General features: G+C 38.1%; 1 protein-coding gene across 1 annotated transcript; it reads right to left on the reverse strand.

The window, feature by feature from the left end:
- Nucleotides 1-15978: 15978 nt before the first annotated feature.
- Nucleotides 15979-43155, reverse strand: SLC5A3 (solute carrier family 5 member 3). Its single transcript, XM_043994371.1, has 2 exons — nucleotides 43034-43155; nucleotides 15979-20321 (listed from the first exon to the last, which is right to left on the reverse strand). The coding sequence occupies exon 2, from the start codon at nucleotides 19979-19981 to the stop codon at nucleotides 17828-17830; it is 2154 nt and encodes a 717-aa protein (XP_043850306.1). The 5' UTR covers nucleotides 19982-20321; nucleotides 43034-43155; the 3' UTR covers nucleotides 15979-17827.
- Nucleotides 43156-72089: the final 28934 nt, after the last annotated feature.

Raw genomic sequence — 72089 nt, forward strand, 5'->3', positions numbered from 1 at the left:
ACTTTAGGTATGCTTCTTGCTGTTCAGTCATTTTCAGTTGTGTTTGACTCTTCATGACTCCTTTTGTGGTCAGTCATGTCTGATTCTGTGACCCCTTTGGGGGTTTCTCTGGCAAAGATACTGGAGTGGTTTGCTATTTCCTTCTCCACTTAATTTTTTTTAACAGACAAGGAACTAAGGCAAACAGGGCTAAGTGACTTGCTTAGAGTCACACACAGGATTTGAACTCAGAAAGATAAGTCCTCCTGACCACAGGTCCAGGGCTCTACCCAATGCACCACCTAGCAATCTTATTACTTATTTTAAAGAAAGGTACATTTAGTACCTATCTAGTGTTTTAACAGAAACAGGTATCATATATTTCAAAAGCGTTTTCTGCAAATTAACATACAACTTGTTCTTGCCATTAACAAGGTCAATAACGTTTATAGTTTTCCTAACATTAAACCAACCCTGCATTCCTGGTATAAATCCAGCCTGGATAATCTGACTTCTGGTGCTTTGTATATACTATACTGATCTCCGGGGCACTCTCCTTTCCACAGCTGGTTCTGTGCCTGGCTCACAGTCTCATCTCCAACTCCTGCCCTCCTACTACAGGACTTGAACAAACATAAGACAATCCTTCAAATGCCCTACCCTCACAGTTCTTTAACTTACTCATTTTTTTGTGATCTACTTCTCAGCTACATGCAAAGATGATCACACCCTTGAACACGAATGTTCATGAACTCTGAAATTCCCTTGTCTGACTACAATCTATCATCATCCCACCTCTGTTTCTCTGCCTTACAGCCCCAAACCTTTTTCTTCATCTACACAAGAACCTTCAATCCTTTGACACTTCAGTTCTTTCCCAGTCCAGCACTAACTACACTCTCCTCCCTTTCCTATTTCAACCCTTTGTTGAACCAGTCTCAACTCTACACTGTCCTCTTCTATTGAAGCCCTTGCCCCCTCCCAATACTGCTTATCTACCGTGCCATGCAAAGCCTCAACCCTGGATCACACCACCATCTGCTACCTTTGCTTTTATGTGCCTAATGCAGAATTTAGTTGAAGGAAATCATAAAACTGTACCACTTGGGCTCACTGCACATAACCAAAACTGGTTCCTCACTGTTGTAAGGGCAATTATTTTCTTACCTAATTAACTCACTATACCACTCACCACGGTGGCGCTTTTAAAACTTTTCATCCCTCCTCAAACTTTCCAAGGTTTCCCTTCCCCCATTCTCTCAGCTGAACTTTGCCTCATATTTTACCCCCCCAAAAAATGAGGCCATTCACCAATAGCTCCCTTTTCTCCCCAATTTCTCATCTCCCATCACCCAGACACTTTCTGTCACTATCTCCTCCTTCACCTGTCTCACATATGAGGAGGGACTTCTCCTCGCAAGGCGAGCCACTCCACATGCACAGGTGATCCTAGTACATACTGTTTCCTTCAAGAGATTGCCCCCTCTATCGCTCCCACTCTTACTCATCTGCAATCTCTCCCTGTCTACTGGCTCTTTTCCTACTGCCTACAAACATGCTTATACCTCTTCCATCCTCAAAAACCCTCAATTGATCCGTCCACTCCTGCTACCTATTGTCCCATATCTCTTCTCCCTTTGGTGGCTAAACTCTTTGAGAAGGCCATCTCCAACAGGTGTGTCTACCTCCTTTCCTCTCACTCTCTTTCTAACTCTCCACAGTCTGGCATCTGACCTCATCATCCAACCAAAATTGCTGTTGCCAAAATTACTAATGATTTCTTAATTGCCACATCGGATGGTCTATTCACAATCCTCAACCTTCTACGCCTCTCTGAAGCCTATGACACCCTCTTCTCCTTGATAGTCTCTTCTCTCCAGGTTTTCTTGACATAGCTCTATTCTCCTGCCTTTCTGACCACTTCTTCATCACTTTTTTTCCTTTTTTTTTTATAGCTAACATTTATATAACACTTTAAAGTTTGTAAATCATTTTACATATATGATTTCATTTTATTCTTTTTTTGTGTGTGAGGCAATTGAGGTTAAGTGACTTGCCCAGGGTCACACAGCTAGTAAGTGTTAAGTGTCTGAGGCCGGATTTGAACTCAGGTCCTCCTGAATCCAGGGCTGGTGCTCTAGCCACTGCACCACCTAGCTGCCCCTTCTTCATCACTTTTACTGGAACTTCCTCTAGATATGTGGGTATCCCTGTGGGACCTGTACTGGGATCTCTTCTCTTCTCTTTACTATTTGGCCAGGTGAAATCAGCTCCCATTGATTCAATTATCACCTCTATGCAGATGATTCTCAAATCTACTATCTAGCCCTAATCTCCTCCTCTGATCACCAGTCCCATATTCAACTGACTACTGAATGTCTTGAATTCAGTGTCTTATCAACATTATAAATTCAACATGTCCAAAACTTAACTCATTATCTTTCCCCTCAAACCCTCCCTTCTTTCTACCTTCCTGATTATTGTCAAGGGTACCACTAACCCCTGGCCAGTTTGACACCTCTACAGTAACTGTAGTATCTGTCCCTTCCAGATGCAGGTTTGAAATCTCTCCTTTCAGATCTTGAGTCCTTTAAGGTAGCAATTCGACTTTAGTGTCTGGTTCCTAATCAAATTTTCTCTGGTTTATGTACAGATATCACAGAACAGTTCTAGTATCCAAATTTCCCCAATTACTAACCTAAAAAAGTTCTCTAATCACTTCTTCATCTGTACGGCACTTAAGCATACCGTATCCTCCATTCGTTCCCATATTCAACTCAAAAGCTATGTTCATCAAGTAAGGTAGCTGCAGTCTATTGTTTCAAAATTTCGAATTACCCAAGCACATGGGTTTTCCTCACTCGTGTGGCTCCTTGGCATGTTTCTCTGTGTGCCCACTTTCCCCCACAAAAATCAAGTACATTGGTGAAAGAGTATGACCCAACTTTATGTGTGGACCGTAATTTATTATTCCTTGATCTGTCTGATCCCAGTGAAGGTTACGAGGGGCAACAAGTGAAAGCTGAAAACGGGCAAATTATCAAAAAGCATTTATCGAACATCTACTATGTTCCAGGTACTGGAAATACAAAAAATGTTCTCAATGAGCTTACATTCTACATGGGGTAGGGAGAGGGGAGGGGAAGAAGGGAGAGGAAAGGCAACATGTAGAAATAAGTACATACAGAATATGAAGAGGATACAATGAAAGAAGGTAATACAAGGTAGTTAGGATGAAAAGGAAGCTAGCGAGAAGAAATCAGCTAACATTTTAGATAAAAAAAAGTAGTGCTTGATGGAAGAGGGGAGTTCTGAGATGGAGGTAATGAGAGTGTATTTCAAGCTTTGGGGGACAGTCAAAAAATGTCAAAAAGCCAGAAGATGATGTCCCTTGTGTGAGAAGCAGAAAGACCATCAACCTGGATCAGAGTTCAGGAAGAGGAAGGAAACAAGCATTTAATAAAATACCTACATTGTGTGAGGCACTGGACAAAGCTATTTATAAATATTACCTCATTGGATGCTCACAACCACACAGGGAGGTAGGTGCTATTGTTATTATAATCCCTATCTTACAAATGAGGAAACTGAGGCAGAGGTTAAATGACTTGCCCAAAGTCATACACCTAGTTCCTAAAGCTGAATTTGAACTCAGGTCTTCCTGACTCCAGGCTCAGAGGTCTATCCACTGTACTACCCTAGCTGAGGACTATAGGTAGTAATGTATAATGAGACTTAAAAGATAGGGCTAAACGGAATTTATATTTGATCCTGGAAGCACAAGGCAATCATCCAATGGCATTTACTGAGTAATAGGGGAATGAAATGGTCAGATCTACACTTTAGGAAAATTCCTATGGCATCTGTGCAGATGAATGGTGATACAGAGAAAGATCTGGGAGACGAAAACCAGTGAGAAAACAGCTGGAATAATCTAAGCAAGGATGAGGGCCCCAAATAAGTTAGTGGAATATTGGAATGGTAGTGCCTTTGACAGAAAGAGACATGGAGGAATAGAGTTGTTGTTTTTTAAAAAAACATTTTGAGTTTGATTGAGATGTCTATGGAACATCCAGTCTGAAAAGTCAAATGTGCATCTGGTGAAGTGGGACTGAAGCTCAGAGGAACTTGGATCTATAGATCTGAGTCATCTGCATTGACATGCTGAAAAGGTTTCCAGAGAACCTGAAAACGCTTTTCTTTAGCGTCACTATATAGACTAAGCACAGCATATGCAAAAAGAAAGCAAGAAAGTCCCTACTTTCAAGATTATATTCTAAGATGGTTAATAAGTTATTTTTTAGTCTCGGTGCAGTTTGTATATGAGTCTCAGAAAATTGCTGTGTGGCAGTGAAAGGTTATATGAATTACCCATGAATATAGGTCTTTTTGAATCTGTAGATAGCTACCAGACTCCCAATATTAAAAATTAGAAAACAAATAAAGATATAGTAACATTTCAGGCTTAGCACTGATGAAATGTGTTTTTAGCTATTCTCTTTAGGAACTGGAAGTCCAACTACACAGTGTAATATAACTTCGACTGTCTACTAAATTTAACAATGGCAAGGAGTAAAGTACTCTAAGTTTCCAAAATGGCATAAAGCTAACTTCAATCTGGAAAAACTCTACCTAGATTGGCCTAGAGAAAGACAAAAATTTGATTTCATTCACTTCAAATTCCTTCACCTATCTTGAGATTAATTTTCCCTGATGCTCTATTGTGTCCTGATCAGTCTCCACTCACTGAAAGCCACTGCTAATAAAATAATTCGAATTATCCATTCAGTTTTCCCTTCAATTCAGCTTATAGAAATTTCCTTATGTATACCAGAGATGCAGGTTTCAGGAAACAATGAAGGTGGTCTCTAAGTTTTCCCTTTGGCCTCAAACTTCCAAAGACTACACTTAAGACCTGTCAGAAAAGCTCAGTTGTCAGAGCACTCTCAAAATTCTGCTTGGAGGTTGGTTAAAAAAAAAACAAACCACTACAGTTATGAAAATCTGAAGCGAGCTCCAGGAGCTGGGACAGAAGGAAGTGCCTCTAAAATCAGCTACATTTTCAGGGACTTTTACAAGTAGCACAGCCTATGACAAATCAATTCTATCCCATTTCACATGGTGAAATCAGCGCCCTTAGAATCAATCCTTATCTCTATGCAGATGATTCTCAGATCTGCTTATCCAGCCCTGACCTCTCCTCTGACTGCCAGCTTCTCATTTCCAAATGACTACTGAACATCTTGAACTTAATGCCTTTATAGACATCTTAAATACAACATGTCCAAAACTGAATGGATCTCTCCTGTCCTCAAATCTCTGTCCACTCCATTCTATCATCTACTTCATTGCCAAAGGTGATCTTAAAGCACAGATCAAATGTAAAAATCCTCTGTTTGGGTTTTAAAGCCCTTGAGGACCCTTTCCAGTTTTCTTACATTTTAATTTTACTCCCCAGAGGGCTCCTACCATCTAGCTTTCTGGACATTCCTCACATATAACACTCCATGCACCACTTCACATCTTTTTTACTGGCTGTCCCCCAAATCTAGAATGCCCTTCCTCACCTTTTCCTCCTGGCTTCCTTCAAAATTGAGCTCAAATTCTACCTCCTAGAGGAGGATATTAACCCCACCCCGCTTCTGTGGCATTTCCTTCGAAATTATCTTCTATTTTCACTGTATCTATCTTGTATCTACATTTTTTTACATGCTGTCTCCCCCATCAGAATGTCAGGTCCCCAAGGGGAGAGACTCTGCTTTTACCTTTTTTTGTACCCCCATTGCTTGGCAGTACACTTAATAAATGATTGTTGACTAAATGAATCCAAAAAAAAACCATTTTTGGTATGCCTGGCACTGTTTGGGGCTCCAGAGTTATCAAGACAAAACCAAACAGATGCCTTGAAGCAATTTACATTGTGAGAAGCACAATGTACACAGTTAAGTACAAAGCAATTTGAGAAGAGATGAGGAAGAGTGCGTGGAAATGATAACTAGAGAATCTTATCCCTCAAACAGAGACTTTTATAAAAATAAAATTTCCTAAGAAGAGCTGGCCAAAAACTAATCAGGTTTCCTGGGACAGAAATAAATGCCCCTCACTGAGGTAGGAGTGGAGGAATGATCAGGTAACACATTTATTAAGCACTAACTACGAACCAGGTACTATGCTAAGCAAACTCTGGCTAACCATTTATCATGTATGTAGCCAAAAAAAAGGCATATTTTTTCTTTCAGGTACAGGCCACATCAGATTGTCTATGAGGTCCCTTCCCAATCAAAATTCTTTGAATTCACTTGGAGGGAAGTGATAGTAATATTGTAAGAGTGGTCAGTTTCCCTACATACTCACGTGGGTCTCTGTATAGAGATATTACAACCTCCTTTTTTCCCTACTCATTGTCTGAAACAATCCAATCACCAGACCTCGATCCTCAAGGGCTTCCCAATCCTAAATAGGTTACTTTATATCCAGTTCTCTCCTTATGTAGCCAATTCCAAGATGCCATGCTCTCACTGTTCTTGGTGCTTCTTATTCTTCACCAAACATATGCCTTCCTTATTTACTGCCTGAAATCAGATCACTTCCTTTCTTCTGAAAGATGAAATCCTCAGGGAGACAATGCAAATATTTGTTAGCTTCTCTGCTTTTAACAGAAGACATCTAACAGAAATCTGAAGTGTTCAAGCCTGCCATCACATCTAAATCCCTTTCCTGTACCAGTTACTTGAGCGATGTACATCAAGAACTCATCAGCCCCTAACACTGCCTCTTTTTCCTTCCTTTGATCTACACCCTAACATTCCCCATAGCCGCCTGCCCTTAGCCACCTCGTTCTTGTGGATTTCTACACAGGTGATTTTTTTATGCTGTTCTGCATCCCCCCCTCCCTTCTCATCTGTACTTTCTGTTCCTTTTCATCACGATGCTTGTCCTGAGTTACATCCCACTGTCTTTCGTTGGATATCGATGCAGTTGCAATGCCTCTAGATAATAAGATCTCTGGGCTCTTTCTGTTAGTTCTTACCCACGCTTTGGTGTACAGACATCAAAGCTTGAGTGTGTTTTCCACCCCTTTTATCTGTGATTGTTTCCAGTGAATTATGGAGCACCTCCAGTGTTAGTTTTCCTGACTCATTCCTACTTCTCTCGACCAGCAGAGGCTTCATGAGGTCAGCAGCTGCATCTAGATACTTTCTCCTCTCCCCCTCTGCCTCTAGAACAGATCTGACAATCTACAGCTCATATATTGATTCTAGTCCCATATATGAGTGTGTGTATGTATATGTCTATGTGGGTATGTGCATATCCATACATATGTACAAACACATACATGCACACACATATACACACATGCATACATGCATACATGCAAACACACCATCCCTGGCCAAGAACCCAGTATCCTAAGCCATGTTCCAAAATGTCAGTTGATAAGCTTTTCTTTCAGGGACTGCTGGGCATAGGCAGTGGGGATACAAAGCAAGCCAGAAATAGATAGCTCTTGTCCTCTAGGAATACACATTTTAATGGGGGAGACAACATGCAAAAAAAAAAGTCCATACATATAAAACATATGCAATCTGAAAAGGAGGCTCCAAGAAAGGGTTTGAGCCCACTCCTGAAGAAAGCCAGGAGATAAAGGTGAGCAAAGTAGGCCTGAGAGAAAGTCAGTGGCATAGGTGGGGAGATGAAATGTAGCAATGGATTAGGCCAGTATGATTGAACATGTATGGAAGGGAGTAAAGTCTAAGATTAGAAAGGCAGAAAGGGGTCAGATTCTGAAGGGTTTTAAATGACCAAAGAGATTATTATCTGAGTTAACTGAAAGCCCCTATTGATTGAAGGGAGGGTGGGGGGGTCCAGAGGAGAAGGATGTGGTCAAACTTGCACTTTATGAAAAACCCTCCAATAGCTTAGTGAAAGATAGAGTGGGGAAGAGACCTGAAACTGGAAGACCAACCAAAAGATCATTACTGCAATAATCCAGGCATGAGGTAATGAAAGCCTACACCAGGGTAGCAGCTGTGAGTGGAGAGAAGGGAACTGTATAAAATATGTTGTGAGGGTAGAAGACAGATGTCCACTGGCCTAAGTGGCGTACCCAATCACTAAGGCACAGCTGTACAAAACTGCAGGAGAATCCCACTCTCCTGATCATAAGGGCCAGTGGGTTGTTTTTTTCCAATTAAGATTAATGAGAAATATTATTTCCAAAAAAAGAGAGAGAAAGGGAGAGAAATATTATTTCCACATTTAACTCATTCCTACCATCATGTGGATTCAGTTCCAGAGCAATGAAATAAAGATACATATTTAGGTACACACAGTAGAGGATCCAATTTTCCCTCAAAGTGTGTTAACACCACAACCTGACCCATCCCCACTGGTAGCTGGATAAAATGCCTAAAGTTTCGAATGAACATTATAATGACAGCAAGATACCAAGAACATCTGAAAATATCTACCATGATCAATTTTTAAGGGGGTGGTAAGAATAGTTAAGATAGAGGGTCATGATAAGCAGAAAAATGGGGGTCTCAATGAAGTATTTTTAAAGGTATACAGAGTGAGGTTCAGAGGGAAACAGAAAAGCAAGGTAGCTTTAGAAATAACATACTAAATTACATACTTTTTTTTTAAAGTAATGCATAATGGAAATTTGGAATTTCATGTACAATCTTTTCAGTTCTTTGTATGTGGAAATGCTCATTTGTTGGTATTTGTCAAGATCAGAATAAAAATTTATTTAAAAAACAAAAACAAGGCAAATTTTAAAAGTAAGTGATAGGGATAATCAACAGAATACAGGTCAAAGGAAATGACTAAAAGTCTGAAAAAACTCAATCACAACAAAGTGTCTAGATTTTCTATTTTTATTCAAAGTTGGTACAGAAGTGCTAACATGTCTGTAAAATAATTACTATACATCAGGTACAGGACAAAATACCACAGAAAGGAATGTACTCTGCAAGAAATGTGGCTTGTTTAAGGTATCCAAATACTTTTGAAGGCTAATGTAGCTGGCAAAGTCACACACACAAAGTACACAAAAAACATCATATTTTCATATTTTATACCAAGTCAGTAATGAAAACTGCCATTCTTAAGCAGATTCATTTTAATTTTTATAACACTTTTGAAAACACATCAAACTGGTATCACAATATGTCTATAACTTTTAAAATCATATTTAATATAAATTAGGTTAGAATAGTGAAATTAGTCATGACTAGTTAATTTAAAATCTATTCTTTCACTAAACCCCTTTTCAATATTGGAATTAATCTGATATACAAAATTCAATTGGGCATTAAACTAAATTGTACAATGAGCTGAAACCAAATAAGCCCACTTTATTTGTCAAGAATTGGGGGTAAGGGTGAATCAATGAAAGGAAAATTGACCAACATTAAAAACATAAAGTTAATTTTTTCCACAAGCTCATTTACAATAATTTTTTGGTCTTCGGTTCACATGGCCAACAAATTAAAACAATACATACACATAAATACACGGCCCCAGTGTATTAAATGGTCTCTCATAGAAAAGCTGCACAAGATAGCAGAGTGGGCCAAGATGAAGAACAAGTCATTCATTAAAGACATCTTTTAAAAATGCATTAATACTTACATATCAAAGTTACTAGATAAAAGCAGCAGTACTCTGCTGACATTTGGCTTAAAAGTAAAGGAATGAATGAAGAGATTTCACAGGATATTAGAAAAAGAATTTATTTCTTCTTGAAGAAGACTACTAACATTTTGCACAGCAACTATTTTTGATATCCACCTTATTAAAAAATAAAAGTATTGAGACGCATAGCACATTTATATAGAATTGCCATATATGATAGTCAGCACTGGTCTAAACAGTTGGGAATTCCAAAAGTGAGAATGGTTTCCTCTGCCCTTTTTCTAACTTTTGTTGACTAATAAAATGAAATGGTATAAGAGAAGAAACACACACCACCAAAAATGTAGCATATGCCCATTATTAAAAGAGCACTCACATTTTAAAAGAATCTTCCAAACATTTTTTTTAATTATCACACATAACCATTTTAACTTCAAAACAACAAAAGTAAAGGGTACAACAGGCATACTGTATTACTGTAATTTTTTTTTTTTTTGCTTTACCATACACTGCCAAAGCCAAGCCCCCTCCTTAAACTTCTGAGAAGTAACAATCACTATGTGCTGTCTTTCTCAGTCTCCTTGGTACCCCTGTCCCTAAAGATTCTCTCTCCTTTACTGAGATAATTCCCAGCTTTTAAGATTACACCAGGTTTTTCTACTCTGTGGTGCTCTATCATTCCCTAGAATTCTTAAAGGAAACAGTTCCAAAATGTGGAATTTATGTGGGTCCCTGATGTCAGTACTCTTTAGGCAGTAGTATCAAGAATTTTCCACAACTCCTCTGCCATGGGAATCTGAAATATACGTGTGTATATGTATAGGTACACATATATACATGTACATATATATCACATAAATGCATTCCCCCCAAAAAATTCTGAATGGATACTGGTTTGAAGGGGAAATAATCACAAAAAGAATACTAATTCTTTTCATGATTAAGACCACTGCATCATAAGTCAAGACAACCGAGTGGGAAGAATGCACCTGTATAAATAAGATGGTCCAATGTAACTACTCTGAGAAAATGAAAGGCAAGGTGACAAACATTTAAGTTTCAAATCCACTGTTCATTATCTAAATTTGATTCAGGTTAGTTTAGGTCCCCCATTGGGGGGGGGGGGCACGGAGAAGGTGACCCAGGTCTCTCAAATAGAAGTTCATACAGGAATTAACTATATAAAGTTTTCAGACTATTAAAATGTGAATCATTTTTTTTAATCTAAAAATTATTTAGGGAATTCCTTGTAATGGGTAATAGTGTCCAAAATAACTTTACAATGAAAACAGACTTGGCAGCCTAAAGAAGAGTGTTAATATACCACCAGTCCAACAATAAGGAGTTCCAGATTTGGTCCCCTGCCCTAAGAGGCTCTGGAAAAAAAGGCCAGGGAAGCTACAGATCATCAGACCCGCTTCCTACATGGACAGTGAATATATTGGCAGTAGGTTTCGATAATTGTGTCTTCTTATAGTTAGGCTTCCCCTGTTCCCTCGATGACATACAAAAAGACACACAGAACAAGAGATAGAATTTATAATAATCTAGGATCCCTGATGACATGAGTAGATAACCTATTATTTGGAACTTCCAATATCAGGTTCTCCATCTTTATGTGTAACAAAATGGAAATGTTTTTGGTGGGGTTTAGAGTTAAAATTGGGGCAATACTGGAAAAACATCATTTATGTTGTGCTTTGTGTGTGTGTGTGTGTATGTATATATATATATATATATACATATATTTTATATACACATAAAAAGAATAAATCCTGGGCTTTCAATGCACTTGTAGCTCCCCGCCATAGAAAATAAAAAAATATTCTTTTCACACAAAGATTTTAGCAAACATCACATCATAAAGTTATACTAGGCAAACATAAAAGCAAAAAAAAAAAACAAAACAAAATAAAAAGCAACCTTACAGGAATCTGAAAACCTACAATTTAAGATTATGCTTCAGATAAGCAAATACATAAATTTCTGTGAGGTCACCAAAAAATTAAAAAGTAACCACCGCCCCATACACACACAAACACCAAAATAAATATAATTTTAAGCTAAAACACAAATATATCACATTATGGATTCTTTTAGTCTAATAAAAAGTTGGCTATACAGTGAGTTTGTGTATATATTGATTTGTTCTTCCTAGTTATATTAAACTATAAAAGAAAAATTGCAAGAATTAGTATTTATACCACTATAGTTAAAGTTAAAAGACCCAGAAAAGTCAGGATTGACTACCTGAAGGCACTATGTCAAATACAGATAATCTTAATTTTAAAAGCCTCACCACAAGTAACCCAGGAGATGCTGTGTTTCCCCATACAATGAGGAAGTCAAACAAATTTTGATTTCCACATTACTGGGAAAAGTTAATCTTCCTACCACTAAAATACATGGGGCAATTTTCCTGAGGTATTACTACCAAATCCTCAACCCAGACCAGTATTTACAATAGAACAACTTATTTTTTAAACATGCTAATTAATTCTATCTCTAGATAATGATTAAAAACTATCCAAATTGCCTACCTAAAAGTAAAATATAGAGTACAGTAATGTCTCATTGACCCAGAACACTACAGTAGTTAAGTGGGATATGCCATAAGTGGGCATCAGAATTGCTATTAAGTGCCAAGTTTTATTTTAAAACATTTTATGGAAGTATTCCTACCACGTATCAGAACTACCATTTTAACAGTTAAATATTCTTAACAACTGTGTGTGATCTATACAACCATCCATCACTCTACTGTGCTGTAATGCCATGGTGCCTAGAAAAGGGGGGGGGGCACTACAGCTGTGTAGGAGATGTCATATACTAAGTAGACCCTAATGGTTATGCATCATTTACCTTGCATATTCTCCCTTATTATGTATTAGGTTACACATTTTCAAAAGGCTTATTGCTATCATTGTGCCTGCTTTTTTTTTTTTTTTTTTTACAGCCAGAAAAAAAAAATTCATACAATCAAAATTCTTGGTAAAGTAAGGATAATGGTTTAAGTCAATAGGCTCTAGGTAAGGGCTTCTTCTATGGAATAAAGTGCATGGGCATTTTTGTTCATTCAATCATTTAAAAACACACTAATTTATTAAGCACCTATTGTTAACAAGGCACTGTGCTAAGTGCTAAAACGGCAAGATAAATAAGTAGGCACAGTCCCTGTCTTCAAGGGGCTCCCAGGTCTTTACAAGTGATATTTCAAATACTCAGATTTTGTTTCTACTTGAAAGCCTTTTAGAGTCGTGGCTGTGTCCCATTTGTTGCAACTGCTAGACTAACTATTGCGTAAATGGGGTGGTACTATATTTGTCATGAACACAACAATCTGAAAATCTCAAAGTGCTTAAAAATAACAAAACAAATTTCATTTATCCTCACAGCATCATTATTAGGTCCATCAGTAGTTTAAGCCTTATTCCCATTATCTGGGGAGAAGAATGCTAAGAAACTTAGATGAAATGAAGGAGACAGTAGCAGCCTTTGGGAACTGTAATTAAGTCTGAGATACCTGTTAAGCTCCTAAACAAAGACAATAATACCTTGATCAAAATTGCCAAATATGCTGGCTTGCCACAAAGGTAGTTGAGTAAGGCATTACTGCTTGCATTCATAACTGAGGGCTCTGGGTAGACTTTATTAGGATAGAGGGGGAAAATTACATCTTTATTTTCACTAATATCTAAGTGAAATTTAGCATTTCTTTCCATGTTGATTTTTAAATTAAACTTTTTAGGAATCTAGCAACTTCAAAGGGTGCATGACAAAAAAGGTTACAATTCTCTGCTTTAGAGTACTTTAAAAAATAAAAAAGGGAAAAGGGCTTGCAAGTCTTATGATTCAAGGTAATCAGGGATTACTGCCTTCTGAATTTAGTTAAACCTCAGACCTACCAACAACACTCTAACAATTGGGAGATGAAAAATTCAGTCCATCAAACATCATCTTATGCTATGCCCAACCAGCCATCAATTCCCATACCTTCTTCTCCAAAAAGTAATGTTTTTGAACTACCTATAAATTCTCCTCTTTTGGCAGCACAGCACTACTCTCTTATTCTATTAAGCTATTGCCACCATATTGGAATTAATATGAACTCTTTACTGTAGCTTCCTGAAGTTTTATGGTGGTGTTTTTGTTTTTTGTTTTTTTTAAATAGAACAAAACCCATCAGGGAATTAAGTAATACTGGTCGTCAAGTTAGGGTTCACATTATTAGCTAAGAAGAATCTTGAATGAAGCTGGGGAAAAGTTGTCATTTTTTCTAATGAAAAGCAGCAAGCGTTAAAAGTGAAAATAATCTTAATCTATTATTCTTGACTGTTTTATATAACTAAATTTAGTGGGTGTTCTTTGGGATTATAATCTGCCACACCAGAGTAAAGTAAGATTCTCATACAATGTCAACAAGTTTGAAATTACTTCAAGCTAACAAAACAATGACCAATTAAAATGTGAAAAGGAAAAGAGGAAAAGTAGGGGATGGAAGGAAAATGAAGTCAGAAAAAGAAAGGAGAGGAGCACATCTGTGTAGACAATATTACACCTAAAACTCATCCTAGATAATCTTGGTAATAACCAGACGTCATGCCAAACAAACGTTAAAATCTTTGGAAGCAAAAATTGAAACACTGTCATTACTAAATTATGGTCAATGAAGATCACCCACTGTCATAATTTCAATTATAAAGGTTAACAGTTTGTCCATCACAAAATTTAAGCTCAAACCAGCCTTCCTTAGTATGGTTAAATGCCAACATCAACTACATTCATTTTTTTTTCCAATCTGAGTCTGGGAAGTCATCATTTCGATTTACAGCATTTACATTGACTGCTTTGCTCATGTTTATATTATGTAAGTAATATACAAAATCCCCAGTTATTTGCCCAGTTCATTTTCCCAAATAAATGGCTAGAAAAGTTTATGAGCTTTAGTTATCTCTGAGGTACTAGAAAATATTTTTGCTCCTGTGTGCCCATAATCGCATGAAAAGGTATATGGTCCTATACACTTAGGCTAGCTAACACCTTTGGTTTTCCTATCCTTCTGTACCTGATAATTCTGTACCAGAAGCAAGGTTTCAGAGGTGAACTAGCTTTAGTATAGCTAGTAGGGAAGAGGAAAAGATTGTAAAAGCTGCCAATATATCCAAAAATGGAAAGGATCACGCTTGTCTGTAAGTAGCCATGGACGCAGCTAGACCACAGAGACATTGGTAGAAAAACTGAGCTGCAAATAGCTGCTGATTCTTGGTAAATAGGTATAAGAAGTACGGCATAGTAGGAAAAAAAAAACCCTCACTGGAATGGCTCTAGGTTTTTAAGAATCTGTCATTAAATACATCTCAGTCTCAACTACCTCAATTGAAGAATAAGAAAGCAAGTAGAAATGTAAGCTAGATCAATGCTAATATCCATTCCAGTAACAAAAAGTTACATTCTAAGAGTGCTTTAGGAAAAATGTGTGAACATCCCTAAGAGTTGCAACCATGGGCCACCTTGACTGACTGTGTTGCAACAACCCCTTTCATTGGGAAACTACAGATTCTTTGCAACAGAGAATGTATCACAGCAGCCAAATGCGAAGGGGGTTTTGGCTATAAAAATGGAATGGTCAAAGGACCCAAAAAATTGCTGGCATTGCCAACAGGAGTCCTTCAGAACCCGAGTTTCTCCTCTCTAGAGTAGGAGACTGATGAGTTCTGGGGAAAGAAAGGGCTGAGGTAGTCACTCCAGGGTAGAGGGTTACAAGCCCTGCCCATAGTAAGGACACCTGTGGAGACAAATACCTAAAAACATTAAAATAACTTGGAACACAGGACAGCTAATAGAATTCTTTTCAACTTTGCAGAACAAATTCATTCATTTCCCTCATTTTGATTCTTAGTAGCTTTGGTCACTGTTACCACAAACCAAATATGATCCCTAAACTAAAATAACAAATAATGTTCACACTAATGTCTCTAAAGAGATACCTATTTGGCTTCATTGTTAAAAAGTATTTTATTAAAAATAGTCCACATCTCTCTCCAAGCAATCCTGTAGAATATGTTGATATTTTTGTCTGTGAGTCAAATATACCTACGAAACTGAAGGTTATTTCTGGCTGAAAAAGTTTTCAATTTAAACTAACAGATAGTTTTAATTGACCACAAATTTGATAGCTTTCCTGATTCATAAACATTAGCCCAGGTTTAAGATAGATATATATATATATATATATATATATGTATGTATGTATGTATGTATACACACACAGATGCTATTATCTGTATAATAATCAATTAAGACAATTGGAGGGAGAGAACCAATGGTTCTAAATTTCATTCTTAAAAAAAATTAAAATCTGTTTTAAAAATTGCTTCTAAATCAGTAAATGTAGAAGTAATATAGAAGTAGGGTAAAATGTAGAAGATGACACCAAGAGCATGCAAGTCGGCATACAGATGATTCACATAGCAATACAATAAGCTACCAAAGAAAATTAAATTAGGACAAATCTTTACATTACAACATTTCTTAAAGTTATCAGAAAACTCCTAACTTTTTAATCATACCTTTCAACAGACACAGAGAATTCAGTCTTTAGGAAAGTATACCTTAATGGGAAAAACACAAGTTGGGAGACTTGGTCAACTTGGTATCTTGGATAAATAAGGCTGACCCCTTCTTATTTATCCCAGGAGTATAAACATATAGAATGAATTCAATAATGTTCACAAGGCACTCCATAAAGACATGCTATTAATACAAGTAATTATTATAAACCACAGACATCCTCTACAAAGTCCCTATGGGGATGGGAAGACGTTGTGTTACCAGATAACTTTTAAAATTAATCAAGGTTGGATTAATTAGTAGTCCAACATAGTAAAAATAGTCTAGAGACAAAAATCTTTAAGTTAAGGGTTCATAGTTTACTGAAAGCCAGAAGTTGTAAGAATCTTGGTAACATTTAAGTTATATGGTTTTGATAAAATCCAAACGAAGTATAAGTGTTCCACTTTTTTTTTTTTAATTTTTGCAAATGTGTGGTGAGTGACGACCAATATAGCTATACAGGATTCGGTAACAGGGAGCAAGTATGGATTTGTTCAATATGTGCTTTTATGCCACCCTCAACCAAGGTAGCCAGCTCATGAATTCAGTACTCATAGGGATAGGACATGGAACTCTGATCTGTTACTGAAGGTAGACAGGAGCCAGGCCAGTCAGCCAGCTCCTTCAAGGGGAGCATCTCCAATACCAGAAGAGGGTTCTCCTCACAGCATGCCATCACATGAATGTTTCCCATCCTCTTCAGAGATGACAGTCAACCAACTTTGTCAGCAGGACTTCTGTTCTGAGTTGCCTCAGTAACAGTGCTCATTTGTAAACTGTACCATTCACATTCTCTCACCCATTAAGGGAAAGACATCCGACAATTTGCAAGGGCCCAGGATTTTGTATGGAAGGAAAGAAGAAAAGAAACTAGAACATGTTATTCTCAAAATCCTGTTATATTGGTTGCTGCAAGAATACCTTGGGAAAATAATAGTTTTCCTTTCTTTTCACAAAGACTTTTGTCCTGCAAATTCTGGCAATAAAACTGGCTAATTCATTCTGATGGAATTACCATAGAACTCCAATAAATAGCTTTATAGCAAAATTTGATTGTGCAATAAGAATCCTTTTTTTTTTTTAAGAAAAATTGAATGGGGGTGGGGAAAACAGGGTTAAGAAGATGCAAGAGAATTACATTTGAATGCATCTTGTACTCTGAGGTGTGAAAAATCCTACCCAGACTTGGCAGTATATACTATACATCTGTTCAAAGTATTGTAAAATAAATATATTTTACTTTAAAGGTCCCATTGGTAGCTGGTCTAGGTTCTCTCATAGTATAACATTAAGATAAAATCATTTTCTTTACTTTGGTATTGAAGGAAAAATTTAATTTCATTTGTACAACTGAGGAGGCTAAAAAAAAGTTTTGCTTCATTTCAACGGAAGAGTATTGTTTTTGTTCAACTCTGGGTAGATTTAAAAGTCTTGCAAATAGTTGTGTTTTTTTTTGTTTTTTTTTTTTTGCTAAGTCAAATTTGGCTAAAACCTTGGCACAAACAGTGCCGGAGAGATGCAACCGTTACGGATAATTTTTTTTCCCCCCAAAGAAAAGTATCCTCACAAGCTAGTGTCTCACCATCCCCTTAAAAGTTCACAGAGAGAAATAAACAAACATGAAGATTCCAAGTGAACAGACAGCAAAGAGTCCAATGTTGAGTATTAACTTAACTCTAGGAGTCTCTTCCAACATTTGTAAACAAAGAGCCTCCTCCTCCATCACCTCTCTAAGGCTTCTTTTGTTTAGGCTCTTACTTTTAAAACCACAGAACCAGTCTATGAATTTCCAGTACTGGTGTCTACCCTTGATCTCTTTCTCTTGTTGTCTCTCACCCATGAGAGCTGCCTGTCCATTGGAGTAACAGTCTACTGGTGTCTCGGCCTCAGAATGACTTAGTGAAGATGCTGGGTTGCTCTCATCTCTGCATGGCATCAAGAGGTTGATGTCCTCTGGCTGCATGGTCTTGAGGTTCTCTTCAGACTTTCCATTAGGAACAATGTGGTTAGTACCCTCAAGGTTCTCACTGCATTTCAAGATGCTCTTCTCCTGCATTTTGTACGGATCCTCTCGTGGGATGCTCTCTTTCTTGTCTGGGACTTTTACAGACCAGAAAGTAGTCGTATGGATCTGTTCCTTGGTAGGAGGTGGTGTGAGAAGGCTGACTATCACAGTAATGAGTCCTGTGACCCAAAACAAAGCCGTAGCCACATACATGTAATGGATATTTTTTATGAAGGCTGGCCTCTCATCAGGTTGGTCACATTCTGGGGCACGGTAGGTAAATGCCAGGATCAAGCGAAGGGCTCCTAGAACAAAGCCTGCCATTCCACCATAAAATGCCCCTTGTTCATTGCAACGCTTCCAGAAAATGGCCAAAAGGAAAAGAGCCGCCACTGGGGGTGTCAGATAATCAGCCACTTCCTGAATATAAAGGTACATCTGGCCCCCTTGCATCTCCACGATGATTGGCACCCACGCAATGCTGATCACTACCATGAAGGCCACAAAAACTCTCCCCACAATCATTAGCTCTCTTGAGCTTGCTGTTTTGCGAATGAGCTTGTACACATCAAGGGTGAATATGGTACTGGCACTGTTAAATATTGAGTCAAGATCACTCATCAGTGCTGCAATCATTACAGCCATCATCAGCCCTCGCAGGCCCACAGGTACCAGTTTCATCACTAGGTGTGGATAAGCAATATTGGAGCATCCAGCTCGGCTGCCACAGACTTGCATACAATGCTCTGGGTTGATGCAAGCAATATCATCTGCAAATAGTATCCTTGAAATCATCCCCGGGACCACTATGATAAACATAGGCAGAAGCTTTAAGAAGCCAGCCATCAGAGTGGAACCTTTGGCATGTGCGATATTTTTGGCAGCTAAGACCCTCTGCACAATAACTTGGTCAGCACACCAATACCACACTGATGCTGGGGTCTGCCCAAGAATGAATCCAGGCCATGGAACATCTTCATCTGTCGGCTCACGCAACATTTTCAGGGAATCTGGTTTTGGGTCAACATTACAAGAATTGGTATTGGAAAGGTTGTAAGTCAACAAGATCGCAGTTACGTTAGGTTTTGCCAACATGTACCTTTTCTTAACTTCCTCAAACCCACCAACCTCCATCATGCTGATAACCATTAGTGTAAGTGCCCCAACGATCATGAGCAAAGCTTGAAGTGTATCTGTATAGATGACAGCAACAAGGCCTCCAGTTACAGTCAGCAAAGCAGTCATTCCAATCAGCAGGATCACAGATAAGTAAAGGTTCCAACCCAAAGACTCCTGGATAAAGAGGGCACCTGAATACAGATCAACTGAAAGCTTGGTGAAAATATAGAGAAGTAAAGACAAGGCTGCAAAATAGACCTGAATCCTATGGCCACCAAAACGCTTGGATAAATATTCAGGCATGGTGTACACCCCTGACCGGATGTAGACTGGTATGAAAACCCATCCCAGAAGTTGCAAAAGCATTAAGGCGTTGAATTCCCATGCACCTACAGCAAATCCGCTTGCGGCTCCGGATCCTGCCAGCCCAATGAAGTGTTCACTCCCAATATTGCTCACAAACAAAGAGGCACCAATAGCTACCCAGGTCATAGAGCGCCCTGCCAGGAAGTATCCACTCACGGTGCTTCTATTGGATTTCCACATGGCAAAAAACCCAATGCACATGACCAGCACAAAGTACAGGGCCACAATGGCAATGTCTGCTGTCTCCAGCACAGCCCTCATTTTGGTAACTTTGTTAAGTCAACAGCTTCCAATGATAGATGTATTCAACTTTACTTTTTGGTCCCCCCAGCCAAGTCTTTATGCCATACGTGGACTGGACTAAATATAGTAATATAGCAGGTCAAAGTCTTTGTCCTTTGATTTGCTGTCTTGATGGTGTTGGTTGTGACAAACTTTGAAGGAGACAGTTTTTAAAATTTTTCTCCGCTTCTTAATTGGAATTTTGAGAACTTAGCCCGAACTTTTAATCCACATTCCACAAGACCATCAGCATTTACTCAGTTGGTGGAGGAGAAATTCTGAGTTGCAGCTAAGTCTAGTGAGGCCTACTGTACCAACCCTGCAAGGCAGCAAAGACAAAAGACAAAGATTGAATTAGAGAAGGATTTCACCAAACCACGAGGAATTTTTTTTTTAAAGTCTGGCAAACAAATGACGCGAGAAGATGGACTTTAAAAAAAAAAAGAAACTTTTCAAAATGTAACTGGAAAATCACACAAAAATGCTAGTCAACAAGACACTTTAGTCAAGAATACACTGCCATCTCATATCTGACACAGAATACTTTTCATTTTGAAAAAGCAAAATTTGAAACAGGTAGTTGGGCAGGAAACACAAATTTGGCTCACAGTTAACAACAATCTACCAACAGTTAAGAATCATACACCATGAAACATTCTTATACAGGTTGTCAAAAGGGATAGAGATATAGCAAACCTCTACAACTCTTCAGAGAAATTAGTCAAAAACAAAACAAAAAATCACTAACGATTTAAAGAGAATGATATGATACTGTCAAGATCTATTCACTCATGGCAACTAATCTCCAAGTAGACATTTTTGCTGGGCTCTTAAAACTTCATTTTGAACTACACAAACAAAAGTCACTGCTATGTTTCCACTCCTAGATGTCATCCAACTTTACTATAAAACCTAGCAGAGTATTAAGCAAAACACAAACCAAAAACAAAACAAAACAAAAAAATATGTTATGGGGAAAAGACAAAAGTTTTTTGGTTTTTTTTAATTGCTGTTTCCTTTTTAAAAAGACACCTTACTCTGTACACTGGGGGAAATAACTGAATGTATGAATTTCACTAGTAAATGGAATTCTGAGAGAATACCTCTAACCAAATCTGCTTTGTAACTTCTGTTCTTCAAACTGAGGTACTGAGCAGTTAAGTGACTTACCCAAGGTCACACAGCCAGAGGATGTCAGAGGCAGGACTGAACCCAGGCCTTCCTGACTCCTAGGCCAGTTCTCTCCCTACTACAATATCAGAACATCATAAAAAGTTATTATGACTATCTAATAATGTTGTCTTTGAGCTAATTTAAGCCATATTTAAATAGCTTAAAATCATATGTGGATTTTTGTCCTAAATACAGAAAGCATTTCAAGTTTTTAAAACATCCAGTTTAAAATCATTACTTTTATCTTCCTTCTCTCTCCCCCCACAACCATATAGATTTTTTAATTGATTGGTCCTAATAAATTTTACAAACTAACCAAAACTACTTCATTTCATTCTCATGCCTCCCTTTTCTAGACCCTTATGCATGTGTATGCATACACAGGCACATTCACTTAAAACAGGCATTTATTCAATAATAGTTAAGGAAGTGAGTCCTAATCTTTTGGTGAAATGCTACTTTCAGGTGGTAGAGGAGGGAGAAAGAGTACTAATTTATCAATAACCGTTAAGATTTCTTCAACCATAATTATAAGAGAATATGACCCTGCTAGTCAAAGGCTGATATTATTGCCATGATCCCCAAAGTCCTTGATCCCTGTAAGGAACACATCTCACAAAGAGAGGAAAAGAAGAGCAGGAATCAATCACAAATATTTAAGTAGTTAGTTACTACGTGTCAGGCACTGTGCTTCGTGCTGAGGATGGAAGAAGGGAAAGAAAGAAGGGAAGGGGGAAAGGAGAAGGGAAGGCGGAAGGGAAGGCGGAAGGGAAGGCGGAATCCTGTCTCAAAAATCACCTCACATTCTAATAGAGTAACCATCCCCAAAGTAGCAAACCAATGGAATGACCAGAGTACCAAGCTACCAGAAACCCCAGTAGAAAAACTGGCTTTAGGAGAAAGAAAACAAGTCAAAAATCTTCTTTCACAAAGAAATATTACAAATCATAAAGACACAGAGAAAATCTGCCAGAAGAAAAATGTACTTAGACAACAGAAGCAACCAGAAACAAAACTAGTTTTATCAAAATATAACGAAATAGGCAAACTCTTTAAAGGAAATAAAATGAGCCCAAATCATTACAAAACAAAATAAAGCAACTAAGAAGAATGCCTAGGTCAACATAACAATGAAACTCATTAGGTAAAGAGTATCAGTGGAATATAGAAGACAACAGACTCAATGGCAAGCAGAACTATGATACTGGAAGGCAAGGAACATAGGAATTACAAGAGGAAACAAAAATATGGTCAGAAAATTACATAGCTAGAAAAAGATTTAGAATCTTCGTACACTAAAGCAATCAATCTTCAGGACATGTCAATTTAAGAATTTGAGACTCAGTTAGAAGGGACCTCAGAAACCCTTGAATTCAACTCCACCATTTTACAGATGAGGAATTTGTTGTTTTTCAGTCATGTCTGACTCTTCGTGACACCAGCTAGGGTTTTCTTGGCAAAGAAACCTGGGTGATTTGCCATTTCCTTCTGCAGCTCATCTTATAGATGAGGCTGAGGTGAACAGGGTTAAGTGACTTGCCTAGGGTCACAAAGCTAAGTGTCTGAGGCCAGACCTGAACTCAGGAAGATGAATCTTCCCAACTCCAAGCCCTGCTCTTCATCTGCTGCGCCACATATCTGCCGCATACAGATGAAGAAACTGAGGCCCAAATAGGTTAATTAACTTGCTAATAAGGGCAGTCAGTCAACCTTGGACAGAAGGCAGGCTAGGAGAGTAAACACCAGGGAAGATGCTAGGCTGATTACTGGACTTTGTGAAAAGCAAGAAGTCAATGCAACTCAGTGAATACTTAAATGTAAACCATGTGCAATGCATTCTATTAGCTAGGCCCTTTGGATAGTCAAATAACCATAAAAACATCAATTTAGAAGATGACTCCAACAATGCAGTTCACAACCCATCCTACCTGCCCCATGCCACATGACTCATCCATGTTCTCCCATAAATTTTCCAGGAGGGACATCCAATGAATGTGACATGAGCCTGTCTCACTTTCTCTTGACATCAAAGATAACCAATGGACTACTCTAGCAGTTCACTTGTCATTCCTTGCACTTGACACATAACCAGTCCACTTTCACTTCCTAACATATATTTCTTTGATCACAAATTTCATCAAAACAAAAATAAAATAACCCCTGACTTCAGAGAAATCAAAGATCCTAGCTTTAGATCTGGAGGGCATCTCAGAGTTTATCTAGTACAACCACCTCATTTACTTTATAGATGAAGAATCTGAGGCCTAGATATCAGAGGTAGCATTTGAACCCAGATCATATGATTCCACAGGCACTCTAACACTGCCTCCTTATAATCCCTGGGGAGAATGCAAAAAATAATGACACAAGTTCAAGATAATGAAGAATTAAAGCCTTTTGCCCCTGCCTTACCTTCACCCTTCCCTCAAACCCCTTTCTACCCAAAAGAAGCCCACATTGTTTGGACAAAGTAGGAATAACTAATTATAAACTTTCTGATGCAACAGAAAACCATGAGGTGTTACCATCTGCTGTCTTCTAATCTCCCTGAGCACTGCCGTCTGACCTCCTGATGAACTATCACAGCCCCTGGGCCTTTCCATCAGCCTTATGGCTGAATTCATGTCATCTCTCCCATCACAGTATGAGCTCTAGGACTACTGAACTATTTCTATTTGTCCTCCCAGCCCATGGCACACAAGAAGCACTTAAGCTACTTCATTCATTCATGTTTCAGGAAATAATAAAGGAAAAGTTCCCAGAAATGTTATCTGCCTCACTCCACCCAAAAGCTTTTGCAACCTTTTTTGCTCACACCTCAGAGGTTGTCTGTTTTAATTTAATTTTTAGATAAGTAAACTAAAAAAGACTAAGAAAAAAGAGGATTTGAACCCATCTTCTAACTCCAAATCCAAGATCTTTTTTTTTTTACTGTATCATTACTGTTTACTATTTTATATTCCCAAATCTCCCATAATACTTCTTCCAACCACCTTCTCAGATGAGGTCCTCCCTTCATCTTTTATTGACAAAAGAGGCCACTCACTGAGCGTGCCCTTGGTTCCATGATTAACAGTCATCTCCTGCATAGGGACCACACTGTTAAACTCTCTCTAATCTTTATTCGTTTGTTATCTATCCATTTCTTCCCTGTTGTCAAAAGACCTGCCCTGATCCTGCCTATCCCCAACTCCCCACCCCACCCCACTTTCCAAGATCCGGTTCTACTGTCAAGGATGTGATAATTCTTCAAGTTACCCAGATTCTGAACCTCAATATCATGCTTGGGGGGGGGGGCTTCACTCACTCTACATAATCCCATCAGTTGCCAAATCTAACACTTTCTATCTTTACAACATCTTTCACATGTCACCCTCTTCTCCATTCACAGAGCCACTCACAGCCTGGTTCAAGTCCTCATCGGTTCCCATCCCACTGGTGCAATGGTCTCGCTATTTGGTGATTTGTGCCTCTCCCTACTCCAATCCATTCCTCGCAAAAGTGCTTGAGTAATTTTCCTTAAGTTATGTGCCCATGTCACTCCCACTCCCTACTGACCAACTCTAGGATAGAGCACGAAGCCCTCTGCTTAACTTTTAAAGCTCTTCACAACTCTGGTTCCAACCTGTCTTTCCAGTCTTATTATACTTTACTTCCCTCCTTGAACTCTACAGTGTGGCCAGTCGACTTGGACTTTCTTGTTACTTCCTCTAACTCCCTTTTCCATACCTTTGATTAACTAAAATGCATGCCTTCACCACATCCACTCAATAAAGTCTTTTTCCCCCCTTAAGGTAAATAGGTTTAAGTGACTTGCCCAGGATCACAAAGCTAGTAAGTATCTGAGGTCAAATTTGAACTCGGGTCCTCAAGTCCAGGGCCAGTGCTCTATCTAGCTGCGCTGGGAGTGCATCACTTCTAAAGCCTTCTCCTGATCCCTCCAACTTTGAGTTCCCAAACTGCTCTGCATTTATTTTATATTAATTCTCCATATAATTCATATATGGCACATGTTTTGAATACCCCTCCCTAATAGAATATAAACTACTTCAAAGTGGCCATTTTTAAAAAATTCATGGCTCCAGCATCTAGCATATAGTAGATGTTTAATGAATGTTTATTGATTTGACTGAATATCACTGAGTGCCCTCTATCCAATATATTTGGAATTTCCTAGCTTTCATACCTTTATTTTATACAGACGCATACATGTTCACTGTGATAGTAAAATGAATGGTGATACATCCATTTTTCTTAAAATACATGGAAATAGATAAGTTCTTCCTCAGCCAAAATCTATCACCAATTTATGCTTTTATGTTTATTTTTAAGACTGGGCTGGCTTTCAAGTTAACTCACTGAAAAGTCATAGAATAATTCAGAGCTACGAAAAGCAGAAGGGCCTGGTTACTTCTTAGAGTTTTCTTTGATTCTCCATAATTAAGGAATCATTTTACATTCTCAAAAAGAGCAAAATGATAGCAATGACACTGAAATGCATAAAGAAATGGCCTCATTGCATTTTTAACAGTGCCTGCCTCACAAAAAGTCATGAAATAGGTAGCACACGTGATCAAGATATTATAGTTCTGAGACAGTAAGTAAAATTAAGTCCACAAAACTAGCACCTGTCTAATGGGATCTGAACTAAAGTCGCCTGGCTTCAAGTGTAGTTAGTCATGAAAAATTGGAGATCATCAATTAAGAGCAAAAAGAAACCTTAAAGATTATCTATCTAGTCTCTCATTTTACAGGTAAGGAAAGTCAAGTGAAGAGAGATAAAATCATTCACCTAATGTCACATAGTTGTTGACTAGTGGAATTCACAAGCCTCTCTTCTCTAGTCAGAAAACTGGAAAAAATGTTGAGAATCACTACTATGAGGTCATTATTCTAAATCATATACATATCATATAGATGTGTCAGGAAAATAGAGTTCTAAGAAGATAGGGAAGATAAGAAAGACAGAACAACAGAAAAGAAATAAGCCAAGTAGCACATTCTTTGGCCAGACAAAAATCTTTCTTCTATCCATGACGCACAGAATTAGTCTATTTGGAACCACCACTTACCCAATGTACCCAACAAGAAACAATAGTACTTATCTTCAATGGGCTTATTTCTTTTTCAGAGTTTGTTCCAAGAATTATTATATTCATCACCTTTCATTTTAGTCTGTTTCCCTGTATTTCAATTGAAGAAGCATTCACTAATCGATCACCTTTTATGTGCCAAGCACTAGGCTAGAAGCTGAAGATACAAAATCAAAAACAAAACAGCCCTTCACCTCAAGATCACATTCTACTGGGGGGAAACAACACTTACTAAATTAAATATAAATGAAATAGGGAGGGGCATTAACAGGCAGGGGCTAAGGAGTATCAGGAAAGGCCTCATGTAGGAAACAGTCCTTGAGCTAAGCCTAAAGGGGGCTGGGGATTCCAAGGGGCAGAGTTGAAGACAGAGGAATCTGAGAAACGAGGACAGGGGGTAGTATAAGAAGAAATTCTGTGCAAAGGCAGGAGATGAAATGCCATTTGGGTGAATGGCAAATAGGCTAGTAAACAGCCTAGAAACGCAGAAGAGCTTGTGAAAGGCTTTTCTATATCCAATAGGGAAGTTTCTATTTTTTCCTAATAGCAAAAAGAGGAAACACCTGAAGGTTTTTGCATAGGGGAGTAAAAGGATCAGAGAGATCTTTACAATATGATCTTTGCAATATGCCTTTGAGTTCTATCAAGTCTGATTTCCACATTTGAGGAAACTGAGACTCAGAGAAACGACTTGTCCAAGACCACAAAGGTAGTAAGTAGCAGTGTGAATCTGAACCCAGCTCCATTAACTCTAAATTCAGTGTTCTTTCTTACCTCACCATGATATTATCTTTTTTAAAAACTGAAAGGTCACCTGAATTTGTCCTAAGTCTTTAACTCAAAGACGTTCATTTGTATGTAGGTAAGTATGACTACTCCCATAAAGAGGGGAGCCAACCAATTAAGAGCTCACTGAAGAACATGGAGAGATTTTGTACCACTCCCAAAATTTCTCATCTTAAAACCTTAACATTTTTCATCACTTTTAAGGACAATGACATCTATCAAATAAAAATGTTTTAAGATTTAATTGTGCATACAACCTATTTTTGCCTTCGTTTTCTGATCTCTAAAAATTCTTTGATTCACAGAGGTATTAAAACACAGAAGAACAAATAGGATTTCAAAAAATATACAGATAGTATGCTTCTTATTTCAATTAAGTTAGATAAAGATTCTTGCAAGGCAAACAAAAACTCAAACACAGGACAGTCAACCTACATCTATTAAGAGTCAATGGAGGGGGTAGCTAGGTGGCACAGTGGATAGAGCACTGGCCCTGGAGTCAGGAGGACCTGAGTTCAAATCCGGCCTCAGACACTTAACACTTACTAGCTGTGTGACCCTGGGCAAGTCACTTAACCCCAATTTCCTCACTAAAAAAAAAAAAGTCAATGGAAAGGGGGAAAGGACCCACAGGTACACAAATATTTATAGTTGCTCTTTTTGTAGTGGCAAAGAATTGGAAATTGAGGGGATGCCCATCAATTGGGGAATAGCCAAACAAGCTGTGGTATGAATGTAATGGACTGCTATTGTACAGTAAGAAATGATGAGCTGGATGATTTTAGAAAACTTGGAAAAACTTATCTGATGCAAAGTGAAATGAACAGAACCAGGAGAACATTGTACACAGTAACAGCAACATGGTATGATGATAATCAACTATGAATGAGTTAGCTCTTCTCAGTAATAGAATGATCCAAGACAATTTACAAAGGACTCATGATGGAAAATTATATCCACATCTAGAGAAAGAACTGATAGATTCTGAATGCAGATCAAAGCATATCACTTAATTTTTTTCATGGTTTTTTCTCCTTTTAGTCTGTTTCTTCTTTTATAACTATGACTAATATAAAAATGTTATACACGATTGCACATATATAACCCATAACAAATTGCTTACCATTTTAGGAAGAGAGGAGGGGAGGGAGTAGAAAATTTTGGAACTCAAAATTTTATAAAAATCAATGTTAAAGGGGCAGATAGATGGTACAGTGGATAAAGTACCAGCCCTGGATTCAGGAAGACCTGAGTTCAAATTCAGCCTCAAACACTTGACACTTACTAGCTGTGTGACCTTGGGCAAGTCATTTAACCTTCATTGTCCCACCCCACCCCCCCAAAATTTTTTTTTAATCAATGTTAAAATTGTGTTTACATATAATTGGAAAAAATTAAATGCTATTAAAAAAAAGTAAGTAAAAGTGAAATTAACAGAACCAGGTAAACAATACAACTAGAACCTAAATAGAAGAAACATTTTTTTAATTTACTGAATTAAAATTATATTATCATTATAAGATATATAATTATAATGGCTAAGCTTGTCTCTGAAGAGATGAAAAAATACTTCTTGTCCTTCTTCAAAGAGCCAGCATGCTATGAATAAGGAACACTGCATATACTGGATCAGTATAGGGTAGGGGAGAGAGATATATATGGAAATGAAAGTGATGTATAAGGAGGTGGTATGCTGGTAAATGTTTTAAAAAACAGCTCTCAAAAAAAAAACAACTTCTTTGTACACATGAAACACTTTTTAAGTTTATTCTCCATTATTAACATTTTCTCTATCACTTTTAAGTCTAGACAATCAACAAAACAATAAATCAATGTAAGTTTGCTATTTCCAAGGTGGAAATGCTCATTCTTAAAGACTGATGAGACATTTCACCTCCCTCCTGCACACCTTTGTTAAGTAAGGCATAAAATATTCTTTAAAATTTTTAAAAAATCAATACAAAAGGACCTATGATTTCCTTGGTCCTCTGTGAAAGCTTCCTCTACTGATAGACTGCAATAGTGACCAAGTAATTTCTCTTCACATAAAGTCTAAGTTGGCAAAGGTTTACTGAGGTTAAGTGACTTTCACATAGTCAAAGCACTAGGAAGTATCAAAAGCACGATTTGCACCCAAGTCTTCTCCTGAGATGGAGTCCAGTAGTTTCTTGCATGCTGCTTTTCACCTGTTAAAAGTATACAAGCTAAATGAGGATGTTATTGTAAGCATCTATTTCCTTTCTGATACAGGGGGCAAATTTAATACTACCCCTCTATTCTGCCAGAGAGCTAATGATCAAAGTCACCTAGATAAATCATGTTATTCAAGGACATCCATCAGGACAACCTTGGAGCTCACATTCCCATGTTCTTTCGGCTCTACTCATACATATTTCCCACCAGGTTCCAACTTCACCTTCCCTGAAGGCACAACTCTACAAGGTTATTTTTCAGTTTTCCAACTGGAAACATGCCAGAAATATAAAAGCACATTTCTGGTGGACCAAAGACTTCCAGCTCTGAATTAGACTCTTTAGCAGGCAAGTAAGCTTTTACTAAACATCCTATAACTTGGGAGATGTTTCTTCACTGAAATTTCTCTAGGTTAGAAAGAAAATGCATAACAATTTTATTTCTTTCCAAGATTTTTGATGCCAAAAATGCCTATTGTTCCAATTAAATGAGCAATACACTAAAATTACTTGTTCATATACCAATACAATTAGAATAGTATGTGGAAAAATAGAAACATCACCTAAATCAATGTACTTTGAAAGAAAAAAACATTAAATAGGAATAGGAACTAAAAGAGCATCCTATTGGTGTGGTCAAGTCAACAAGCACTTAATAAGTGCTTACTATATTACATGCTAACCACTAGGAATGCAAAGAAAGGCAAAAGGCATGTTCCTGCTCTCAAAGAGTTTACAAACCAATAGGGGAAGAAAGCCAGAAAGAAATGCCAGAAGCTACATCCCAACAAGAAGGACTGGGAAAGGCTTCTTGCAGAAAGCAGAATTTTAGCTGGGTCTTGAAAAAGGCCAAGTAAGGCAGAAGGGAAAGAATTCCAGGTGTGGAGGACAGCCAATGAAATGCAGAGCTGGGAGACAAAGCACCAAAAAGAGGCCAATGCCATTGGATCACGTAGTGTGTAGCAAGGAATAAGGCTAAAAAGAATGAAAAGGCAAGAGGTGGGTAGGTGATGAAGGGCTTCAAATGCCAGACAGAGGATTTTATAAGTGATCCTGGAGGTGAAAAGGAGTTAATGGAATACAGGAAACTTACAGGTAAGGTAACTCCTATTTTTGTTTTTTTGTTTTTTAGTGAGGCAATTGGGGTTAAGTGACTTGCCCATGGTCACACAGCTAGTAAGTGTTAAGTGTCTGAGGCCGGATTTGAACTCAGGGACTCCTGACTACTGTGCCATCTGGTAACTCCTATTAATACAGGTGAGCACTTTCTCTGCAACTGGTAACCTTATAGAGACTTGTTAGGAGCAGCAGTGATAGTTTAAGTGACTTGTCCCAAATCACTTAAGTCAAGGATGGTACTTACACTCAAGTCATCCCATTTCTGAAGTCAGGATAGAAGACAAGTATAATGCTACAGAATAACAACCTCTTGTGTAAGTAGGCACAATTTGAGAATCCGGCTTCTAAATAAATTTAGAGCTAGTTTGCCTGAAGGTTAGAAAAAATTATAGTCACATAATAGTGCAACCCATGGACAAAGGAATCCCCACATCTTCAACAAGTGGTTGTACCACCTCCACCTGAAGAACTCCTAGGACAGGCAATCCACAAGTTCTCAAGACAAGCCATTCCATTTTGGGAGCTCTAAAAGTGTTGGGAAATTTTTCCTAACATCAAGCCTACTTTGGGTTCTTTCTAACTTCCATTCTACCCTCTCAGGCCAAAGAGAACAATCTCTTTTCCACATTTTGTCCCCAACTGAGAAAGAATCCTAAAATTAACATACTTGCTCAAATCTTGACCAGATGATCATAAAAGGAATAAAAATGGAAGTGACAATATTTTAAAGTGGAAAAAAAAACCCAAGTTTTCATTTTTTTGAGAGCAAACTGAATTTGAGACTGACTTGCAGTCCTCAACTATAGGACCACAAAATGATTATCATACTTCATCCCAATACTGCTGCCCTGGTTTAGGTGCTTATGGATTTCCAAACTGATGATAGCATTTCCTACTGAATAGTTTCAAAGCTATTAAGTCTAGGACCATGGACGGTAGATTTGTTGCAAACTGCAAAAGACAAGGTGCTGGAGTTGACATGAATTTCTATCCTGCCTCTGAGGCTCACTAATCATGTGACCTTGGGCAAATCACTTTAACTTCTTGGTCTAAGTTTTCCACTGATAAAGCGATGGAGTTGAGCCAGAAGATCTCTAGGGTCCCTCCTAGTCCTAAAATCGCTATCTGTAAGGTTGCTCTGACTTTTCTCCAATCCAACACCTTTACTTTACAGATGGTTATTGAGAGGAGGTGACTTACCCAAGGTCACAGCAGCAGTCAGAATTTTAGCTCGTGCTCTTTAATGACAAATACAACATTCTTTCCATTATACCATGCAACTACTTTTTATGAAGAAATTTGGCCTGCATTTGTTGGATTTAAAGAAAATATTTAATATATCATGTATAAGATTGTTTCAAGATAGATTTTGCATCATCTCCAACCAGAAAATAAGACATTAACACAGGTCACAATAGCTAATTAGTTCTATAGCATTAAGGTTTGCAAAGAATTTGTGAACATTTTTCTGATATACAATTCTCCTCTATATTATAGTCTCCAAATACTTTTTTTAACTGTTAAAAAAAAAAGTTGAGTTTTAGAAAGCATTGAAACACTGAAAGGAAATGTGATGCAATTAAATATCATTTGATTTGATTATATTTGCACTTAAATCTGAGTTCTATATACACAAAAAGTTGTTAAGGATTATCTGTAACTAAGGTCTTATAATCACTCTAAGAATGTGCTGATTTGGAGAATCTAAAAAAGACTCTTCAGAACACAGAAAAGTATGCCTTGTTGAAGAGATAGCGAAGAACAAAAATGTGGTCAGCTTTTTCTGCTTGGTTGTCTCCATTTTCTTTTGTTGGGAAAGAAGTCATTTATGCATCTTCACCCAAATAAAGTTTTAATGAAATTAAAACTAAGAAGAAAACTGTAATGAGTCACTAGGCCAAAAACTTCATCCTTAAATGCCAAAAAAAGTGAGAACTTTAAAACTCCAAATGGTCCTTTTCAGTATACAATTTGTAAGGAATCATCTGGTAAAGGATTGTGTTTACTAGGCTATAACAAACTTCACGGCAATAAAGGATGCTACAGTATCATTATTAACATAAAGTAATTTAAACCCTCACAAACATACCTTGGGTGGGGGGAGGAAGGAGAATCATCATTTTCTAAAGAAATTATGCCTTGCCTAGAGATGTTATTCAAACTTCCAAAGTCTTTTGCAAAAAGGTATACATTAACTTGTACTAATGGTTACTTGAAATACACAGAAAGGAGGAAGAAATGGTCTATGAATACCAATTTCTGACAATTTTCTAGTCAAAAGTATTTTATTCTAAGTTGTAATATAGCTCAATTGTATTAAGGCTCCTTGCACAATTCTCTATAATCAGACTATTCTCCAATGGGCCTTTTGCGAGATAGAAGAAAACTTATGTCTGAAAAAAAGTTATTTGTTACTTAAGTTATATTAAAGTTAAATTATATTTGTTACTTGAATTATTTAAATTAAATAAGACAAATAACACCCAATAATATTTTCAACTCGGTTTGCTTTTATTATACATCCACTATGTACTAATAGACACATAGATAAAAAAGAAAATCAAGAAATAAAACCCGTCCCTACCATGAAGGAGCTTACTACTAGCACCTCAGGATACAATAATCTGAAAAGGAAAAAAAGACTAAGGAATAAAAAGTCACTTTCCACATAGGTCTATATATGCAAACATCTAGAATAACTTTTATGTCCTTTGGGGGAGTAGTTAGATTATTACTTACAATTTTTTCCAAGAGGCTCAAAAAGATTGCAATTAATTAAAAACAAACTTGTATTCCTTGCCATTCATCCAATTTCTTACACTTTGCCTAGGGGCCACCAATTAGCTACAAGGTCATGATGTGCCCAGGAACCAATGAGTGTTATTAACAGGAGAGCTACCTACTGATTTTACATACATACCAGGTATCACTGGCAGACCAAAAAAACAAACAAACAAACCAAAACCAGAAAAGTGGTCAAAGAAAAAAGGTGACAGAAAAAAAAATTAAGATTAACATGGTAAAAAGTGATGGACCATGTGACTTGCCACTAACCAAAGTGACCTCTGGTCACTTCAAAAGTGTGACAGTCTTCCCTGAATAAACCCACATATTGTTCCCAGAGAAATATCCATTACAGTAATTTGTTAACCTGATGCTTATGAACTGCTTTAAAAAATATTTCAATAATAGTATTCCAATATAATTTAGTTTCCTTTGTAATCCTATTTTATACATTTAAAAACACTGTTCTGATAAAGGGGCCATAAGCTTCATCATACTGACAAAAGGTTCTGTGACATTAAAAAGATTAAAGAAATCTTGGATTAGAGTAAAATTATTTAAAGGAACGCATTTCTTTCTACTCTAGTCCTTTGCCTTGCTTTTTTTAGAAACTATATCACAATGACTAATAATCTTCATTAAAGTTTTATATTTAGCATGGTAAAGTACAAAACAGGTGTACTAGGCATACATAAGACCAGCAAAGTACAAGAGAGACATGGGTGTTCAGAAGGCATAGTTTTCCCTTTAATTTGTGACAATAAAATCTAAAAGGTCTTTTTACAAGAATTGAAAAGGTCTTTATGAAAATCAAAAATGTCTTTACAAGTTTGAAGGAACTTTAAATATTAAGTACATTTACATATATATTCTATGAATGAACAAATGAATATAGTCAACACCACCTAATTTTCAGCAGCAGGAAGGGAGGAGGGGGCGAAGCCTTCAGGCTTTAGCCCTGGATCAAAGCAATTTGGGGGACAATTAAAACTTGCAGGCCACCAGCCTGACTGTCCATAAATCCTAGAATAAAGACAAACCTCAATATCCCAAGAAAATAGGATCAGCCCAGACTTTCCCAAAAGAAGTGTGTGGAGCCTGGCCCTAACATCAAGTCCAAAGTCAGGAAGTAAGCTGAAAGAATGAACAAACAAAAGAATACCACCATAAAAAGCTATTATTGTAATGGAGGGAATATTCAAAAGACAAACCCAAAAGATAGAGACTCCAAAATATCTACAAGAGAAGCCTCAATGAAAAATACATTCTGGTCATAAATTAAACTAGAATTTGTCAAAGAGACGAAGCAAGAATTGTTTGTTGTTTTTAAATTTAAAATAGCCTTATAAAAGGAGAGCTATTAAAAATATATATAGGAAAATAAGCAAAAGCCATAGAAGAATTAGAAGAGAAAAAAAAAACAGCTTGGCACAAAAGGTATAAAACCTTACCCTGAAAATCAGAATGAACCAAATAGCAGATAATGACTAGAAATACTAAAATGAAGTGAAGACTAAAAAACGAAGAAGAAATGTCAGGCATCTCATAGCCAAAACAACTGACCTGGAAAAGAGATGGAGGATAGATAATTTAAGAGTCACTGGACTACCTGAAATCCCTAATAAAAAAAAAATTTTTAATAAATATATGTATAATATATATTATATATAAGATAATATAATAGAGAGAGAGTTTATAATTCAAGAAACCATAAAAGAAAACTGCTCAGATCTCTCAGAACTAAAGGGCAAAGAGGAAATAAATAGAAAGAACTCAATCATCACCTCCTGAAAGAAACCCCCAAAATGAAAACTCCCAGGAGCCAAAATCCAGAGTTTCCAGGTCAAAGAAAAGAAATACTGCGAATAGCCAGAAACAAAGAATTCAAATATCAAGGAACTACAACCCCTGTAAAGCAGCCACCATTCTAAAGAAGAAAGAGTTTGGAATATGATATATTCAATATAGATAAGAAGACAAAGAGAGTGTGTGTGTGTGTGTGTGTGTGTGTGTGTGTATAGTGGAAAGGGAGAGGAAGGAGAGAGAAGAGGAAGGGGAAGGAAGGATAGGGAGAGAGAGTCTTGGAGGGAGGGAGAAGGCAAAGGTTTACAATTGAGAATAATTTATCAAAAAAAAAAACAACAAAACAAGCTGAGTATAATCCCAGAGGGGGGGAAATAATCAATCTTTTAATTCCTTATGAAAAGACTTAGAGCATCAAATGAGCAAACAATGATATAGGACAAGATCTCAATTTAAAAAAATAAAAGAAAAAATTGTAAAAAAGTGTGAGCATACCTTAATTTATGAAATAAATTCCCTAGTATGCTTAGAGTTAAAGTGATATTTATTGTGCCTTATACCAGCATATCTGGTATGAAATGAACAAAAGTATGGTGCTAGATGAGAAGATATTTTGGTTTAGATCCAGAAGACATGAATTCTAGGTCTACTTCCAACAAACTGGCAAATCTCAGTCCTCCAGGCAATACTTTAAACAGTAAGTTACAGACCAGTTAACCAAGGAGGAAATGTCAATACAAGAGTTTCAATGAAATCAAAGGTCCAGACATTAAAGAGGGAAGAGGGAGAGTAACTTCACATAGAAGCAACACAGCACGGTAGAAAGAGTGGTGGGCTCAGAGTAAGGAAGACTTGGGTTCAAATCCTGCCTCACACTAGCAGAGTAGGGCTGGGAAAATGCCTTTTAATCTCTTTTTATAGAAAGCCCTTAAGACAGGGACCTGTTGTAACTAGATTTTTAATTGAAAGACAGTTTGATATAGTAGACAGAGGGCCAGCTTCAGAATCAGTATAACCAGGGTTCAAGTTCCATCTGACACTTACTGGCTGGGTGATACCAACCAAGTCACATAATGCAACTCTTATAGCTTATAAATAATGGAAAAGGTGTTGTGCTGATGTGCCCTGGTAGAAGTTATTTCCTCAATCACTACATCAACCAAAACACTTTTCAAATTATCACTAGCACAGCATTTATTAAATGTGCAAGAGAGGCAGGGAACAGTCAATATGGGAGAGAAGGGGAAAAGAAAGCTCTTAAGAGAACTGTTCACTTTGGACAATATTCAGAAACCATTTCCACAAAATGTATTCTCATAATTCCACCCCTTCATTTCTTGTACCTTAGCTGCAATGGTAAGGAGGTAAATAAAATCTATCGATCCCTTCATAGGGTTAAATAACCCAGTCTTTTTTAAGGAACAAAGGCCCTAGTGAAAGTTTGGTATCCTTCAAAGCCCTTTAATGGCTGAATATCTAGTTTTAATTGTCTGATTTCAAGCAAGACAGAAAAGGCTAAGGGAGATTACTCATAGCAGACTGTATAGATAGTGCTAGTAACCCAAGGGCAAAGAATTAATATGGTCAAATAACAAGTGCCTAAGTTACATCACAGTCGATTCACTTCTATACCCCCAAACAGAAACTACCCCTTTCCAAAGTATCTTGAGGACAGGCCCAGGGTACAGACAAACAGAGGAAAATGAAATGAAGCAAGGACTTCCCTGGTCATCATGCACAACAGGTAAAGTGTTGGTGCATGAGAATTATCTATAAGCAAAGCTGAACTGAAAGCTGACTGGTACATAAAAACTGCTTGACTCCAGGAACACCACCCCCCCCCCCACTCTGAACTATATTAGCCACCCTCCTTCCCTCCCACCCAACCATGGCTTACCTATCTGAGTGTCATAGCTCTCTGCTTCCGCAATAGTGCAATAAACAGATGATTAACTACTTCTGAAAGAGCAAAGGATACTGTTTAAAAATGGGAGAGGAACTTTGCTTCTATTCTAAATAAGAAATGGTGATCCTTAAAAACCAAGTTAGAATTGGGACAGACTGTCAAGGCAGTAAGATTGAGATATAGTCATAAACTGTCAAGGAAAACCAAAACATCTCTAAAAACCAAAATAATTTTAACTAGTTGTTACTTTAAAGCTAGCCTAACATTTGGTACAACTTTTTAAAAGGGTGACATAAATGTTTATTTTATTTTTTACATATTTCCATGGGGACTATGAACAGCATTGTTGCTACATTACCAAAAGACAAATCTGGTGCTTTTATACATGAGCTTGCATTCATTCAGTACCTAAGTTACATAAGGCTATTGTTTAAACCATTAATTTTTCATTCCCAAGTTTAAAATACTTGGGTAGTGATGCAAAGGCATAGAAAAAAAATTTTCCAATCGCTCTTCCCCTTTAACCCAGCCCAAAGCCTTCTCATAAACTATGATAACTTTCTGAGTAAACCAAATTACCCATAATACTTTTATACCAACACTTCAGGGGATTATTTATTAACACTAATCAGGACCTCATTGTATTCCTAACCTAATAATGTTTTTTTGATCTGTGAAAATCTGAAAAAATACTATATATATATATATATATATATATATATATATATATATATATATATATATATATATATACACACACACACATAAACATCTTCTCCCCTTGCCAACAAAATTCACAAAAAGTTTACTTTTTCATCTTAGGTTTTCCCCTCTATTTCCTTACTAAACCCAATATCTTCCACCAAAGATCTGTTATATTCTCACATTCTCCCAAAACATACTGCTAATTTAATTTTATTTCCAAAGGTTATTACAAATTATGAATCATGCCCTTATTTTTAATCTCCGTGCCTAAAGAAAGGTTATCAAGTGTGATCTTTCATGCAATAAAGAATATCTCCAGCAAATGATCCATTCAGCCAATGTTTTTAACAGTTCATTTCAAGAGATGGAAAACTCACTATTTTGGTTGTCGCCCCAGTGGGGTTCCAATGCTTACTGACTCAATAATCATGGACAAAGTAAAGTACCATAACCTCTCTTAGCCTTGGTTCCCTCTAGCAAAACAGGAAGAGTAACTATTGTACCTATCTCACAAATGAAATAATATATCACTATGTAAATGTCCATTATTAGTGTTCTAAGTGCTTAATGCTCTCCAGTGATCACAAAGTTGTATTACCTCCTTATTCTAAACATAACACTTTAAATCAATGTGAATGCATTAGCAATCTAGAGGGGCCACATCCATTAATAACCAATAAGCAATTACTACTTGCAAGGTACTATGCTAAATGCTGAATATACCAAGAAAGGCAAACAGTCTCTGCCCTCTTCTTGTGTGTACCAAATACATGGAAAGTGTGGTACAGTGGATAGAGTACTGGCCTGGAATCTCCCAGAGCTCAAATCTGGCCTCGGATACTTAGTGACTCTGTGACCCTGGGCAAGTCACTTAGCCATGACTGCCTCAGTTGCTCATCTGTAAAATGAGCTGGAGAAGGAAATGACATTGCTAGACAAACTTGTAAAAGTTTATTTTAGTAGAAGGGAGGACGGATTGAAGTGGAGATGCCCGAGTCAGGAAGACCAGGTAGAAAGCTTCTGAAAGAGTCTTGGTGACAGGTGATGAAGGTCTGCTCTAGGGTAGTGGCCATGTGAATAGAGAGAAGGGAGACATACCACAGATGTTATAAAGGTAGAAATGACAAGATTTGGAAATGGACTGGATATCTGAACTGCATGAGGAGCAGATGACCCCATGGTTTCTAACCTGCATAAACTAAGAGGATGAGGTCCACTACACTTCATTATTTTAAGCAATTACATCTGAAGAAATGATGGTATGACTTCCACTACTCTGCTATGCAATGCTTAACAACTGAGAACTAAAAATATTTTTAACCAGAGAAGGACCTAAAGGAGTTAAAGGTCCTTGTACTAAACATGCACACCTAAGTTTAAACTAAATTTTACTTGCAAATTTTTCATTTATTTGCTTATTTTTACCGAGGACTCCTATTCCACAAGTGTCTGGCACTTATTTAAGACTTGGGTTTTTCCATTCCATCTCATTAAAGTTTTCTCTAGTTCAAGCATGAATTCACCAACATTAAATCATGTTTCAAAAATGTACTTAACAGATCCTGAAATGTATAGCAGGGATTTCCCCCCCAAAATAGCTTGGTCACATCCTAATGGTTTTCGGGCACCTTAGAGGTGATGAAAAACAAAGTATTCTGTTTTGAGTATTTAAAATTCATGAAGGACTTGTGCCGGTAGTGCTGGGAGGAGGAAGGGAGTGGTGGGGGTAAAAGGAAACCAAACAATGGATGTCATAATTCCAAGAAGATTGAGAATCACCCACTGCCCTACAAATATAACAGGCATGAAACAGATGGGAAAGAAACACCTCTAGGTATCCAATCCAATCTAAAGGCAGTAATGATACAACTATCTCTTATATCAAATATTATTTTTTTTATTAACACACTATGGCAACATAAATATTTGTCAATTAAGTTTTTCCCCCAGATGAAGAGTCAGCAGACATGAGTTCAAATCTCAACTTTGCTATTTACTACCATTCTGACCATGAATCAATTATTTCCTTTCTTTTTTTTGCGGGGCAATGAGGGTTAAGTGACTTACCCAGGGTCACACAACTAGTAAGTGTCAAGTGTCTGAGGCCGTATTTGAACTCAGGTCCTCCTGAATACAGGGCCAGTGCTTTATCCACTGTGCTACCTAGCTGCCCCTGAGTCAATTATTTCTTGCTAGATCTGTCTCCTCATCTGTAAAATGGAGGTGGGGAGGCCCAGACAAGAATGACATCTAAAATCCCCCATATCTAAATTTATAATCCTATTGATCTGGGTTCTGTAAAAGTATTAGTTTATACATGGGGTGTTTTATTTATATATACATATGTATGTATATATATATGCACACATACAGATATGTATGTACTATATATAGATAGATATATGTAGACATTATATGCTATAAAATATAACCTCTAAATACATGTGTTCAAGCTGATCTTCACAACTATTGATCATAAGAGTTTCAAATGCCAGTTTTCTGAATAGCAACTTAGGCACAACAAATTTTCTGAAATTTTTCTGAAACCAGAAAAATTTTGCATGGTCATTACAGAGGCATTTCAAAAGGTTGGAAGGAAAAAAAATGCGAGCTATAATACCTTTTACTCCTAATCTACTTTAAATCCAAGATAATTTCTTCAGCCTTTTCAAGCATAACATCACTGTTGAAATGTTCCCTCTACAAACCCTGGTGACCAAGGAACATGCATACAAAACTCAAAAAGAGTTTCCATATGACTCTCCTTCCTCCAAACATAGCTTCCTGCTCCCACCCCCCCATCGCTGTTATTAACTACTTAATATTTAAACACAAAAATGATTAAATCAACACATCTTTTGATGGCAGGTGGTACCCCCATTCATAGCCCTAAACTAGGTAGTCCCCCACCTACCTGGGATCTCTTGACAACTAGCTGAGAAAAAGCAAAACTTAACAAATGTGCCTGCATACACACTATAAGGAGAAAGAGGCTATGATTTAACTTAGCTCCTGGCTTCCAGACAAAACTCAAATATACACAGGTAGTGCCAATACTGATTAACAAGATTTTCTTGCTCACCTTCCACTTTACCCACAAGAAAAACTAGGGAAGGGGGGTAGATGCCAATAAACCAAAATTTAAATACCTTCTATCATATATCTTGAGAAGGGCACAACAATGTTAATTCCCATACTCTCCTTATTCCCACCAAGGATATTTCTCCTGTTCTTGCTTCCCTCCCCCCTTCCTTTTTTTCTGTCTCCAATTAAATTTCATGGTTATGTGAATTGGGAAAAATATGAAAGAGTACTATTTTGGGAGTCTCATAAACTTCAAATTCTTGATTTATTTTCTCAAGTTCAAAGAAACAGTCAAGGGCACAACATTATACCTGGTCAAAGACTCTCAAGGCAGAACTCAAAATTTTTAGTATCCAGTCTAGTAAATAACTTGGAAAGTTAGCAAATCACTCAAATGATTTCCTCCTCTTCTGTGGCATTTATTTAAATTCTTTAGACCTTGTGATTATTAACATTAATTCATATTATGTGACATCCTCAAAAGCTGAAGATGTTCACTCACTATTTGTTACACATTCTAAAGTTAACAAAGTTTTAGATAGCTATGATATGAAAACTTCTGTCAGTAAAATACTGAAAACCATTATACCAGAGTGCTCCCAGAGCAATTTTTTCAGGTTATTTTTTTAAGTACTGAGAAGAGTTCCTAGGAAAAGCCCGAATTTCTAAGATATCAGACACAGTATGCTGGGATGAAAAACTGTCTCCATAAGCTCAATTAGTCTTCACTATCGCTTATAAAGCACAAAAGTCAACTTTGAGCTATCATGTACCATTGCCTTCAAAAGCTCCCTTAAGGTAGTCTCTACCTCTACCTACCTTTTGGTCTGTGTCTGTCTCTCTCTCCCTCTCTTTGCCTGCCTTTTTGTACATCTTCTCTCTATCCCTGAGGCTTTCTCCCTCTTTCTCACATGAAAAATTTTCTCAGAGAAAAGCTGAAAGAACAATCTTTGGATGAATAAAGTAAAGATTAGGATAGTCTTAAAGGAGTCCTCCCCCTCCCCCCCCCCTTAAAGTTTAATTCTTTGAAATTCATTCAAGCCAGAGATACTGCAACAAGTCAAAGGAGTACTACACATGAGGATTCAAAGATAATTTTATTGAACTGTGCGGAAGGTTAAAAACACATGCACTTCGGTCAAAAACCGGGAGAGAATATTTGAGGCATATAAAAAGATGAGCAAAAATTAAGAGCGCATTTTACTAGGAGAATCTAAGATAAGGTAATTAGCAATAAGCATATTACAGGCAGGACAGTGCAAGCGGCAGAGAATTAGAAAGTTGGATTTCGTTTGGTTTTGTAATAACATTTGCAAGATTTCCCAACTCGAGGAAGGGCAGAAGACATTCAGTGTTTGATTTTTTCTCTCCCCTATTCTGGCAAGATTTTTTGGTTTAAGTTCCACATTTATCCTAAAGGGGCATACCTGTGTATACATGATGCAGGGCTGGCATTCGGGGAGTGAGCGGAACCACCCCCTTTTCGAGAAGATTCGGGAAATGAACGTAACCCACTACACACACACACACACACACACACACACACACGAGATCACAGGCAGGTGGGCAGACATACACCGCATCGTACCCATGGGCATAGGCATACATACACGCGGGGGCACACAGCTACAGCGGCCAAGCTCTCACACGCGGACACATACACAGAGGAGGTGTTAGGTGGCGCAGGGGGGCGGAGAGTTGGTCCTTGAGTCATTAAGACCAAGGTTCGAATCCAGCCTCAGACACATCGTAGCCGTCAGGTACCCTCTCCGAGCCTCAGTTTCCTTATCTGAAAACGAGACTAACAATAGCGCCTACCTGCCGGGGTTTGTGATGAGATTCAAAGGAGGCACTGGCTGCAAAGCGCTTTGAAAATCTAAAAGCGCTATGGAATTACTAGCTAAGGCCATGGCGAGCACATGCAGCACCTCGGAAGCTCACGGAGCTGCCCACGCCTCCACTCATTTACTCAAACACACGCACGAGCCCGTCTCCAGGGCCGGAACCTGCCAGGCGCGGGCAACGTGTGTGTGTGTGTGTGTGTGTGTGTGTGTGTGTGTGTGTGTGTGTGTGTGTGTGTGTGTGTGTGTGTTTGTGTGTGTGTTTGTGTGTGTGTGTGAAGCAATGAATGAACCTGGTTGCGTCCTGCCCCGGCCACCCCAGCCCCCGCCCTAGAAGCCCAAGAGGAGGCAGGAGCAGGAGCACAAGAGCCCCTCTTCCCGGGAGGGAAGGAGGATGCGCCGGCTCGCGGGCGGTGGGTGACAATGCCATAGCAGCAGAGCAGACAGCGAGGATGCAGAGGCCGGGGAGGGGGGCGCGGTGCGGAGAGGGCGCGGGGAGGGAGGGAGGGAGGGAGAGAGGAGCGGGGCTGGGCCGGGTCACTTACCCGCTGCATGGCTTTCAGGATCAAAGCCAGCTCGTAGCGAGGCATCCCGGAGCTCGCGGGCACAGGCTCCGGTGTGGCGAGGGTGAGAGAGCGGGCGGGCGCCGGAGGGGAGTTCCCGGGGCGGGGAAGGGGAGAGACAAGGACGAACGTCTGCTGCCTTGCTCCCAGCAGCAAAGGCAAGTTACAGCCCCGGGTGTCCAGGCTTAAAGGCTCCCGCAGCTGCGCACAGCGCTTCTTCCATACGCGGCTAAGTAGGCTCCTCCCCGGTCTTAAAGGGGCAGCGGCGGCTCGGACGAAGCGTCCGCCCCCTCCACCCGCTCCCCATTAGCTCCCCGCCCCCAGCCGCGCACGTGGTCCCTGGGTCCTGCGGGCCCCCCACTGGGCCCTGTAAACCGTTGCCAAGTCCGGGCTGGGTTCCTGGGACAACAGGGGCAGAACACCCTCTCGCCTTTTCCCGCTGCCTCCGCTACCCCGCCTACCACCTAGGTTTCTGGAAGCCTCTCGCACTTTACTGCGTCCTTTCGCTGAGATGCTCTGCCATCCTGGGCTTGCAGCTGCCTGTCCGCCCCGCTCCCTGCCCGGGGCTGGTGCTCTGATCTCCAGGGAAGGGTCGGGGACGCCAGCAGCCCGGATTCGGGTCCGAGCGGACCTGGAGACAAAAAAGCAGGCTTCGAGAGCTCCGGAGGAACCTGCTGGAGAAGGGGCTGGGACGGGGAAGTTAACATTTTCTGGAGACAAAACAGTCAGTCCACAAACATAATAAATAAGTGCCTGCTATGTACCAGGCTTGGGGTAAACTCCGAGATTGCAAATCTAAAGAATGAAACCACCCTGATTCATTCTAATGGGAGAAACGAGTACGCCAGTAACTAAATGGAGGGCAAATATGAGGAAAATAAATACAAAGTAAAGGAATACTAGTTAGTTTGGGAAGCAGGACACCAGCAGCTAGGGGAATCAAGAAAGGCTACAACAAATGAGAAGTGATGCTCCAGCGCCATCCTGGATTAAGAGAGATGCTAACTATGAAGCAGTTAGTCGGCTATCTTTTATTTATTAAGCGTTTACTCAACCTGGAGATATAAAAGCAAAAATCAGTGCCCTGCTCTCAAGGAGCTCACAGTCTACATGCAGGACGTTCCAGGCTCTGGGGTTGGCCAGTGCTGTACAAAGACACTGAGAGAGAAGATGGGTGGGTCTTTTGTAAGAACAGAAAGGCCGGTGAAGTGAAAGACCAATGGATAGCGAAATAGTCAGCAAGCCTGACAATTAAGTGCCAAGCACTGTGCTCTGAATCTGAGACACAAAGAAAGGCAAAAAACCAGTCCCTGATCTCAAAAAAAAAAAAAAAAAACACAAAAAACACCTCACTTGTTAATGAGAGGGACAATATGAAAACAGCTATGTACAAATAAGCTATAAACAGGACAAATTAACGGTCGTCTCAGAGGGAAAGCATTAATTTTGAGGACTGGAAAAGTCTTCTTGGAGAAGGTGGGTCTTTAACCGAGAATTAAAGGAAACCAGGAAAGCTAGGAGGCAGAGATGAGAAAGTTCCTGGCATGGAGAGGATCCTGTGTCAAGCAAGGAAACTAGCATCAGTGGATTATAGAGAATATGGCTAGTAAAAAGATTGGGAAGGTTGGAAGGGACTCGGTTTTGAAGGGCTTTAAAAGCCAACCAGAGGTTTTTATATTTGATCCTGGAAATAAGTTCTAGCTACTCAAGTTTATGAAATAGCACCATGTCAGAAAGGGGAGGACTGTATAGTAAAGCTAGAAAAAAATATGTTGGGGCCAGGTTGTGTTAAGCTACAAAAGCTAAACAGGAATTTTATTTTATCCTAGAAGCAATAGGAAACTACTGAGTAGGGAAGGCAGTGACATAGATCTGTACTTAAGGAAAATCACTTTGGCAGCCACATAGAAGATGAATTGGAGTAGGAGAAAATTGAAACAGGAAGACCAATTAAGAGTCTGCTGCAATAATTTAGACTAGAGGTAATGAGGGCCTGAGCTATGCTAGGTAGCCTAGTGGATAAAGAGAGTTGAATAGGAAAAATGATCTCCCAGTGGAAATGCAAGATTTGGCAACCAGTTGGTTATATGGGGTGAGAGAGAGTAAGGAACCCAGGATAACCTTGAAATTCTGAACTAAAGAGGCTGAAAGAATGGTGGTGCCTTCGACAGAAAGAAGAAATTTGGAATAGTGGTAGATTTGAAAAGAAAGATAATAACTTTTGTTTTATAGTAATAATAGTTAATATTTATATAGCACTTTAAGATTTGTAAAGGGTTCTCTGTAAGTTATCTCAATTGACCAAATCCTTGGGAGGAGGGGTGGTACTCTTATTATGCTAATTTTGCAGGTGAGGAAATTTAAGAAAATAAAGATTAAATGACTTGCCAGTATTATACAACTAGTAAATGTCAGAGGTAAGATTTCAATCCCACTCTTTCTAACTCTGGGTCTAGCACTCTTGTCTCATATCATGCAACTTCTCATTGAGTTTGATATGACTCTAGAAATACAATTTTAAATGTTGAATGGGCAATTTGTGATGTGGGACTGAAGCCCAGGGGACTAGATCTATAGATCCAGGATTCATCTGCATTTGTTGTTGTTGTTATTCAATTGTTCAGCTGTGTCTGACTCTTCTTGTCTCCATGGACCATAGTACACCAGGCCCTTTTATCCTCCACTAACTCTCTCTCTTTTTTTTTTGCAGGGCAATGGAAGTTAAGTGACTTGCCCAGGGTCACAGAACTAGTAAGTGTCAAGTGTCCGAGGTCAGATTTGAACTCAGGAACTCTTGAATCCACAGCTGGTGCTTTATCCACTGCGTTACCTACCTGCCCCCTTCCACTAATTCTCAAAGTCTGTCCAGGTTCATGTTTGTTGTTTCCATGATACAATCTATCTATCTTATCCTCTGCCTTCCCCTTTTCCTTTTACCTTCAATCTTTCCTAACATCAGGGTCTTTTCCAGTGAATCTCATCTTCTCATGTGGCCCAAATATTTAGACTTCAGCTGCAGTGAATAGTCTGAATTAATTTCTTAAATTGTGACTGATTTGATATCCTTGCAGTATAAGGGACTCTCAAAAGTCTTCTCCAGCACCGCAATTTGAAAGCATTGATTCTACAGTGCTCAGCTTTCCTTATAGTCCAACTCTCATGGTCATATATTGCTACTTGAAAACAATAGCTTTGACTATACGGACCTTTGTCAGCAAGGTGAGGTCTCTGCTTTTTAGTATGCTGTCCAGATTTGCCATAGCTTTCCCTCCAACACACAAGCATCTTTTAATTTCATGGCTGCAGTCACCATCTGCAGCAATCTTTAAGGACAAGAATATAAAATCTGATACTGCTTTTGTTTCTTCTCCCTATATTTACCAAGAAGTCATGGGACCAGTTGCCAAGTTCTTAGTTTTTTTACATTAAGCTTCAAGCCAGCTTCTCTTTCACCCTCATCAAGAGGCTTAATTCCTCTTTACTTTCTGCCTTCAGAGCGGTATCATCTGCATATCTGAGACTGTTGACATTTCTCCCGGCAACCTTAATTCTGGCTTTTGATTCATCCAGCCTGTCATTTCACATGATGTGTTCTGCATATGAGTTAAATAAATAAGGTGACAATATATAGCCTTGTCATATTTCCTTTTCAATATTCCATATTCAATTCTAACTATTGCTTCTTGGCCCTTATACAGGTTCCTCAGAAGACAAGTAAGATAATCTGATACTCTCATCTCTTTGAGGACTTACGACGTTTTGTTTTGAGCCACACAGTCAAAGGCTTTAGTGTGGTCAATGAAGCAGAAGTAAATGTTTTCTGGAACTCCCTTGCTTTCTCTATAACCCAGCTAATGTTGACAATTTGGCTTTTAGTTTCTCTGCCTCTTCAAAAATCAGGCTGTTCTTCTGGTAATTCTCAGGTCACATATTGCTGAAGCCTAACTTATAAAATTTTAAGCATAATCTTGCTGGCACATGAAATGAGCACAATAATTCAGTTATTTGAACATTCCTTGGCACTGCCCGTCTTTAGGACTGGGACGTAAGCTGATCTTTTCCGGTCCAGTAGCCACTGTTGTGTTTTCCTGATCTGATGATTAAACTCATGGGAGTCAATGAAGTCACCTCACCAAGAGAGTGTGTAGAGAAGAGGGCCAGAACAGAACTGTGGGAGAACACCCACATTCAGGTTATTACCTGATTATGAATCAGCAAAGGAGAATGAAGGACAGTTAGATAGGTATGAGGAGAAGAGTGTCATGAAAAGAGAAGAAAGAATATACAGGAGGAAAAGGTAACCAGTGGTGTCAAGTGCAACAGAGAAGTCAAGAAGCATGAGGGTGGGAAGACTGTAAGATTTGGCAATTAAGAGAAAACTGGGGAGGGGAGAGAGGGGGAGAGAGACAGAGAGACAGAGAGAGGTAGGTTTCAATTGAGGCCAGAAGCCAGACTGCAAAGGGTTGAAGAGTAGATAAAAGGAGAGGGAGAAGAGGTGTAACGATTGGAACGACGCCACCTGCCGGAGACTTACTGCAGGACGCTCCACCATGAGGAGAAGGCATCTGAGGGCAAGGCATGTGGCTCTTTGGCATCACTGGTGAGGTGTGCTTGTGGGAGGAAGAGGGAGCGAGGCTGGTGCTCTCGCTCTCTTTCGTCAGGACTCTGGTAGAGAGTGAAGCTAGAAAGGCGCTCTCCCTTTGATAGATAGATGAATCTAGGCTTTTCTCTCTCTCTTCACCAAATTCTTATTCTCCTTAATAAATGCTTAAAAGCATAACTCTTGCTAAAGCTTATAATTTATTGGCAACCACTCATTAGATATTTTAGATAGTTTAGCTAGAATTTTAGCCCCTTACAGAGGCAAGAAATATATGGCTTTTGCTAGGAGTTTGGCTAAGAGAAGGAGGAGTTATAGCATGATAGTTTGAGGGAGAGATATGACCTTTTTTTTTTTTTTTTTTTTTTTTTTAGCAAGGCAATTGGGGTTAAGTGACTTGCCTAGGGTCACACAGCTAGTAAGTGTTAAGCATCTGAGGCCGCATTTGAACTCAGGTACTCCTGACTCCAGGGCCGGTGTTCTATCCACTGCGCCACCTAGCTGCCCCGAGATATGATCTTTTTAAAGTTGTTTTTTTGTTTGTTTTAAAGAGGAGGGAGACAAATATGTTTAAAGGTAGTAGAACAGGAACCAGTAGAAAGGGCAAGGTTGAAGATTGGGAGAATAATTGAGGTTGCAATCTGCTGGAAAAGACAGGAGAAGATGGAATAGGATCAGCTATAGGGGTTGGTCTTGTACCTCATTGCCAGAGAGTGGGGGGAAAGGAAAAGAAAATGGGGGGTGATGTCAAAGTGTTTTGAGATTAAGAAAAGGGGAAATGAAGATGCTCCTATTAAGTGGCCTGTTTTCTCAGTAAAGAGGGAAGGTCCTCAACTAAAAGCAGGGAGGGAGAATGGAGACAACAGAGGTTTAGGAAGAGAAAAGAATGCTTGGAATAGCTTCTGTGGGGAATGAGAGAGAATCATTTAGGGAGGAATAAACTGCTGTCTCACTGCAATTAGGACTCAGTTCAAGTTGGTTAACAGAATTTATAACGTACACAATCAACATTAGTATGTGACTTCTTCTAGCTCCGTTGAGCAGGAAGTTGAGTAGGGGCAGAGTGGACAGATGAAGTGAGATAATAATCCAGAACTGAGGTTTGGCTAAGGATAAGGGGTAATACCATAAGAAGGGAAGGAATTCAAGAACAGACGACAGTACAGAATTGAATTGGCCAACTATAAGGCTGAGAGTGGAAAGGGAGGAAAGTGAAATGAGCAGGGATAGTGCCCTAAGAAAATCCTGAAGGGTCATTTTTTAAAAGTTATTCTTCACTTGATAAAAGGTCAAATGATATGAACAGGCAGTTCTAAGGGGAAGAAATCCAAGCTGTCTATAACTAAGTGGAAAAAAGTTCCAAAACTCTAATAATTAGGGAAATGATAATTAAAACAATTTAGAAGTTTTATCTCCCACCTATCAAATTTGCAAAGTTTTGAAAAATGGAAAATTTAAAATATTAGAGAGGCTTCAGAGAAACAAATACATTAAGGCGCCATTAGTTGTGCTATAAGTTGGTCCAGCCATTCTGAAAAGTAATTTGGAATTATGCTCAGAAAGTTTCTAACATGTGCATATCTTTGATCTAGTAATAGCACTACTAGGCCTGAGGAAAAAAGTCCTATATGTATAAAAATATTTATAGCAGTTATTTTTATAGTGTCAAAGAACCAGACACTAAGAGGCTGCCCATCAGCTGGGAAGTGACTGAACAAATGATGGTACATAAGTTTAATGAAATACTACTGTGCTATAAGAAATGAAGAAAGAAATGGATTCAGATAAAACTGGGAAGACTTCTATGGAATGACGTATAGTGAAGTAAGCAGAACCAAGAGAACAATTTATCCTATAACAACAGCATTACAAAAACAGAAAATGGAGCAGCTAGGTGGCACAGTGGATAGAACACTGGCCCTGGATTCAGGAGGACCCGAGTTCAAATCCAGCTTCAGACACTTAATACTTACTAGCTGTGTGACCCTGGGCAAGTCACTTAACCCCAATTGCCTCACCAAAACAAAACAAAATAAAACAAACAAAAAAAAAACACAAAATGTTGAAAGATTTAAGAACTCTGATCAATGAAATGATCTACAATAGCTGCAGAGGACTAATGATGACAAATGATACCCACCTCCTTAAAAAAGAAGTGATGGACCAAACATATAGAATGAGACACATTTTTTTTTTAAATTTTTGCAGGGCAATGAGGGTTAAGTGACTTGCCCAGGGTCACACAGCTAGTTAAGTGTCAAGTGTCTGAGGCTGGATTTGAAATCGGGTACTCCTGAATCCAAGGCCAGTGCTTTATCCACTGTGCCACCTAGCTGCCCCCGAGACACATTTTTTTAACATGGTCAATATGGGAATTTGTTTTTCTTGACTCTGCATATTTGTTATGAGGGTTGTTTTTTTTTTCATGGGGTAGTGGAGTGAGTGGGAAAAATAAATCCTCAATCACTTTTTAAAATTAATTTTTAGACAGAAAGAAAGTACTTCTGCCTTAAAGAATTAAAGGTTGTGATGAGGAAGAAAGACTAGGTTTAGGAGGGGAAATGAACAAGGAAAGATGAAATGCTAGGAGGTTTGAGTAATATAGAAGAATATCAGCTTTTTTATTAAGGAAGTAGAACATATAGGTAATGGTGAGATCCAAGGTATGGTTATCCCTGTGTATAACTGAGGTGGAATGAAGGAAGGAGTAGGTCATAAGACTATAGTTAGTGAATTTTAGGATCATGGATGCAGAGCTTAACAGACATTTTGAATATCATCTAGATCAACCCCCCTCATTTTAGAGATGAAGAAATAGAACCAGAATAGTAAAGTGATTCATCCAGGGTCACATGAATAAGGAATTGGTAGAGCCAGGATGTAAACCCAAGTTCTCTCTTTAAATCTCTTATTCTTTCCACTCTACTATATCTCTGCACCACCACTTAAAACCAAGAGTAGACCCTCCCTACTCCCATTGTGCCCAGAAGCTTCCATTTGGGCCCTTCCTCTGATTATCTAAAAAGGCTAAGCAAGAGTGCTGCAAGTGGAAGGTGGGAGGTTTCTGTATTATTTGGCCCTTCTAATACAAGGATTCAGAAATTAAATTTGGAATTATAAATAGCATGTATAAGAGAAGTGGTAGTAATGCTGTGCTGCATTGGTTGTTGTTGTTCAGTCATTTTGCAGTCATGTCTGACTCTTCATAAACCATTTGGGATTTTCTTAGTGAAAATACTGGAGTAGTTTGCCATTTCCTTCTCCAGGTCATTTTACAAATAAAGAAACTGAGAAAAATAGGGTCAAGTAACCTACCTGCCCAGGTCACACAGCTAATAAGTGTCTGAGGCCAGATTTGAACGTAGAAAGATGTCTTCCTGACTCCAGGCTATGTAGTCTATCAGCTGCCCATTGGTACCCTACATTAATACCTTAGAGCTACAGTCTTCAAATTGGAGTACAAGAAGAAAATATTAAAACTTCCATTTATATTTATTTTATATAAAAAGAAAAATTAGATAAAACTAATATTCAACATTTGGAGTAACATTGGCACTCTTATTTAGTCATATGTCAAAGTCACACATCACATATAGTACATGAAGTATTCTGAGAGGGAAATTGGAGTCTACAATACAGGGGTGTTGTCAATGGTGCCCTCCTTCATTCACTTTCAGCATATTGTGACATATGTGCTGCATTGTGTCACACTATATAATATTCCTCCAGGAATATTATAGCCAAATTCCAGAACTCCCAGGTGAAGGAGAAAATACTGCAAGCAGCTAGAAAAAAGGTATTCAAATACTGTGGAGCTACAATAAGGATAAAGCAAGATCTAGCAGCTTCTACATTAAAGGACCGAAGGGCATGGAATATGATATTCCAGAGGGCAAAGGAACTAGGACTTCAGCCAAAAATCACGTACACAGCAAAACTGAGTATAATTTTTCAGAGGCAAAAATGGGATTTCAATGAGAAAGAGGTCTTTCAAGCATTTGTGATGAAAAGACCTGAACTGAATAGAAAATTTGACTTTCAAATACAAGATCCTGGAGAAGCATAAAAAGGTAAACAGGAAAAAGACTTCATGAGGAATATTAAAAGATCAAACTGTTTACATTCCTACATGGGAAGATAATACTCTGAAATCATAAGAACTATCTCGGAAATTCAGGGGCAGCTGGGTGGTACAGTGGATAGAGCGCCAGCCCTGGACTCGGGAGAACCTGAGTTCAAATGTGACCTCAGACACTTGACAATTGCTAGCTGTGTGACCCTAGGCAAATCACTTAACCCCAATTGTCTCACCAAAAAACAAAACGAAACAAAACAAAAAAGTCTTCACAAGAAATTCACAGAAGACAGGGCTGAACTGAATATGAAGGGATGATATCTGTAAAGCATTTATGTTTTGTTCTTTGTAGGGCAATCAGGGTGGGGTGTCTTATATCTGGGGCTGGATTTGGGCTTGGGGCCTCCTGGGTTCAGGGCCGGTGCTTTGTCCACTGTGCCACCTAACTAATCCATGATGACATCATTAAAATAGGGTTGAGGTGTAGGAGGAATAAACTGGGGGAGGGAGAAGGGGAGAGATGGTCTGGGGAGAGGTATTTCACATGAAGGAAACAAGAAGAAAGCTTATGGAAGAGAGTAGAAGAGGGAGAAGGAATTGGGGAGTGAGTGAACCTTAATATCATCAGAATTGGCTCAAAGAAGGACTAACATACATACTCAAGTAGGTATAGTAATATATTTTTGCCCTGGGCGGGGAGGGAGAAGAGTGGCGGGGAGAAGGGAAGGAAGAAAGGGCAGATTGGGGAAAAGAGCAGTAAAAAGCAAAACACTTTCAAGGAAGATGAAGATGTTCTGCATTACTGCATCAGTATGACATATTGAATTGCTAGATCTCATAGGGAGGGTTGAGAAGGGAGGGAGGAAGAACAATTTAGAACAATGAATTAGCTCAGGGACCCTGATTTCATTGGAGTGGGCTCTTGGAGGGAATAGCTTTCATACCCATTTGGGAGGAGCAATCTATTTAACCCTGCAGGAAAATAGGAGGGGAAGAGGACAAGGAAGGAAGGGTGAAAAAAGGGAGTGCAGAGCGAGGGAGAGGATAGTCAGAAGTAAGGCACCTCTGAGGAGGAATAGGTAAAAAGAAGATAGTGTAAATGTCATGGGAAGGGAGTGGAATGGAGGGAAATAGTTATGATGATTGATTATAATGGCAAAACGTATGGTACCTACTTTGCTGGGCTTTTATGAAGAAAATTCTCTGTCAAGCTTAAGGTACTATATAAAGGTTATGATGAACAGGATACTATCAGGAAAACCTGGAAAGACCTACATGAACTGAAGCAGAGTGAAATGTACTGTATACAAAATAACAGCAATAGTGGGGGATGAACTTTTGGGAAGCATGTGGTTATTTTCAGCAAGGCAATGATACAATATAACCTTGAAAGACTTATGAAGATTGCAGCCCTTCTGCAGAGAAAGAACTGATAGTATCTGAAAATGAATGGAAACACATTTAAAATTTTTTTTTCATTTCCTCTTTGACAATTCCTTAATCTGAAGTTTTGGAGTTTTTGACTGTTTTCTCTCACAACTAGCTAATAAGGGAATTTTCCCATGACTACTCATCTATAACTTGTTTTGAATTGCTTGAATTCTTGTGGGTGGGGGGTAGTAATGGAGGGGGGAAGAGAAGTTGGAACACAAAGTTTTTTTAAAAATTGATGTTAAAATTTTGTTTTTACATATATTTTGGAAAATAAAATTCTATTCAGAAAAAAAAAAAGAGGTAGGCTTCAAAAAATGGTGGACCTTTGAGAAGTCCCAGTCTAGAAAAAGACGTGAAGAAGCTAGACTTTGGTTGTTGTTGTTGTTGTTGTTGTTGTTGTGTGTGTGTGTGTGTGTGTGTGTGTGTGTGTGTGTGTTGAGGCAATTGGGGTTTAGGGTTAAGTGAGTTGCCCAGGGTCACACAGCTAGTAAGTATTAAGTATCTGAGGCCAGATTTGAACTCAGGTCTTCCTGAAGCTGGGGCCAGTGCTTTATCCACTGTGCCACCTAGCTTCCCAGAAGCAAGACTTTACCAAAAATCAAAGTAACCAAGAAAGATTCAAGTCAAGGATAAAATGGTGCTTCCCAGGAGCCAGAGTTATTGATCTCTTCACTGAAAGCAAAGCATGTAAATGCCAAGATCATGCCCAATGACCTAAAAATCCATGATAGGAATGTTTAAGCAAACAGAAAAATGTTCTTATTCAGCAAGCTAAAGGTAGTAGTAGTAATAGTAGGCCTCCACCAGTCGCAGATGACCATGGATCAGTGCCTTAAAGAGCCACAGGCCACAGTGTGACTGTGTAGTCCGATGTGGGAGCCGCAGCTCCTGAGTGACTTGTAACTGGTAACTGCCGCATCCCGTGTTGTATCTACCCCATGAGGAGTAGCTGGAGTGTCCTCTCCAGGGCGCTAGCCTGGGCAGATCAATATGGAAAACAAGCTGTTGCCCATGCAGCAGGTTTTCCCTCTCCATGACATTGGTAGATCCAAAGGAGAGGCAGAGCCAATACAGTTTGGCAACAGTGCCACCGCATGAGTTGCCAGAGGGATGTGATATCCAACATCCAACTGCCTAAGGGACTCTGACTACTGATTTTTCCTCAGGGTTAACTCCCGAAGCCTTTCCCATATATGAGTGTAGCCACAAGGCAGTGGAGGTTTAAAATCAGGGTTCCTTCCCTTAGGTGGGTTGCCTGCCAAGGCTTACATGCCTCACCCGCCTGAATACTGTTCCTACAGTATCTGGCACAAGATAGGGGCAATATAAATGCTTCTTGAATTTAACTGAAAAGCAGTTGAAATCATCAACACCTTCAGTAAGCATGAAAAAAGAGGCTAAAAATTCCAAACAACATGGCCTGAAGCTGACAGAAGGAATCTTGGAGTACTTGATGAAATAGAGACTTTTAAAAAATGTTTATTTTTATTTTTCCCCAATTACCTGTAAAGATATTTTTTGAGTTCCAAATTTTTCTCCCACCCTTCCTTCCCTCCCCCCTCCCAAGTCCAGCAAGCAATTTGATATAGATTATACATTACAATCATGTTAAACATATTTCCACATTAGTCATGTTGAAAGAGAAAAAACAGAACAAAAGGGAAAAAAACACTAGAAAGAATAAACAAGAACAATAACAAAAAAGCAACAACAAAAGTGAAAATTGTATGCTTCACTCTGCATTCAGACTCCATAGTTCTTTTTCTGAATGTGGAGAGCATTTTCCACCATACGTCTTTTGGCATCGTCTTGGATCATTGTATTGCTGAGAACAGTTAAGTATCACAGTTGATCATCACACAATGTCATTGACACTGTGTACAATGTTCTCTTGGTTCTGCTCATTTCAATCAGCATAAATTCATGTAAGTCTTTCCAAGTTTTTCTGAAATCCATTCGTTTATCATTTCTTATAGCACAATGGTATTCCATTCCATTCATATACCACAACTTGTTTAGCCATTCCCCAATTGATGGACATCCCCTCAAATTTCCAATTCTTTGCTACCACAAAAAAAGCAGCTATAAATATTTTTGTACATGTGGGTATTTTTCCTTTTTCTATGGTCTCTTTGGGAAAAATACCTAGTAGTGGTATTCCTGGGTCAAAGGGTATGGACAGATTTATAGCCTTTTGGGCATGGTTCCTAATTGCTCTCCAAAATTATTGGATCAGTTCACAGCCCCACCAACAGTGCTTTAGTGTCCCAATTTTCCCACATCTTTGCTGACATGTATTGTTTTCCTTTTTTGTCATATTAGCCAATTGGATAGGTGTGAGGTGGTACCTCAGAGTAGTTTTAATTTATATTTCTCTAATTGGTCATGATTGAGAACATTTTTTCATATGGCTTAGATAGCTTCAATTTTGTAATCTGAAAACTGCCTGTTCACATCCTTTGACCATTTCTCAATTGGGGAATGACTTGTATTTCATTCAGTTTTATATATATATTAGATTCAAGGCCTTTATCAGAAACACTGTAAAAATTGTTTCCCAGTTTTCTGCTTTCCTTCTAATCTTGTTTGCATTGGTTTTGTTTGTGCAAAACCTTTTTAATTTAATGTAGTCAAAATGATTGAGGCTGCATTTCATAATGTTTATAGAGACTTTTTTAGCCAAAAATCCCACACCTGGAGATTAGATTGGGAAATAAATATGGGCTGAGGGCCTTGCCAAAACAAATCTCCCTTAGGCTATGAGTCAAGGATCTTGGATTAGATTCAGTTTAGACAATACTGAAGCCTCAAAACTCCATAAAGAGAAGAACTAAAAGAAGAGAGGAGAGTTTAATTGTGGAAGAGTCTTTTGGTCAACGAGGGAAAGCTAAGAAAGTTTGAAGCATAGCTTTGCTTAGAAAACCAGGGTTAGTTTAGAACCCAGCTTCTTAAACAGTGGGTCAAGACCCCATATGGAGTCGCATAAATGAATGTGAGGGTCGTGAAAAATTTGGCAATAGTAAAAGGTTATGTATAGCTATTTTATATAGCTATATACCCTGGATCACATAAAAATTTCTCAGTCAAAAAAGACGTGAGTGGAAAAAGTTTAAGAAACCCTGGTTTAGACTATGTCTGTATATTTGTAATTTTTCTCTTTGGTTTGTGCCTTGCAAAAAGTAAGTGCTTAATAATGCTCTATTATCTATCTATCATCCTCCCTGTATTTCCTTAAATCCAAGAGCTACAATTTCATCAGTGTGAATATACCCTTCACTTGTACAAGTCAGAACCCTTCCATACTTTAGTAGATGCAAACTGGAATTCATTAGTTCCTGTAATCCCCTTCTCCCCGCCCCCCAAAAACCTATTCTGTTACCTAATCTTTCTCTAATAAAGAATCTCCCCAAACTTGACTAGGATAGTATATAGACAACAGATATATGGTCAGTACCATCCCTGAAGCTGTTCCAGCTTGATAGAAACTGCTAGAATCTGCACATTCCTGTCTTAGCATTTGAGAACCAAAGGCCTCCTCCTTGACACAAAATGGGACAACAGAATATGGCATAAGTAGAAGTCCCTGTAATGACTAACAGGAAAAACTTTTAAAGAAAAACTAAAGGGCAATGGTGTATTTATTTCTTTATCTCTTCTCAAAAGTGGGAGAAGAAATCTCATAAGTAAGGTAAGTAAATCTCATAAGGTGGGGGTAGTAAATACATGAGAAGCCAACAAGTGGACTCAGGTAGAAGAAAGCTGGGAGAACAGGAACTGCTCCAGGCTAAGAGCAACATCAATACTAACAAGATCAATATGATGAACCAATTTAACTTCTTTTTCACCTCAAAATAACAATTTCAATATCTTTATTCTCTTCCCACCTTCCTGAGAGAAAGGTATCTTCCTTTCAAAGGGAGCTAGACGGAGGAAAGGCTCACACACTGAATTTGGGGTCAAGAAGACCTGAGTTCAAATCCTGATTTAGAAAATTACTAATTATGTGACCCTGGGCAATTCATTTAGCTTCTTTCAGTCTTAGCTTTCTCATCTATAAAATAGTGATGTCAATGGTATACCAAGCTCACAGGATCAAATGAGATAATAAACATAAAACAGTCTATGTCAATTGCTTAAATTGATATATAAGTATTATCTATTATTACTCCTCTTATTTTTATCCTCCCTTTTCAGTGTCTTCAATCATTTGCTTTCCTGGTTCCTTCCATCTGCTTTCAAACTTTCATGTTTTCCTTACTTTGGAAAAAAAAAAAGAAAAATCTCACTTGATCCTGTAACCCCCTTACTATTACTACCCTCTTTTCTTTCACTTGCAAACTTTAAATAAATTGTCATTGCCATTATCACTTTGACAGCCAATTTCTGGCCCAACTGCTACCGAAAAAAAATCTAAGTTTCCTTATTTTCAGTAGTTTCTAAAGAGGTGGTCATAGCCTGACCCCAAGGTGTGTGTCATCAACCAACTGGAGTTTTAGAAAACATCATATCTTACTGTCCCCACAATAGCCAATAATGGGACTTGTGTCCCAAAATAATCATGCCTCTTATCCTCCAACACTTTTCTATACCAACCCTCCCTGGGTTGTGTTAGCTAAAAATCTCCCCACTTCTGAGCCAGGTAAGTATAGGCACTTCAGGTCAGTTGAGTGAGTGAGAATGAATGAATGAATGAATGAATGAATGAATGAATGAATGAATGAATGTAAAAGCATTTATTAACCACTTACTATATGCCATACACTGTGGATAGACAGATGACTAGATGAGATTTGAAGATAAAGCATCAATTGGTTTCTAGGGGCCAGCCTGGAGCCAGGAAGTCCTTATTCAAATATGGCCTCATATACTTACTAGTTTTGTGACCTTGAGCAAGTTGTTTAACTTCTGTTTGCCTTAATTTCCCCATCTGTAAAATGGGGATAATAGTAGTATCTACCTCCCAGCGTTGTTGTGAGCATCAATTGAGAAAATATTTGTAAAGCATTTAGCACAATGCCTGGCACATAGTAGGCACTATGTAAATGCTAACTAGAATGGACATACTATGCTAATTTGGACTTATTCAGTTGCCAATAACTGAGCTGGTCCCTAAGTCCAGAGCCCCAGTTATAACATAACCACCTCTCTGGGCACCTATTGCAGCAGCTGCACAAGAGCTATTAATAAAATTTGTTCCTATCACCAAACATACTAATCCCTTTTTCCCAAGGTCAATTGATGCAGAAACCTCTCAAAGGTGGGGTCTGCACTCTGGAGTAGTGACCTTTGAGTAAAAACCCTGTCTCCTTCCTTTTCATTTTGGGTAAAACAGAGTAAATCCCACAATATGAGCTGACATAGATAACTAGGGACTTTTAGTCAAGGAGAAGGAACCCCAAAATCTTAAATAGTTACAGAAAGAAATATATTAGATTGTTTGGTAGAGGAGGAAAGCCAGAAAAAGGCTCCTTTATCAGTCTCTGAGAGGTTGACATTACAAAGCGTTTCCAAGAAGAGTAGTTGGATGAACAGCGCCTAGCCATTAAGCTATTTTGTAAGAGAAGGCTGTTTGCAGTCAAGCTCCATTGAGATATATATCAATATTTCTCTACATGGCAGATGGCAGATCTCATATTATCTTTCAACTCAAACCTGTCCCTCTTTCAAACTTAGTTATTACTGTCACAGGCACTGTTATTTTTATCTCTCTCACTCCACAATCCAATCATTCACCAAGTCTTGTCATTTCAACCTCCATGTGTTCCCTTCTCTCTACTCACAGAGCTATCACCCTAGTTCTGGACCTCATCACCTCTTACTCATAGTATTGCAAACACCTTTTTAATTGGTCTCCCTACATCGTTTCTCTTCTCTCCAATCCATTCTCCATACTACTGTCAAAGGGATTTTTCTAAAGCCCAAGTTTTACCATATTGCTTCCTTACTCCCTATTGTTATTAGAATCAAATATTGTTTTATCTTTGTCTTGTTCTTTTTTAGATTTCCATTTTTGAGTAAATTTTATAATGTGTATAATTCTTAGTACCGTAGTACATTCCTGTATTTTATAAATAAGTTTATAAAGAAGAGAGAATTGCTTTTTTCACCTCCCCTTCCCAGCTCAATTAATGTAGTGCCATGAAATAGGGAGTAGTTATTATATTTCATAAAGGGATATACTTATATCTTGGTGGGTTTTTTTAATATATCCTTTATGAATATGGAAGCTTATATAAACAGCATGGTTGTTGTATCCCCAGCAATTTGCCAAGACTACAGTATAGGAGTTCATGCGTGATCGTTTTTCTTTAACTTTCAACCAGATTTCCATTTCTTGCTTCATTGTGACATGAGCCCAGACAACTTGTCTGAGGATCCTTAGGGACTTCAAATCTATAAGATAAGGTTTATGTGACTTGTGTAGAAATTCTGAGAAATCAACCCCAATTACTCAGTCCCTTTTTTGGAGCTGTATACTTCTTTGAGGCTTCCCTGACTTTTAAGTGAAACTGCTTGTCCTAAGTAAAGTGTGAATTTGGACCTCCATTTGAATTGCCTATCAGCTTCAGGAGTCCCTGGAACAATTTGGGGTGCCCTTTGTGATAAAAGAAGCCATTGGGCCAGCTAGGTGGCGCAGTGGATAAAGCACTGACCCTGGATTCAGGAGGACCGAAGTTCAAATCCGGCCTCAGACACTTGGCACTTACTAGCTGTGTGACCCTGGGCAAGTCACTTAACCCCCATTGCCCCCCCCCACACACACACAAAACACAACTATAAAAGGAGCCGTAGATGTTTTTACTTTTCCAAACTGAATCCAATCTATGTCAATAGCAGAGGACAGAGAGGACAAACTTTCTCATCTCTCCTGAATATAGCAAATCTTTGTTGTCCACAAACACCAGGACAAAGCATAGTGGTTTTTCACCTGCAAAGTAAGGGAGTGGCTTTTAGTTGAGCTCAGGGCCTTAATTCCTTTGGTGAGGGCCTCACATGTTCTGGAAAATTCTGTAATGACCAGGATTTCCTTCTGATGATAGAGATTTTATTTTCTTTTTTCCTTTTTCTTTATTTTCTTTGAACTGTGGAAGGCTTTTTCAAGAATTAAAATAAACAGTAACTTGTGAAAATTTTGTAAAATGTCTATTTCTTAAAATCATGTCACCTTAAATTTGGAAATAATCCTGCTAGCACAGGTACTCCTGTATCCTTGTTGAAGAATATTAATTTCTGGATCTTTTATGAACTGTATCAACTGGATTTTTCAAAAAAAAAAGTACCCCTATTGATCTGATGATGATAACAAATATTTAGCTAGGAGAATAAGTAAAGGAGAGGAAAATTTGATTCCTTCCCTCTCCTTTATTCCAACATCAGTAGATGTGGTCACAAGATGTAATTAAGGATGAGGTGTTAATGGGTAAAATAGGTACCCTACTGAGCAGCTAGTTGGTGCAGTGGATATAGTACTGGACCTGAAGTCAGGAAGACTCATCTTCCTGAATTCAAATCTGGCCTCAGAAGCTTACTAGCTGTTTGACCCTAGGCAAGTCATTTAACCCTGTTTCCCTCAGTTCTTCATCTGTAAAATGAGATGGAGAAGGAAGTGGCAAACCACTCCAGTATCTATTCCAAGAAAACCCCAAATTAGGCCACACAGAGTAGGACACAACTGAAAAATGACTAAAATACGTTTTAGTAAAAAGCAGCCTAGTCCAGCAGGCTTCACAGTTAGTAAAATGTAAGTTCAAGTCCTAATTCTGATACATCCTGACTGTGTGGCCCTGGATACACTGATTAACTTCTCAGTGCCCCCAGAAAGCTATCAAAGATTATGAATGCAGAACGCCAGTTGATCCATGGTAGAAGAAGAAATTTCTCTATCAGGAGTTCCCTACACCAAAGAAATCATGGAACTAGATTAAAAAAAAAAACATTTATTTAATGACATCTGCTTTCCAATCATATTGAACAGATATGCTTTGTTAAAATGTCACCATGTTGCCAACCACCCCACTCAAAAAAGGAACTCCAGGGGCAGATTCAGATACCCATTTTGAGACATGATCAATGTGAAGCTGTGCTTATTGGGGGGTGGGAGGGATTGAGGGCATGCAGATTTCAGAAGGAGAAGGCAAGCAATAAGGTTGCTAAAAGGAAAAGAAGGTCATGGTAGCATTTTTTTTTTTATTGTACAGAAAAGAACAGAAGGAAGTTCAGAAGCAGATGTAGACAAAGAGGACACCTTTGAAACTAACATGTTTAATTTATTATATCATTTTAAAATTCAAGGGTGGGATTTTCAAAAGAAAAGTTTTTTTTTCCTATAGTCTCATTCACTTGAGGAATTCTTACTAACATTTAAAAAGTATCCCTAATAATTCTATCTTGGACTCCTGATTCAACAAATGTTGAATTAACATCAAGAGACATTTCTCAGGTGCTTACAATCTACAAGTCCCCTACTGTGAGGATACAAAAATAAATGAGACTTGATCTTTGCTCTCAAAGGCTTACAATGAAGTGGGAGGGAAGATATATGAATACAAATAATGAATCAGATTAGAATATTATCAAATTATTGGAAGATGTCAAATAGCATGGAATTAATTATATTGGAAGATGTCAAATAGTCAAATAGCCTGAAATAGTAAATGAGGGAGGAGATGCACAACATAGGAAACCATTAAACAGCTTGTTTTTCCCTGATGGCAAAAGAAGTATTAATTGCAATGAGCCTTTAGGCACTCTTCCCACCTCAGTCAACATGAAACCATGAACACATTGCCCAGCTCACATACTGTCCTTGTTGTGTCTATTCTTTCCTGCCTTTGGTGAAGGGATATTGGAGAAGATAGAACATATTCAAGCTCGTGAGCTTGAAAAAGTTGGAAGAGTATCAGTGATCCAACCTAAAATCCAAACCAGAGTGTGCTGGCCATTGAGCAAGGTGAGGCACTAACATAGTCCTGAGGAATGACCAGCAGGATCCCGGCCAGCAGTGTGTGAGCCGATTCAGTAGCTGAGACTCTATGTCCTGAAGCAAGGGAAATACTTGTTCAGTGACAATAACAAAGTCAGAAGTGAACTTGATGAGGCAAATGCTTTGTAGAAACTGCTTGAAGTTTGAGCCTGCTCTCCCAGGGAAGAAGGTGGTTCAGGTGGATGTTTCTGCACTTTGGTTTTTAACTATATCTTTTCAGCAAATATCCCTTGATAAAAGCTAATTGATGTTAATGGCTAAATAGATTGTAAATTAATAACTGAGCCAATCAGTGATATTGGGGAGAAATAAATTGTAACTGGGAATATATATTTGGGCAATACATCAGAATAAGAGCTCAACAAATAGTACTAAAAAGATGGTCCAAACTCCTCAAGGTTACCCCTAGACTCCTGAGGTAGAGATATACCTGCCTTCTGGGGAATCTGACTTAATAGTAAAAGTGGCAGTTGAAATAAGGCCCCCCATAATATATGAAAGCTTTACATATTTCTCTGAATTGGCCATATTTGTATTTTTGTGGCCTAATAATACTCCGTTACTTACGTATGCCACAATTTGTTCAGCCATTTCCCAATTGATGGGTAACTGTTTAGTTTCTAGTCTTTTGCTACAGCTAAAAGTGCTAGCTTATATATATATAAGTCCTTTCCCTCTGTCTTTGATCTCTTTGGATTATACATCTTATGATAATATCTCTGGGTCAAAGGGTATATACAGTTTAGCAATATTTTAGAGTATATTTTCAAAATTTTTATAGAATGATCGAACAGCTTTATTAATTGTGCATTGGTCCACTTGTCCTCCCACAATCCTACTGAACAATTGCTAGTTTCCTCCTTTGTTATCATTGCTAATTTAATGGATGTGATATGGATATGGAATCTCAGAATTGTGTAATTCAAATTTCTATTATTAATTACCAGGAACATTCTTTTTATATGGTTGTTGATAACTTGCATGTATTACTAAAAAAAAAACTGACTGTACATATCCTTTAAACAATTATCTATTGAGAATGACTTGTGTTCATACATATTTATATCTGTTCTTTATAGATTGTGGCAATTAGGCTTTTACCAGAGAAATTTGCTTAGATTTTTTTTTTTTTTTTTTAGTGAGGCAGTTGAGGTTAAGTGACTTGCCCAGTGTCACGCAGCTAGTAAGTTTTAAGTGTCTGAGGCTGGATTTGAACTCAGGTACTCCTGACTCCAGGACTGGTGCTCTATCCACTGAGCCATTGAGCTGCCCCAATTTGCTTAGATTTTTACCCCCAATTGTTTCCCTTCAAATTCTACCTATTGATTTTGTTTGCAAACAGCTTTTCATTTTTGGAATTTCCTATTTTATCTTTTATTATTACCTTTATTTATTGTTGGTAAGAACTCAACCTCCTAGTCAGAGTGGTGAAAGTTATCTTTTTATGATATGATGATATTTAGGTTATGTGTCCATTTGGAGTTTAATGTGCTAAATAATATAAAATGTTCATCTAAACCTAATCTCTGCCAGTCTGCTTTCTAGTTTTCCTAGAAGTTTTTCTCAAATAGGGGAATCTTACCCCATAGTTAATGTCCATGGGTTTATTGATCAACTTTTCTAATTCTTTACTTACAACAAATAACAATTACTTCTGTGTAATATAGTTTGAGATTTGGAGCGAGTAGGTTCTCTTCATTCATTCTTATATTTTCCCACTATTTCCCTTTTGATTCTCCAGATAAATTTCATGGGTATTTTATGTAGTTCTACAAAATAACCCCTTCATGGTTTGATTGTTATGGCAATAAATATAGATTAATTTAGGAGTATCATCATTTTTATTGGCATAGTGAGGCCACAAGCAGTTAATATTTCCCTGTTTAATCTTTCCCAGATTTAGGTATTAGGGACATATTTGTTTCACAGAATGAATTTGGAAGAATATTTTTTTCTCTATTTTTACAAATAATTTATATTATTGAAATTAATTTTTCTTTTAGTGTTTAATAGAATTCATTTACAAATCCTTCTGGCTCTGGGTTTTTTTTTTAATTAGGAACTTATTTGTGGCTTATTAAATTTCTTTTCTAAGATCAAAGTGTTTAAATTTCCTTTCTTGTTCTCTTAATCTCAGTATTGTACATTTTAAGTATTCATTTATTTCCTTTATCAGGTGTTGAGGGGCATATTGCCAGGCAAAAGAGTTTCCAGGAATTTCCCTTATTTCCTCTTTTTGTTCTGTGATTTTTCCTTACCCATTTTTATTTTGGTCATTTGGTTTTTCTCTTTTAAAAATCAAATTAGGGGGGCAGCTAGGTGCTGCAGTGGATAGAGCACTGGCCCTGGATTCAGGAGGACCTGAGTTCAAATCCGACATCAGACACTTGACACTTGCTAGCTGTGTGACCCTGGGCAAGTCACTTAACCCCCATTGCCCCACCCCACCCCCGAAAAATCAAATTAGCTGATATTCTATTTGTTTTATTAGTCTTTTCAGAATACCAACTCTTCGTTTTATTTATTAATTCAGAGGTAGTTTTATTTATCTCTTCTTTGGTTTTCAGAATTTTTGTTTTTGTATTTGTTAGAGAAGTTGATTTGTTGCTTTTCTAGTTCATTTTAGCTGCAAGTCCAGTTCATTGATCTCTTGTTTTTTATTTCACTGATAGAAATGTTTAGAGATACAAAGTAATATGCTAAAAGTTTTGGTATGTTGACTCATAGTAGTCATTTTCTTTGATAAAAAATTTCCTATTGTACCTTGGTTTGTTCTTCCACCAACCTACACATTTTAAAAATTGTATTATTTACATTTGAGTCTGAATCCTATCTTCAAATCCCCTCATTGATTATACTTTTTATTGTGTTGTGATTATTTTTAAATATGCTTAATAGTTTTGCATTTGGGGGGATTTTATGCCCTATTACATGGTTAGTTTTTGTAAAGGTGTCAGGCAAAAATGAGAAACTTGTATATTCCTTACAGGTGCCATTCAGTTGTCACCAGTTACTTATCCTCATCTAATTTTCTGACATTCTATTAGAATCCTTAATTTTTTTTTCTTGGGTTGTTTTTTTTTTTGTTGTTATTATTATTGGCTAAATCTGAAAATGCTACAATGAGTTCCTCAAGAATCATAGTTTTACTGTTTACTTCTTCCTATAGTTTGACTTGGATACTATATCATTTAGTGAAAATATATTTAGATAAATATTATTAATCTATTGTGCCTTAGGCATAAGTTTCCCTGATTATCTCCTTTAACCACATCTATTTTTACTGTTGCCTTGTCTGAAATAAAAATTAAATTGGAACTCCTATTTTTTTTTTCATTTGCTTGAGGAATACTAGATTCTACTCAAGCTCCTCATTTTAATTCTATATAATATAGGCTCTGGGGATACTATCCCAAACCCCCATTCATACTGAAAGTCTAGGTCACCAAAGGGTGGCTATCTTATTTTCAAAGGATTCTGTAGGTAATTAGAACTTCTAATGCTATTGCTCGCAAGCCCCCCACTGCCACCACTGTTGTGTACCTGTCTTCACTGATTATTAGTTTCTCATTAGCTTTTAAAAGCAGATATTTACTAAGCTGGCATAGTAAAAACAGTTGGTACACACATTCTCCCAAACCAGTCTAGGGAAAAGTGTGTTCACACTAAAAGACAACATCTGGCAAAGGGGTAACTCACAGTTCTTATTTGCTGGAAGTCCTTTCATTTCTCTTCATGGAGTCCTTATGAAATTCCCTTTGGACATAGTCTAGCCTTCTGCTGGGCTCCTTCTAGGATCATGAAGCTAATTTCCCTCTTCTTTTTTTGTTTTTTGGTTTTGGTTTTGGTTTTTTGTGGGGTTTTTTGGTGAGGCAATTGGGCTTAAGTGACTTGCCTAGGGTCACACAGCTAGTAAGTGTAAGTGACTGAAGTCGGATTTGAACTCAGGTCTTCCTTACTCCAGGGCCGGTGCTCTATCCACTGTGCCACCTAGCTGCCCTCCCTCTTTCTTCTTAATCACAATTCCTACACTACCATGATCCTCCTAGGGACACTTCTAAAATGGCTATGGAAACTCCAAAATCTTCTGACCATTCAAAATTCACAAGGTCATCCTGTGGTCAAGGTTGGAATGAGACAGGGGCTCTCTCTCCACCCATCCACCCACCCCACAAGAGGCTTGGCTGACGCTACTCTCTCCAGACTGATTCATCATTGAAATTACTGGTTCTAAACTAGCTTGCAGTTTTACCCACACCCCACAAACATAACTATCTCAACCAATCCCAATCCTTTGTAAAATTATTTCGTTTCAACCAGTGACTTTTACTCCTTCCAAACTAATGTAAGACTTCTCCATATCTAGTTTAATGACTTTCAGTAGAGGTATTCTTATCTAATAAAGTTATAGCACTTATAACAGAATACAGGGTATAGTTTATAGGGTAAAGTTACAAGGTATAGGAGATCTTGTTGTTTACATAGATAAAGCATTTATTATGTGCCAGGTATTGTGCTAGGTGCTAGGATCCAAATATAAATAAGCAAGATAGTTTATATCCTCAAGGAGTTTACATTCTTTTTTAAAATTCGATTCGATTTCATTTTATTTTCAGTCCTGAATTCTCTCCTTCGCATTTCCCCCTCCCTCACTCCTTGAGAAGGCAAGAAGAAAAAAAAAACCTGTGGCAAATATGTATGTCAAGCGAAACAAATTCCCTCATTTGGGATCCCCCTATCTGTTCACCCCTTTCAAAGAAAGAAATATGTTTCAATAGGTACTCTGAATTCATTAGCTCTCTATCTGGAGATGGATAGAATGTTTCATCATGAGACCTTTGGATTTGAGGTTTTTCATTATATTGATCAGTTCCTGAGTCTTTCAAAGTTATTCTTGCCATATTGTTATTGTGTAAATTATTCAAGGAATTTACATTTTAATGTGGAAAGATAACATCTATCTATCAGAGTCAGGCTACCCAGATGGTGGATCTCAAGGTTCTGGTGGGAAGGAATGTGGGAGATGACAAAGTGCAGTAGGCATGACAGAGGGGTTATTCTAAGTGGGGTGGGATGATCAATTGAGTCAATCTTCCCCATCTTTACACTTTCTGAATCTTTTTCTTTCAGGTGTGTTCCTAGTGAACATTTTTTATTATTCAGCTGTGTTCCTTGTGAACAACATTTTTTTTTGTATTCTACTTTCTAATCCATTCTGCTACCCTCTTCCATTTTATAAGTGAGTTCATTTGAATCAGTTCATGGTTATGATTGTTAATGTTTTCCTTTCATTATAACCTATAAAAAAAGATTTCTTCTCGACGTCCTTTCCCTTTTACAAAGGGGAAAAAAGGGTGACAAAAGAAATAGAGTGGAAGCTTCACTAGCAATACATAATTGGAATTATATGATTCTTCCTTTTTTGACTTTCCTCTCTTTATCCAGCCAAACTTAAGTCACCAATACTTCCATCTTCTCCTTTTATACCCTGTTTTACAATTCATTCTTCATAACTGAAGTTTGTTTTGCTTGTGAATATTCCCTTCCCAACTCTATCCCTTCTCTCAAACCCTGCCTTTTGCCTTTCCCTACCTCCACCCATTATCATCTTAATTATAATGACTCCATGTGTTGGGGTTCAGACTTTCATTTCTTGGTTCAAGTGAGAGTGATATTCATGAGATGGCTGTTCCTCCTTCCCCTACCTTCATGTTTGTTTATTTTTCTGACAGAGTTCTAATAATGAAAAATAATAAATCCCTCCCTCTTCTTCCTTGTTTCTTCCGGCATATATTTCTTTTTCCATTCCTATTCTTTACTCTTAAATCCAAACAAAACAACACAAAATTCCACGAGGCTGAGTTTGTCTTCATTGACTCATTCTTTGGCTGTTAAAAAATTGTGGGATTTTTGAAGGTATGCTTGTCTTTTTTCTCACTATTTGGGCATGAGCATTCAATCATCATTTAGTCTTTTCAAGTTACACAAATATATTTATCCAAGTTCTTCCTGCCTCTTATGTTTACATTTCAAAGATTAAAGATTCTACCTACCTGTGATTTTCTCAATAGGAATGTTGTTGTTTTTTAAAAACCCTCTGTTTTGTTAAAGGACCATTTTTTCCTTTATAGAATTAGATGTTTTTACAGGTTGTTTTTCAAGAGTTCACAATTTTTTTTTTGGTCTTTTACTGTATCCAATTCCAAAATCTTTTTTTTCTTTTATATTTGATATGTGGTCCTGAATTTAGTTCTTTGGTACTTGATCTCTTTCTTTCTGACTAATTAGAATATTTTTTCTTTGGCCTGGTAACTTTGTCTGTTACATTGTTTGATGTGTTTAATTTGGAAATTCTTTCAATAGGTGGTTGATATCAATTAATTTTTCTATTTTCATTTTGTCCTCTGGCTTTAATAGTTCTGGAGAATTTCATTTTACAGTTTTTAAAAATATACCTTCCTTTTATTTATTTATTTAACCTACCTACCCATTTATTTACTTACTAATCTGGCTATTTATTTATTTATTTATTTATTTAATTGCCTGTTTGACTATTTATTTGGTTGGTTTTTTGCTTGCTTAGGTCATGGGTTCCATGGAGTACAATGGCAAGGAAGGAAGAAAACAAGCGTCTATTCTGTGTCAGACATTGTGCTAAGTGCTTTACAAATGTTATCTCCTTTAATTCTCACACCAACTCTGAGAGTTAATCACTATTATCACCCCCACTTTATGGTTGAAGAAACTGAGGTAACCAAAGGTTAAGTGACTCACCTGGGGTTATATAGCAAGTAAGTGACTGAGGGTAGTTTTGAACTCAGGTCCTTTTGACTCTAGGCCTACCGTACCACCTTGCCAAGACTGTCACTAGCTCTCAATTATCTCTTATTATGTTGTCTTCCGAGGAAGTTTTCTATTATAGATATTTCTCTTATTTTTCTAAGTTTTCAGTCTTTTAACAAAATTCTAATATTTCTTCTTGCCTTATTGAATCGAGTTATATTTCTTCCATTCTCAATATATCCATTATTTGAATAATGTTGATCACTTTCTGCTCTAAGATGTTTATTCTCTTTGCACATATTCTAATTTCATTATTATACACTTATTTCAGCTCTTCCTTCTTACAGCCACTCAAAGAGTCTGTGTGGCCAAAACATTCTTTTTTCCTGTGGTTCTACTTATGATTATTTCAGAGCTAATTCTTTTCTCTGGGATTTTTATCTTTATATTAACTCATAGTATTTTTTTTAATTGTATTAGGTGTTCTCTTCTGTTTGCTTACACCTTCATCTTCAGTTCCTGATTCAGAACTTTGTGTCAAAGTCGAGATCTGTCTCTTCCTGAACTTCTGAGGTAGGCCCAGGTCTGGAATGGAATGATGTTGTACTAGGGTTATTCTTGTCCACATTGTAGTCTGAAAGCTGTTGTATCAAGTGGGGAGAGAGGGAGGAAAAAAAGGCACAGCAGAGAACAAGAGAAAACTTAGAAGGAAGTATAAAAAAGCAGGGTAGCATTGAAAACAATGGGAAGTATTTATTACATAGTGTTGTGTTTGGGGTTTTTTTTTGTTTTTTTTAGTGAGGCAATTGGCATTAAGTGACTTGCCCAGGGTCACACAGCTAGTAAGTGTTAAGTGTCTGAGGCCGAATTTGAACTCAGGTACTCCTGACTCCAGGGCCGGTGCTCTATCCCCTGCGCCACCTAGCTGCCCCTGTTTTGTTTTTTTAAAAAGGAAGTAAACTGCCTGAAATGGAAATTCACAGTTTTATATTAAATCCTCTCATTATGTTCTGCTGTGTACATGGAAATGTTATTTTTTTCTCTTTTTGTATTTAAGTTCAAAATGAATTTTTTACAAAGGAAGAAAAAGTTGTTGTACTGCCTCAATCCTGGATGGTGTGGTTAGGTTTCAGTCCTAGCTCCTCCATTTATATTTCCAGGATGGGAGACTGCCTAGGCACAGGCCTATCTTGCCCAGCCCTGGTCTGGTACTGACAATAGGAAGCTTTGTTGGAACCAAGCCCCACCCGCTGATATCATTTGCAGAAAACTCTTAGGGAATCCTTGAACTTTGAAGCTGACTTTGTCCATTACTATATAGTTTCACCTACTGGAAGTCCAAGGTTTCAGCCCTTAGCCCCTGGAGTGGGCTGACCCTAGATCAAGCTGACTTTAGTCTGGTCTCCTGAGATCCCTTTTGCACTGGCCTTGGCCCAGTTTCCTTGTACCATCACCTACCAGAAGGCCTTGACCTTTGAAATGGTCTTTGCTTCAGGTCCTGTCTTCCTGAGGAGTCTGATATGGGATGGAAGAATTTCATTCCATGAATGGAAGCGTTTTTCTTTAGTTCTGTTATTTCATATGGCGCTGTTCCTCATTGCTAATAAGAGGTTTGTTGTTTTTTTTCTGAGAACCTAGACTCAGTTGGCTTATTATTTCTTCTAAAGGTATTTGCATCTTACCTGCTTGGATTAACTAAAGGAATGAAGTTCTAATTTTGGAATTTAAGACAGTAGTGAGCCAAATGAAGAAGGTATTTTTAGAGCAGGAAACTTTCTTGGTATTTCTGAAACCTCACTACATAAGTAGCCATATGTGCCACCTACTCATAGGACCTGCCCTGATATATATATATATATATATATATATGTATGTGTGTGTGTGTATATATGTATGTGTGTGTATATGTATATATATATGTATATATATGTATATATATATGTATGTATATATATATATATATGTATATATATATATATATATATATATATATATATATATATATGATATACCAATATCATATTGGCTACTTGCTAAGGATTCAGTAGTCAATAGGAAAGAAAAGAAAGAGGTATAGGTAGTAGTCTGTCTGCTCCAGGCCCATTCTGCTTTTATCTGATGGAATAACTTTCCTCAAGAGTCACTCACCTGCTTTAGAAACTTCAGGGGAGCCTCATTAGAATTTTTAATCAAGTCTAAACCCTTCCATTAACTGGGTGGTTTAATTATGTGTACTTTCTATTCTCACTTCTCCCAAAGTCTTCCCAAAGGCTCTTCTCCTTTTCCTTGTGATTTCTTAGCTCTAACCAGGTCCATCTTCTTACCATTTTTCCAAAAACTTACCATGTTCCCGTTCCACCTCTGTCTCCTTTTCTTCATGGGGCAGTTAGGTGGCAGAGTGGATAAAGCACAGGACCTGAAGTTAGGAGGATGTGAGTTCAAATCCAGCCTCAGACTCTTGACACTTACTAGCTGTATGACCCTGGGCAAGTCAATTAACCCTGATTGCCTCAAAACATCTGGAGCCATCTCCAGTTATCCTGATTAAAAAATTTTATAGGTAGAGATAGTGATTTATCAGAGAGAGAGAGAGAGAGAAAGAGAGAGAGAGAGAGAGTCTGCCACTAGACCCACATATCTCTATCTCTATCTCCATCTCTCTCTCTCTCTCTCTCTCTCTTTTTCTCTTGCCACTGGACCCAGATGGCCCCAGAGGAGAGAGTGAGGATGGTAACTTTGCACAGCCCTCCTTTACTTAAATCCAATTCACTGTAACTCCTGATATCACCTCCCAATGTCATGGTCCTTTTCGAGAATGAAGGACAAAACCACGGCTGCCACCACCACTATGGTGCCTCAAATCTCATCCCACTATGTGGTATCAGGGCTACTTGTATTTTTAACACAGCCCTGTTTGTTCTGGAATGATCTATGACAGTAAAATATTTATATGTGGCTGCTTAAAGGGTATCTCAGTTTATTTCTATAGGAGTATAAAAGTTGGAAGTTATCTTGACTAGCTAGATTATTCTACTCACATTTATTACCTCCCTGTGGTCCATGTTCCACTTGAAACTAGGGTGGCTGGTGCACCCCCAGAGAAGGAATGGGGTCTTGAAGAGTAACTGAACCAAAAGAATGCCATTCAAATCCTTTGAGCTGC

This window comes from Dromiciops gliroides, chromosome 3, assembly GCF_019393635.1.
Source record: "Dromiciops gliroides isolate mDroGli1 chromosome 3, mDroGli1.pri, whole genome shotgun sequence".
NCBI classification, from domain to species: domain Eukaryota; kingdom Metazoa; phylum Chordata; class Mammalia; order Microbiotheria; family Microbiotheriidae; genus Dromiciops; species Dromiciops gliroides.

Excerpts from the sequence above, each read along its gene's own strand:
- SLC5A3 (XM_043994371.1), bottom strand. The coding sequence starts at position 19,981 with ATGAGGGCTGTGCTGGAGACAGCAGACATTGCCATTGTGGCCCTGTAC.